General features: G+C 36.3%; 2 protein-coding genes and 1 long non-coding RNA gene across 4 annotated transcripts; 2 read left to right on the forward strand and 1 right to left on the reverse strand.

The window, feature by feature from the left end:
* Nucleotides 1-35,776: 35,776 nt before the first annotated feature.
* Nucleotides 35,777-44,768, forward strand: LOC150035722 (uncharacterized). Its single transcript, XR_016530074.1, has 2 exons — nt 35,777-37,750; nt 44,361-44,768. It is a non-coding gene; the product is annotated as an uncharacterized LOC150035722 (long non-coding RNA).
* Nucleotides 44,769-45,718: 950 nt separating this feature from the next.
* Nucleotides 45,719-50,352, forward strand: LOC150035723 (TMV resistance protein N-like). 2 transcript variants are annotated; one of them, XM_090314539.1, is made up of 5 exons: nt 45,719-46,336; nt 47,166-48,267; nt 48,389-48,667; nt 48,756-49,562; nt 50,014-50,352. In XM_090314539.1, the coding sequence occupies exons 1-5, from the start codon at nt 45,861-45,863 to the stop codon at nt 50,317-50,319; spliced, it is 2,970 nt and encodes a 989-aa protein (XP_090170665.1). In that variant the 5' UTR covers nt 45,719-45,860; the 3' UTR covers nt 50,320-50,352. The 2 variants fall into 2 exon arrangements, with proteins under 2 accessions (XP_090170665.1, XP_090170664.1); XM_090314538.1 differs by having other exon boundaries at nt 49,807-50,350.
* A 15,235-nt stretch (nt 50,353-65,587) lies between these two features.
* LOC150035724 (TMV resistance protein N-like) lies at nt 65,588-69,185 on the reverse strand. Its single transcript, XM_090314894.1, has 5 exons — nt 68,946-69,185; nt 67,602-68,700; nt 67,250-67,525; nt 66,345-67,160; nt 65,588-66,225 (listed from the first exon to the last, which is right to left on the reverse strand). Exons 1-5 carry the CDS (start codon nt 69,008-69,010, stop codon nt 65,638-65,640), a joined length of 2,844 nt encoding a protein of 947 aa, XP_090171020.1. The 5' UTR covers nt 69,011-69,185; the 3' UTR covers nt 65,588-65,637.
* Between the last annotated feature and the right edge of the window lie 2,904 nt (nt 69,186-72,089).

The following is a 72,089-nucleotide window of genomic DNA, read 5'->3' on the forward strand; positions in this document are numbered from 1 at the left end:
GAGGGTTCTGATGCGGTACGGGTGGAGTCTCTTCGAAAACCAGATGATGCCTGAGATGCGGAGGCATCATGGGACCATAAAGATATGCTGTTAGAAAATTAAAGTACTTATGGTTGCACTCCGCAAGCTGCCTTTGGTGGCAATCAATCGTATAAATGTTGCACTAAATATTGATCAACGCCTCCCTTGACGTTGCAGTACTGCGCTGTATATCGTCGACTTGCTCCATTACCACATCAATTCTCTGGTTGAAGAAGGCTTGTTGCTGAGCGAAGAGTTGTTGTTGTTGGGAGATGAGGGACCGCATTTCTGCTAACTCAGCAGCTAAAGAGGTGACAGTAGGTAGTGCCTGCGATGTATCGCCAGCAATGTTCTGGGGTTGGGTAGAGGTGCCTTCACCCAAATCGTGTGGGTCATCAATATGCGACGGTGGAAGGGAATGTTGCAGTGATGATGTTAAAGGTGAGGATGGGGCTGCTAGGTATGCGGTTGGAGAATTTAGGGGAAGGAAAAGGTTGGTCAAGTGCTCAGGAAGGGAAGAAGAAAAAGGTTGTGCGGGAGGGTTCTGGTTCTTGCGTTGTTTCTTCTTGGATTTTCTCCTTTCCCTTATTGTCTCTGCACTGTCTCTTCAGCTTGGGCTCTTGCGGCGTATTCAAATCAATGTTAGGCCTCTTCAAAGGGAGCTCAGGGCAGCATGGGAAATCTTTGAGGAGCAACCTCAAAATCTTGACGTTTATCAGGCCGTGAACTTCGGCCATTGGCTCTTCATCAATGCCCACACCTAGTGATAGGCATAAACTTGAAACCATCCATGGGAAGAAGTATTACCCTCTTATGTGCTCCACAAAACCTTGAATTTGTCTTGCGATCAACCAGCCTACATCGATTGGAATGTCGCGCACAATGCAATATGCGGCAATAACTCGATCCCTTGAAATTGTCTTGTCATGGGAAGTTGGGATCAACCATCGTTTGACCAAATAAACCCAAAGCCATGCCTCGGGAAGCAGAGTCTTGGACGCCAGGGTCTTGATGCCTTTTAAAGAAAACGTCCACTTAGTGCCCGATTGCGTTAATACTCGCAGCGCATCTTCCATTTACTCTTCAGTGGGATCATCAATGACTTTTTTGCCCGGTGCATCCAGGTTATCCTTCATTTGGTATAGTTCATTGATGTCCCTTGCGCTAAAAGACACCATTTTCCCTTTTGTGGTCACCACATCCTTGGTGCTATGTAGCCGTCCATGGTAGAAGTCGTGCACTACCTTTGCAATGACAATGGCTGGGCACTGGCAAAATGTGTCCCATCCATATTCTATGATCACGCTTCTGATCAGATCTGGTAGTGGCATTGGCACAGGGAAAAAGCCCATCTCCATCAACAAGTCATCATTCTCCTTCTTTCTTGATGGACGCACTTTTACCAACCCGAGCTTGCTGCTCTTTGCGACCGCTTTGCCCTTTCCCTTGGCAAATGCAAGGCAGGATTATTGCCTTTGTTTTCTTTCCCGTTCCTTGTGTTGTTCTTCCTTCTCTCATTCGACAAGTTCCTTGCCCTTCTTCTTACTTAAGCATTGCTTGTTGGCTTCGCGCTTCCTTTCCTTCTCTTCTCTCATTCTCCTTTCTTCTTCTGCCTTTTTTTCCTTTTCTTCTTCTTCCTCTTCTCTCTCTTCTTTTTCAAACTCTTCTATAAACTGCTCAGAGGCCAACAAAATGCGTTGTTCCTCTTCGAGCTGCCTTATTTCTTTGAGTCTCGAGATCTCATTATTGTGGCGCACCTCCTTATCATGCAGTCTTTTTCTTCAATTACCTTCTGTGATGATGAGTTTCGCCCGCTCCATTTTCTCCTGCCTCTCTTCCTCTTCCTTTCTCCTTCTTTCCTTTTCTTATAATGTGTTGATCAAAATTGAAGGGTCAACGGTAGACCCTTGCGGTGCATTTTCCTTGTGACGCCGCATCAGGGGGGTATCTTCTCCTTCTTCGCCTTCGTCAGTCACAACCAATTGCATTGTTTCAGGTTGCGCCAGCTCCCTAAGTTGCACTGGTTCCCCTCTGTCCTCCCTCATGGAGGTGGATTCACCATCCATCTCTGGGCTTGCAACCCTCTTCTTTTTTTCTTCTTCCTTTTTTAGGCGCCTTTCCTCACGCCTACGCTCTTTCCTTTCTTCCTTCTCTTTCCTCTTCCTTAGCTTGGCCTCCTCATCTTCTTCATCCTCCTTTTTTTCTTTATTCTTTTTCTCTTTTCGATGATGAGATGGCTTACCTTCTCCAACCTTCTTTCCCTTGCTTTTCTTTTTCTTCTTTTTTTCCTCTTCCACCTCCGGTTACTTCTCTGCCGTGACTTTCTTCAACGCGACTCTGATGGGTCCTTCATAAGATTCTACTTGCGTAGTTTCCTTAGGATCCCTTATGGCCAGAGTGCTTCTCCTTGTCTCCTCTTCCACCATTTCCTCTGCCACCGCCACTTCCTCCGTCATTACCACCGTCACCTCCTCCGTAAGTAGTGGTTGGTTTACAACCTCAGCCTCGGGCAGTCCTCCTCTTTTCTCCAGGTTACTCAGAGTGTTTCTGAATACCTCATTGTCATCTCGCCTCTTCTTTTCGCTTTTAGTGGAGACTGCTGGAGTTGGGGGTGGGGTGCTCTCAGTACTTTGCCCCATCTTGAACTGAAGTGGTCTGATGGCTAATGGGTTTCATCGGGGTCTTCCGATGATTCTAGGAATAGTGTAAGGCTGAATAGCAAGACGGTGACTAGCAGCAAGGAATACTGCCTCTCGCATGGAGAGTTGGTCTGTTGAAGGTGTTGAGGGTGAAACAAAAGGTTGGGAAGTTTGATTAGCCATGGATGTTGAGGTGAAAGAAAGCTGGAAAACGTTAGGGTTTTAGGGAAGAAGAAAGCTTGGTATGCAAGGGCGCTAGGGTTTCAGATTGCAAATGAGGCAAAGTGTGCTCACAGATGAGGGGGTGTCCTTTTTATATGTTGGGCCTTAGTGGGCCCAATGCTATTGTTGCAGTGGCAGGCCTCAAGACACTCAAAAGGCCCACCGTTTGACTCCCCTCATTTATGAGGTTTCAGAGTAAACGTCCTTTCGTCTGCAGACTCATCATTTCCTTGGAATACGGAACGATTGGACTTCTCAATTTTGCAAAAAGAATTATCTTTAATGTTTTATTGCAAAAAGAATTATCTTTAATGTTTTAATGCAATGAGTTCACCAACGCAAATGTATCTTTGCAGAGCACGGGCAACAACGCATGCATCATTGCAACACACCCCTTAACTAAACATATTTCTGGAGGATCGGGCGCATGGTATTGCTACCAGCGCAACACTACCTCAACATAGTGCATTTTCACTAAGGACGGGCAAAGGACACACACGCGTATAACACACCCCTCAGCACAATGCATTAGGGTTGGGTGAACGCAAAGTGTGTTTTGTTGGTTCAAGATGCGTCCATTATCGCCATGCATATTGAATGTGTTTTATTTTAATTTTTTTTGTTGTTTTTTTTTCATCAACGCAAGTTGCTATGACTTGCGATAATAAATTTCTTCTCATTACTCAATCATTCACCAGGTTAAAGAACAGCGCATTAAATACAGGAAAGTTAAAAGAATTAAAGAAAACATAGAAATGAATGCAAGAGAGTTAATTGAAGAATAAATGCATAAAGTCATCAAACAAATTAAATGAAGTAGTAAAAGACAAAGTTCAAAAATCCATAAAGACAGAAATTAAAGAAAGCATTTAAACATAGATGTGAGATATGGACCGGAAGATGTATTTCTTTGAATGAGCGCAATCCACACCTCTGTAGGCGATCCAGCTTGCCTGCCCAATGTTTTCAAGGATATTACTCCTTTCCATGAGATCTGAGGGCTTCAGAGTTGCTGGGCAACGTTCCAGGTGCTCTATTTCTAAGTTTAGAAGCCAGTTGCCCCACTTGAATCTCCAAATTTCGAATTGAAGACGCCTGTGCCTGCATCACTGCATCATTTTTACCCATGTACTGTTTGAGCAGGGCCTCCAATGAGCTTCCAGAGGTGTTTGAAAATGAGGGTTGCTGATTGTGCGATTTCCTTTGTTGCCCTTGATTAGAATTATGGTGAAAGGGAGGAGGGTTTCCTCGATTCCCTGAATTACCACCCTGATGGTTGCTTGGCCCTCCTTGGTTAGGATTCCCTCCCCAACCAAAGTTAGGATGGTTCCTCCAACAAGGATTATATGTGTTGCTGAAGGGGTTATTCTGGATGGCACATACTTGTTGGATATTCGATGGGCACATTTCTACTACATGAGCCCTCCACAATTAATGCAACTGATTGAAGCCACTTGAGCCGGCGCAGCAGGTTGCGCTGATTGTTGGGGAATAGCTCCTTGATTGATTGCCATCGATTGGAGTATAGAGGTCACTACCGCCATCTGTGCGGCCAAAGCCGTCATTGTCTCCGCAGGGACAATGGTAGGTTCATTCTTTCTTCTTTTAGAGCCTCTACCTCCATAACCATCATCAATCCAGTCATCCATGTTCCGCAAGATGCGGTCAAGGATGACCTTGGCCTCGGTATACGTCTTATCCATAAAACCTCATGTCGCAGAGGCGTCAGTAATAGCCAGCGTTGATTTGTTCAGGCCATTATAGAATGTCTCCATCAGGACGCAATCGGGGTATCTCGATATGCGGACAGTTCTTCATCAGTCTCCTAAATCACACTCAGGCGGTGCTCAGGGTCTCATTGTCCATCTGTTCAAAGTTCAACACATCCTTCCATCGCCTTGCGTTGACAGCCGGTGGGAAGAACTTCTTCATGAACCGCTCAACCAGCTGATCCTATGAAGTAATCTCGTTTGGCTCCAGTGAATGAGCCCACCTCTTGGCTTCATCGCTGAAGGTGTAAGGGAATAAATACAGTCTAATACCCTCAGGGGTAACGCCAGGTATTGAGAAGTTGCCGCACATCTCGACAAAGCTGGTCAGGTGGGCATGTGGGTCTTCACCTTGCAGACCCCCAAATTGCCCTACGTTCTAGATCATTTGGAGCATGATCGGCTTGATATTGAATCTCGCGTTCTCTTGACCATCGGCCTTGAAATCCCAGGCAAAAAATCGTACAGATTGGGCACTGTGTAGTTCCTTATGGGAATGTTGCGGTTAGCAGCAAGGAACACTGGATCCTGCGCTGGTCGTACCGCTCTTTGATTTCCTGTGGGAGCCACATTGTCATTATTATCTGCCATATTAGTTGCTTTCTTTCGCCTCGCGCGATTCTGGCATGCCCTAGCACGAAATGGACGCTCGATCTCTGGGTCAGCTTCGAATTCTGGTTCGAGACCAGTACCTTTAAATTGTCAGACTGCTCTCCGCGTTGAACAGCCAGTACAAAGAGATTTGTCTTGCAAAATACCACAAACATACTCAAACAATAACCGTTAACCAATCCCCGGCAATGGCGCCATAAACTTGTAACGCATAATTTGATGCTTCTATTTTAAGCACACGCACTACGATATATAATGCATGATACAAGTCCATATCCCTGTTACCAGTTCCCCGGTAACAAAGCCATAAACTTGTAACGCATAATTTGATGTTTCTTATGTCATACAACGCAAGGATGATTATAATGTAAGATACAACTTATAAGCGCGTAATGCTATGATATGCGATACTACTTCTAGATGTATACGTTATTAACGAAATGCTTTTAGTATGCTATGCGTTGTCACAAGTTTCCTTGCATTGAAACCAAGTATAATTCCACCGTAAGTTTCTCGGAGTGATCCGAGGTCGAACACATGGATTGTTTTAGGTTAATTGTGTTACATTTGTGATATATGCGACCGACGGTTTTTCAATTTAATAAAAGTGAGGTTGTACGTGCGATAAAGGAAAATCATGCAGTAAAGTAGAATTGCGATAAAACAAAGTTGTGCAGTAAAATAAAGTGCAATAAAAGTAAACCTAAGCTATGATGATACAAGATATAGGTTACATGATACATGATACCGAGTTTGAGACTGACTGTGAAGGTTATACAAAGAATCGTGTTATGCGGTGGCAAGGCTTTATGTACGAAGCAGAAAGGGAAAAGACAATTAGTATAAACATCGCAAGTTCATTAATTGCATTAAAGATATAACTACAGTTCCACTTTCCCTTGGCGTACACCTCTCGGTGATCGGTCAAACCGGGATGAACGTAATGAGTGCAAGGTTGCTTCCATCTCTGGAAGTACTTCTCGCTTTAGTTAACACATTCTTCTAACCTTCTCTCGATAGATCAGAATGGCATCTTCACTTCTGCTCTCACAGGTGAAGATGCCGTCTAGCATGCTTTAGCTAAACATATTTATTTCTTTAGCATAGATTAATTTACTTTTTTAATTCATTCTAATTACCAAGGGATTAAGAAAACATCGTGGAGAAAGCGATTAATGGAGGAATGGAAATAGACAAAAATATGGAGATGAAAATGATCATGACATTTAATTATAGAATCAAGCGTCTGATACATGGTGTGAATGATTTAGACTAAGAAGATGAGATACAATTGATGATAGAGATAGAAACAAATACAGAAGAGTGCCAACGTCTTGACATAGATCTGGATGGAGAAATCACTTGTTGATGTATGGAGTGAATGGAAGGATGAGCATCTCTTTTAGGCTTGCTCAACCGGTAGAGTTGATCTAGGTACAGAGCTTCACGGCGGGGATTTGGAATGATTCGACTTGAGACTCACCTCTTAGCCTTGCCTCTTTTCTTCCTGGATCTTCTCCGATCAGCACTCAGATTAGCCTCTCTCTCAATATACAAATATCAAAATAGCCTCGTATCAAGTATATTTTTCCAGTGAATTCTCTGAGGGTATTTATAGATGAATGCTCTAACTCTCTGCTGTGTGGTCCCCACTTTATTGTTATGGAAATTTCAAAAATGGTGGAATAAATATTCCTTCTGTTATGCAATCAATCCGTCAAAAATTAACAACGGTTAGTTGTACACGTGTCAAAATCCTCCACGATTGCGTTGCTCATTTGCATCTTCGATCGTTTGTCTGCATGCGGTGTTGTTTTTTATTACCGCATGCGGTTGAAGTTGCGTTGATCACAAAGCTCTTGATCGATTTTTTCATGCGCCGTCATTGCGTTGATCGTCTTTTCATTCCTGAATGATGGGTGTAATGTGATGTAGATGCGTTAATCTTTTTCTCTTGAGCCATGAATGCATACCGTGACTTGATTTCCTGCAAAACAAACTTGAAATATTCTTTTCTACCATCGCACTGGTGTTAGTGGGTGTATTGACGACAATTTATAATTCTTGCATTTCTTAGCCCATTTCCATACAATTGATGCAACTTTCCTCTCTTTTAACCACAATATTTAAATAAAGCAGTATAAATAACTTGTATTTCTACAAGTTCTCATTAGCTTAATTTAAGAGCCAAAACCAATCCATTTTAGGGTGTTTAATTAATTATGCATGTTGATGTATGTTTTAATTAAATTTTGAATCTTGTTGTGCATATAGTATGCCATATAGATTTAAAATCCCACCATAGGTAAACATGTATATGCATTTAATATATGTTATAATTGTTATAATGTATACAGTATGCATGTTAAGTTTTTTTAATATAAAGTGCTATATTAAAGCATGATCATTAAGTATGAATGTATGTTATAGATGTATGATTCTAGGGTTATAATGGATGTAATTTTATTTTGATAATTGTGATAAAATAACCTAGACTTTAAAATCTATAACAAAGGTAAAGTTGCATGCTTACCTAGGATTAAATTGGTGCAATTTCAATCAGCTTTTCTAAAGAGTTAGAATATGTCGATTACTTGTGAAACAAAGAGTTATTTACTTACCTGAGGAGATCTTGTCTAAGGTTGGGGGTTCTTAAGATGACAGTTTACGAAACACCTCCTACCTGGAGATCAAACTGGCATCTAAGTCAAATAATCCTAGTTTTAATGAGCATGCATGAGAGATGTGAGGTAATAAAATTTGTTTATCACCTAGACATCATAGGTTAAAATCCAGTATAAGAGTCATACATGGATCTATCACCTAGACTTAGGATATGTTTAATTTAGCTGAAATATATCTCTAAGTATTTTTTTTATATCCTAAATCGTTATAGAACACTTCAGCTAGAGAGAAGTAGCGTACTTTTAGCTCTAGCGTCCCTAAAAGTTCACATCGTGAGGTCCATGCAAGGCTTTGGGCCGTGCTTAGGAGCGGACTCCCTTCGGAGAGTGTTTGTATGGATCAATAACAAGGTGAATAAGGGAAGTAGTTCATAGTAAGTGGATGAGGGGTATGTAACAATATATCCCACGGTCTTTTCCAATAGGTCACACCGTGAGATTCCTATAATGCGCCTACATGTCTGCCCTGGAGCGACCTTTCCCTTCGGAGGGTTGTATTATAGGATTCGGAACACCGCGAACTCCAAATCTGGATAGGCTCTCTTAGATCGGTTTTCATATTGACTTTCCAATTTTCGGGAGCATATTGATTCTGGTTTCTGAAATCCAAAAATGGAAGGTTACACTTACAATAATTACTAAGATGTTAGTATATTCTCGACCAAAGTAGCAATAACTAAAGTGCTATAGGAATAAAGAGTTATTCTGAGGTTAGCATCTAGTCAAGATTGTCTTGGTTCAAAAGAGGAATAATCGACTGCCCTTCGGTGGAGGTTACTCTAAACTTTTGAAATATCGTTGCAAAATATAATAATGAAGGGTACATTATTAGTTTTTGCTAAATTAAATTGGTTTCTTTGTGATTATAGTTTTTTCTAAAAGAATATGTTTATCTTTTTCAGCATGAATAGCTCAATAATTCAACTCTTAGCTTTTGAGAAACTAAACAACAATAATTATTCGGCATGGAAATCAAATCTAAACACAGTACTGGTAGTTGACGATCTAAGATTTGTCTTAGTTGAGGAATGTCCTCAAGCCCCAGCCTCAAATTCTAACCAAACTGTTCGAGAAGTATACGATCGATGGGTCAAAGCCAATGAAAAGGCCCGTGTTTACATTCTTGCCAGTATGTTTGATGTTTTGGCAAAGAAACATGAATCCTTAGCTACGGCTAAAGAAATAATAGATCCATTAAGAGAAATTTTTGGGCAACCATCATGGTCCCTAGACACGAGGCAATTAAGCACATTTACACGAAGCGGATGAAGGAGGAGACCTCTATTAGAGAACATGTCCTGGACATGATGACGTACTTCAATATCGCTGAAGTAAATGGCGGACCCATTAATGGGGCTAACCAGGTTAGCTTTATCTTACAATCTCTTCCGAAGAGTTTTATACCTTTCGAGACAAATGCATCTTTAAATAAGACAGAATTTAACCTCACTACCCTTCTTAACGAGCTCCAGTGATTCCAAAACCTTACTTTAATTAAGGGGAAGGAAGTAGAAGAAAATGTTGCTATCATTAAGAAAAAATTTATAAGAGGATCATCCTCTAAAAATAAAGCTGGACCCTCTAAAGCTCTAATGAAAAAGAAGGGAAAAGGGCAGGCTTCTAAGATAAAAAAGGGAAAGAAGGATACAGATAAAGGAAAATGTTTCCACTGTAACCAAAACGGGCATTGGAAGAGAAATTGTCCAAAGTACCTTCCAGAGAAGAAAGCTGAGAAAACGGCAGAAGGTAAATATGATTTACTGGTCGTTGAAACATGTTTAGTGGAATATGATACTTTAACCTAGATACTAGATTCAGGAGCCACTAATTATATTTGTTTCTCGTTTCAGGAAACTAGTTCTTAAAAAAAGCTTGAAGAAGGTGAGATAACCCTCAAAGTTGGAACATAAGAGGTTGTCTCAGCTGAAGCAGTGGGAGATCTGAAGTTGTTTTTTGAAGATAGATATGTAGTACTTAAAAATGTTTTGTATGCACCTCTTATAAAGAGGAATTTGATATCTATCGCTTGTATTATAGAACAATTATATACAATATCTTTTAATATAAATGAGCGTTCATTTTTTGTAAAGGTATTCATATTTGTTCTGCTACACTTGAAGACAACTTATATAAGTTAAGACCAACTAGAGCAAATTTTGTTTTAAATACTGAAATGTTTAGAACATTAGAAACTCAGAGTAAAAAGAAACAAAAGGTTGCTTCCAACGCCTATCTGTGGCACCTTAGACATGGTCACATAAATCTCAATAGGATTGGGAGATGGGTCAAGAGTGGACTTTTAAGTCAGTTAGAAGATAACTCTTTACCTTCATGTGAATCCTGTCTTGAAGGAAAGATGACCAAGAGATCTTTTACTGGAAAAGGTCTCAGAGTCGAAGTACCCTTAGAGCTCGTACATTCGGACCTTTGTGGACCAATGAATGTCAAGGCTCGAGGTGGGTATGAATATTTCATCAGTTTTATTGATGATTATTCAAGGTATGGTCATGTTTACCTGCTTCATCACAAGTCTGATTCTTTTGAAAAGTTCAAAGAATATAAGGTTGAAGTTGAGAATGAATTAGGTAAAACAATAATCGATCAGATCGAGGTGGAGAGTATATGAACATACGATTCCAAGACTATTTGATAGAAAATGGGATCCAGTCACAACTCTCTACACCTAATACGCCTCAGCAGAATAGTGTATCAGAAAGAAGAAACTGAACCTTATTAGATATGGGTTATTCTATGATGAGTTATGCTCAATTGCCTGATTTCTTTTGGGGATATGCACTTGAATCTATTGTCCATATTTTGAACAATGTTCCCTCTAAAAGTGTTTCAGAAACACCTTATCAGCTATGGAAAAGGCGTAAAAGTAGTTTACGTCACTTTAGAATTTGGGGTTGCCCAGCACATGTGTTGGTACAAAATCCCAAAAAATTGGAACATCGTTCAAAATTATGCCTATTTATAGGTTATCCAAAGGAAATAAGGGGTGGTCTGTTTTATCATCCTCAAGAGAATAAGGTATTTGTATCAAAAAATGCCACATTCTTAAAGGAAGACCACATAAGAAGTCATCAACCTCGCAGTAAACTAGTATTGAATGAAATTTCCAAAGACGCTACAGATAAAGCTAGTTCATTTACTAAAGTAATAGATAAAACCAGTACATCAGGTCAGTCACATCCTTCTAAAGAGTTGAGAATGCCTCGACGTAGTAGGAGGGTTGTTCATCAATCTGGTCGTTACTTAGGTTTAACAGAAACACAAGTCATCATACCTGATGACGACACAAAGGATCCATCGACCTATAAACGGGCGATGAAAGATGTGGACCGTGATCAGTGGATCAAAGCCATGGACCTCGAAATGGAGTCTATGTACTTCAATTCTGTCTGAAAACTTGTAGATCAACCAAATGATGTAAAACCAATTGGTTGTAAGTGGATCTACAAGAGTAAACGAGACCAAGCCGATAAAGTACAGACTTTTAAGGCTCGACTTGTGGCAAAGGGTTATACCCAGAGAGAGAAAGTGGACTATGAAGAAACTTTCTCTGTCGTTGTCATGCTTAAGTCGATTAGAATACTCTTATCCATTGCCACCTTTTATGATTATGAAATTTGACAGATGGATGTCAAGACAACTTTTCTAAATGGTGATTTTGAAGAGAGTATCTATATGGTTCAACCAGAGGGGTTTATTGCATAGTGTCAAGAACAAAGGTTTGTAAGCTTCAAAAATCCATTTATGGGTTGAAACAAGCTTCTAGATCTTGGAATATAAGATTTGATACTGCGATCAAATCTTATGGCTTTGAACAGAATGTTGACAAGCCTTGTGTTTACAAGAAGATCGTCAATTCTACTATAGCGTTCTTAGTTTTATATGTCGATGATATTCTACTCATTGGGAATGATGTAGGATATCTTACTAACATCAAGCAATGGCTAGATACTCAATTCCAAATAAAAGATTTAGGAAATGCGCAGTATATTCTTGGGATCCAGATTGTTCGGAATCGCAAGAATAGGACACTAGCCATGTCTCAAGCATCTTATATAGACAAAATATTGTTTAGATATAAAATGCAAAATTCCAAAAAGGGTTTGTTGCCTTTCAGACATGGAATTCATCTGTCAAAAGGAAAATGTCCTAAGACACCTCAAGAAGTTGAAGATATGAGAAATGTTCCCTATGCCTCTACAGTTGGAAGCCTGATGTATGCAATGTTATGTACTAGACTTGACATATGCTACTCAGTAGGGATCGCTAGTAGATACCAGTCTAATCCTGGGTGTGATCATTAGACTACCGTTAAGCACATCTTAAAGTATCTCAGGAGAACTAGAGACTATATGCTCGTGTATAGTGTTAAGGATCTGATCCTTACTGGATACACTAACTCTGATTTCCAAACTAATAAAGATGCTAGAAAGTCTACATCTGGATCAATGTTCACTCTTAACGGAAGAGCAGTAGTATGGAGAAGCATAAAACAGACCTGTATAGCTGACTCCACAATGGAAGCTGAGTACGTAGATGCTTGCGAAGCAGTATGACTGAGGAAATTCTTGACAGATTTGTAATTTGTTCCAAATATGCATCTACCCATCACCTTGTATTGTGACAACAGCGGTGTAGTTGCAAATTCAAAAGAACCTCGAAGCCATAAACGGGGAAAGCACATCGAACGCAGGTACCATCTTATCTAGGAAATCGTACAACGTGGTGACGTTGTAGTGATCCAGATACCTTTTAAGAAAAACATTGTTGATCTTTTTACATAAACCATCACGGCTAAAGTTTTTTAGGATCATCTATAGAGTTTAGGTCTATGGTGTTTCTAAACTAGAACAAGTGGGAGATTATGTTGGTCATGAATGCCCTAGTTTATTGTATACATATGTATTGTACTCATATGTAATATTAATTTCTCACAGTTAAATTCAACATCGTTTGATCCTACTAGGAGTTTTAGTCCAAGTGGGAGTTTGTTGGATTTTGTGTCCCAAAACTTGTAGTTTGTAATATCATATTCTTGTTCAATAAAATAGTTATTGAAAATCTTTAGTAAATTTAAATTCTATATTCATGAATCCAATAAACTAAGGTTCCGAGGCTATTAAGTTTAAGTTTGAACTTTATGTAGTGACATAAATGTGGATCAAGATCAAATATATATAGCCAAAATGGTCTATAGTATATGAATAAGGTTGGACGCCTTATTCTGGAGACACTATGGATGCAGCCTATTTTGTAGTTAGTACAAACGATGTGATCCTAAACCGTTCATGTGGAGATATGAAAATGGGGGCATCCTATGTAAAGAGTTTACATGAGACTGAACCATGAAATAGTCACTTTTACGTTCTAAATGTCGTTTAATGTATAAAACGGATTATTTCATTAATTGATGACCTAGGTAACTTAATCTTAATCCTGAGCTAACTATGAACTCATGTTCACTCGAAATTATCCTTAGATCTATAAAGGTGAGGGTAGCTCATTATCGCTGACCCAATAAGCCTCCCATTTTACGGGTAAGATCAGGTGGATAGCTGGAAACATAGGGTGCAAGATGGAATTCACTCCTACCCATTATAGGGATAGTAGATAGGTTGTTCCCTTTAGTACTGAATCCAGGTCCTGAACAAAAAGCCCCACCCTCTCATTGGCCCGAGAGGGGTTCAGTTTATAGGTTGGACCTTAAACCAATTGTTCATTAGAGGATCAGTGGAACTTAAGGAATAAGATGTAGTCTCGGGGGTAAAACGGTTTTTATGACCCAACCGAGATTACGAACAACTTGTGAAGGATTAGCTTACTAATCATGGTTATATCAAATGGACATAAATATATCTATAGTGAGGGGAGTGCAACTACGAGATTATAGTGGAATGACCCGTTAGTTAACGAATGTTGATTAGCTTCGTCTAACGAGTTTAGCCAGCTAATCTCGGATCGTTGGAGCCCATGATCTATAGGTTCATTAGGTTCCCCTACTAGCTCATATGGAATAAACTTAGAACAGAATGATAGAATAATTCGAATTGTTCGAATTAGGTGAAGAGAGAGAAACCAACAAGTATATGTGATATAGTGGTCGGTTTTTCAATTTAGAGATACAACATTAATATTTAAATGTGATTTATATATCAAGAATATGAATACATTCATATTTGGAAGCTCGGAAATAATAGAAATGGTCAAAGATGTAAAAAGTCAAAGAGTTGACTTTTGACATTGAAAAGTCCAACTTTGACCGACCTTATATTCAAATGTGATTTGAATTTTGAGAAAATGAATGCAGATTCATGCTCGGGAGGTCAAAATTAGTCAACACAAAAAAATAATAAAAAGTCAAAATGTTGACTTTTTAGGCAAAGTTTGACTTTGACCAAATGACTATTTTGCCCTTTGACTAAAGTTAGTGGAAAAATCCAAACTTTTGTTGAATAATTTCACTAACAAAATAGTGGGCTAGGTGTTAGCTTATAGTGGAGATATTAAGCCCACTAAGATAGTTGATTCTAGGTGTTGGGATTTTATGAAGTTATTTCATGCAATTTGGTATGACCCTTTTCTATAAATATGGGCTTGTGTTTTTGGATAAAACTTTTGGATTTTTTCCAAAATAGTTTTCTAAAATTGGGTTAAAAAGAAAAACCCAAACCCAACCAATAATCCCTTCTTATATTTCCATATTTTCTCTCTCTTAGGTTCTTCTTCCATCGGGTCCCACAACCCGGTTCTGAGTCTATAGAATAGTAGGTCAGCTCTAGTGGTGGTCTGTTTGTGTTCGGGTGGAGATAGATGAGTTTCGGGAGCTTCAAAGGTATTATTTCAAAATAACCCTAATTAATTCTTTTAGGGTTGCATGTTTATTTTGGGCAATTAGAGCAAAATTGATTCTCATTTTCGCTACGCGTGCCAACTTTTCCATTACAAGTATCCCACCTTAATCCTTATACTACAGACCTATTTAGGTTGTCACTTAAGGCATGATCCACTTGTATATCTCATATACATGCTTAAGTTTACATAAGATAACCATGGAGCTTAGTTTATTGGATATGAGTAAATGCCAGAATGAAATAACAATTATTTTATCCGTAAAAACAATGTGTATAATTACAAACAACGAGACTCCGGGAGAATTAAGACACCAATCCCAACAGTTTTATAAATACCAATCCCACATAATAAGGTATTTATAATGCTTATAAAGTAACCTATGTGTCATGCTTCATACAATGTCCGATCATTACTATACATAACTTTTATATACTAGTAACAACTAAGAAAGCATGCTTTCCATACAACCTTATACTATAATAATTATAATATAAAGATGATGCATGCATAAATATAACTCTTATATTATATGATGCATGAGCATGCTCTTATGTAATCAAAATCATAGCATTTATAATAAAGAGATGATGCATGACCAATGCATAACCTAAGGTGGGATTTTTTTTTTTATATGTGCATACCATATGACATATAATTAAGCATATATCTCATGTATTAAACTAAAGGGTAATGGACTGGGATGAATCAACAAAAATCCAGAAAGAAAAACTCTATCTTACATTTTTTCATCGAGCGAACCGGATCACATGCAAACCGGGTTTTAAACCGCCAGGCGAAGTCCATTGTTTAGTAAACGCCTCCAGGTAAATAATAGCTTGTAGAAATACAAGATATTGTAGTCTTTTACTTAGAATTATGAGGGCTAACAAGCAGAATATTCATTGATAATACTAAGAATTCATGTGGAAAGTGAGCTTGCATCGATTAGTACTGAAAATCTCTACTAACCCTATATTATGCGTTATTCTGCATCAAAATGTCTATTTTTGTAGCTATCGCAGGAATCGATCGCATGTGTTGATCCCAGACCATCGCAAAGTTGATCGCATGCGTTGATATTCATAAAGACCAGTTTGTCGCATGGAATGTCGCAGCTACAAGATGATAACCATGATAGAAGGTCGATCACAAAGTAAGTGGAATGTGTTGATACTTCAGAAGAAACAAGCATGAACACATAACTTGGGAGTATCAAAGAGATAAGATGATGTTGACATTTCACCTACCGCGTCAAAAGTGGTAGTGATTTAGAGAAGGACCACCAATGCTGTCAATGTTTGAGCTCTATAAATAGAGCCTTAGAGCCCAAATTCAAGGTATCCGAGTTTCTGCCCTAAGGCAAATACTTATGATCACAGATGAGATCATGAGTAAGATTTTCTTTGAGGATTCTTCACCTCCACAACCCATGCCGAGTGACGATCGGAGTTTCGTCAGAGATAGAGCTCAAGAGAGACTTCTCCACCATCCATCCGTGGCGCCACCAGCAGCCTTGACGCATTTCCAATGAAAAGCAAGAGATTTCTTGCATCTAGCCTTCCACCTCTCCTCTTATCTCTATATTGTATTACATTTTGGCTTAAGACATTAGTACATTTTGTAATCAATGTATCTATAAGTTCCTTCAGCTCCATCTTTTTCATCTTCTTCTCCTTTATCATCATTTACATTCATCGTTTAGTTATCAAAGGTAGTCGCATATTAAATCGTGTATCCTAGAGATAGGACTCATGTAGCAACCCTCCGAGAGGTGTACGTTGCGAGAGTATAGTAAGTTAATCGTCTTCGCTTGGTATGAGGCGGTAGCAACACTTGTCTATCAGCCATCACAATGCTTGTCTATGAGCTAATTAGCCGCAACTAACTGCCTGAAAAGGTGAGTAGTGGAATACACTAAAGCAAAGTAAGCTTTGTTCCTAGAGATAGGCACAATCTTATGCTTGATGCAACCATGCATTATATAGATATAGGCATACAGCTGGCCACCGAGAATGTGCGATGCGTTAGTGTGGCAAGCTGAGATTACTCAGGCGACCTAACATAATGAATATTATTATGCATTAACAGCTACTGCATCTCTACCAATCCTCATACTTAAACTTCCATTGCTCAATATGTTTAGTTAGCAGTAGGAGTAGCGCATATTCCATTTTCTTTTTACTTTTATTCATCGCCTCAAACGCATCACTCCACAAACATTAATTAGTTACAAGTCCTTGTGTTCGACCTCAGATCATCCCAAGAAACTTGCATTCTCGTTATACTTGCCGAGAGAGCAAGAAAACTTGTGACAGGAACGCATGGTCATCGCATACGTACTTAAATGAATATTGTATATTTTTTAGTCCAACACATGACCATCGACGCATGGAGATCAACGCATAGCATAAGATGCATATATATTTTTCCTCTCTCTCTTTTCCAACCAGTAGTAAACGATTGTGTAACGCACACTAGATGATAGCGCGAAAAGCTAAATGATCGCTTAGACGACAAGGAGGCTGCGAAGCCTGATCGTCTAGACGATCACTTAACACGTGAAAAGGTAAATGATTTACCGTGCGATTACTCTACGTTCGTATAGTTAGTAACTAAGCGATGAGGCTTGTTGAGCTATACGATCAACTAGTGTGCGAGCGCATTAGACGACACCCGAGCATTCGATACTCAATGATCGTCTATCTTATTGTCTACAAGACCCGATCAATGCTTGGTCGTCTTCTTCCTCGAAGAACAGCAACCCTTGCTTCGAACTTCTTCACGAACGACTCAAAACTCAAACTAACTTTGAATACAGACTCGATATCAATTAATTATGCCCAAAAACCCAGGAGCCTTTACAATTAACTAGAAATGTAAAAGAATTTAACAAACCATGGTTTCATCCCGGAAAACGCCATTAATTCACACATCCATAAACGAATTAACAATTAAAACAGAGAGTAGACATGCTGCACCCATCGAGAATGTATATGAAATTCTTTGCAGCAATGAAATTGGAATATCAGAAACTTGGCTCTGATACAAATTTTAGGAACTCTTATACAAGAGTACCTATGAGCTGAAGCGGATCTTTCCAATTCATTATGACAGATTTTCCACATATACATTCGAACATACATATATGCATTGCTAACGCTAAATTACTAGCATGCATAAAGGAATAAATAAAGAAAAGACCGAGAGAACATACCAGTTGAAGATTTTTTTCACAAAACTCGGTCTCACTGTGAACGAACTCCTCTTGCTCTTTCTCGTCCAGCAAGCAATCACCCAGCAACACCACGATCGTCTACACGAACAACAGCGCACGAACAACAGGAAATGGGGATGACATCACCACTCGAAGCCCTGAGTATTCTCAGAGTGAGAATTCAAAGGGTGGGATTTGATGGAATTGGTAGAGGGGAAACGGAAAGGCATCGTGTACTATGATCTAGCAAGTAAAAGAATGGAAGACTATCGTATAGTCGGGTGCATGATCGTTTAGTGCGAGGTACACGATCGTGTAGTAAAAGCTAAGCGATAGTATATGAAAAGGTATGCGATCATTTAGTTATGCTCAGGTGCTAAGCGATCATTTCGAAAATTGTAGGCGATCGTTTAGGAAAGCACGAGTGGGCGATCTTTTAGTAAGTGGGCGCTATCTTATAGGCTCTCAAACACTAAGCGATAGAAGGCTAACACACCGTGAGCGATTATGCGTCTCTCTTGCAAAATGAAACCATTTTCATTTTATTCTTCAGTTACTAAAACTGAATTGAACTTCCCACTAATGCACTAATTCGGAGAAAACGCCGACCAATTATCTTAGAATCGCCCAATTAATAAATTCATAAATATAATCATATTATATTCATAACCTATAGTTTGATATCATAAATCAACTATAACGTTTTCTTCTCTACTTGATATAAATCAAATTTATATCCAATTTCCTCTAAAATAATGTATCTCATACATTTAGTCAATCATATCATATATAATTAACCAGTTCAATTATATCATATATAATCGAACTCCCTTTTGTCAATTTGAACATTTCAAATTGACCAAAAAACTAATTCTCAACTTTTATCCAAGCTACTAAGGGGACCTTATGGACCTATGGCTCGAAGCTCCAACGGTACGTGAATAGTTGACTAAATTCTTTAGCCATGAGATTCACCATCCGTTAACTGCCAGCATTCCACTAAAGACCTACAGCTAAACTCTTCTAACCAAAAATATATTTTTGTGTCCATCAGATATAACCAATCATGAATACAATAACCCTCCACAAATGCTTGTAAGTACAGTTGGACCAATTTATCGTTTTGCCCCTGTAGTTACACCTCACTCCTTAAGTACCAATGATCCCTCTAATGAACAATACAACATAGTCCAATTATGTGTGAACACCTCTTAAACCATGAGAAGGTGTGTGGCACCACATCGTTCAAGTCCTGGAATCAGCCTTTAAGGGAACTATCTATCTACTTGCCCCTACTTCGGGGAAGAAGTGAATTCCATCTTGTGTAGCTGAGTTCCCATCTCCCAAATTAGACAAATCCCTAAAGTTATAGGTTTGAGTCAGCGGCCTAGCCACTCACACCCATGCAAATCAAAGGACCACCTTCAAAGGCAGAAGTTTCCAACTCACTCAGGATTGAGGTCATGTTACCTATGGTCATCCTAGTGAAGTGAAGTCTTTGTCGTGAACGATGTTATATAATGAGACGTTAACACTTCGTGGTCAAGTCTTATACAAACTCTTTGTATAGGATGCCTCCACTCGCATGCCCCCTACACGAATGATCAGGATCAGACCATCTGTGACAAGTTACAACACTTGTAACTATTCCACAAAGCGGGTCGCATCCGTAGCGTTACCAAGATAAGGTTTCCCTCCTATATACATATACTACAGACCATTTTGGTTATCATTTAAGACATGATCCACTTGTACGTCACCATATACACTACAAGAAAATTGAGTTCTCTCGACATATAAAACGAATGTTGGAAGTTTGGTCGTCGGGAGAGACCGTCTCTCCCGATGACAAAAATCGACATCGGGAGTTTCAGGGGAACTCCCGACATCATTAGTTAGCCATTGAGAGTTCCCTTGGAACTCCCAACGGCTCTCCGGATGCCCGTCAGGTGGTGTCGGGAGAGGGGTCTGGTTTAAACCAAACCCTTTCTTTCCCATCTTCCCCATTTTCTTTTCCCCATTTCTTCCCTAAAACCCTAACCCGCGCTGTCCCCACCTCTCTCCGCGCCGTTCCTCCTCTCCTTCTCCCATTTTCCCCTCATCATCGCTTCTTCTCCCATTTTCCCCATTCTTCCCCACTATTCTCCCTCCCTCTCCCATTTTCCCATCTTTTAACCGCCATAGCCACCGCCCTTCGCTGCTGCCTCTCTCTTCTCCCTCCCTCTCCCATTTTGCCCCCTTTTTCTGTCGTTGCCCTTCGCCGCCGCTTCTCCCTTCGGTCAGAAGCTGCAATCAAGTGCTCGCCGCCGCCGTCGTCTCCTCGTCTCATTCAGCCACCGCCGCTTCCGATAATCTTCTCATTTTATTTTATCTTGTATATTTATTTAAATCATTATTTCACATCCTTTTGTACAAATCATGCCCATTCAAATGTGTGTATCCATTTCTATTCATGACTTTCAATTTAATTTATATTAGACCTCAACTTTGATAAATATTACAATTAATTAACCCACTAATAAAAAAAAGATAATGTTAAAGATTGTGTCAATTTCACCAGATTTCAATAATATCAACTTTTATACAAATTTTAAATTTTAACTAATGCACATATTTATCATCCAATATTGATGCATGTCGCTTTTGTTAAGATCTCGTCAATTTTGCATCATATATTTGTTTTACAATTCTCTGAAATTCTATTAGAGTAATTTTATAACGAATATGTCATAATTCGTTAGAGATAAACATTATTACATTCTTTTAAGTTTCAAGTTGATTATAACACTATCTTTATGTCTAAAAAATGATGTGATGTTGGTTATTTGGAGCCTAAGCATGCATGATTTAACATTTCGAACTTTCCTTGAAAGGAGAAAGAAAATTAGTACATAGATGTTATGTGCTATTTTTAGTATATGAACTTTTTTATGCTTATATATTTGTGTCTAATAAATCTATAAATCTAAAAAATATAAAATAAATCTTTAAACCTCCAATTTGGTACTTAATAGGTCCCTAACACATTTAATATTTTAAAAAAGTTTAAAGAATCTACTAGACATAAAACTAAATTTTGGTCTAATAGAAAATTTAAATTTAAATTTTGTGTCTAATAGAAAATTTAAATTTAAATTTTGTGTCCAATAGGCTTGTAAATTTTAGAAGATGTTGAATAGATGAAAGGCCTATATTAGACACAAAATTGAAAGCTTGGAGAAGTAATAAATAAAACATTTGAAAGTTGTTAGACAATTTAAACGGTTTAGGGACCTATGTGTTTATTTTGCCTTAAAAAATGAAAATTATGGAACTCAATGCTTAATAAATACTTTGTATTTTGTCCTCTAATCCAGGTTATTGTTTTTGATTACAAGTTGGTCAGAAAATATTTATTTTTAAGGATGAATAAAGAATGGATTAAACTAAGAAATAAGTTATCATTGGAGTATAGAGAAGGAGTATCCCAGTTCTTAGATATGGTAAAGTTTCATGTTAATGATTCCAGACGAATAAGATGTCCAAGAATTGTATGAATTCAATTTGGGAAAAGATAGATATTGTGGAACGACATCTATTAACATATAGAATTATCTCTCTCATATTGTGAATGGGTATATCATGGAGAGCTAGTAAACTTATCTAGAAGTCATACAAGTCATTCAATACAGGATGTTGAAGTAGATAGTATAGAGAGTAATGCTGTCGAAGAAAATTAGATGTTGAATCTTATAAATGATTTACAAGTTCCAATTGAAAACGAAAATGCAAATGAAGGAAGGATTGAGAATGAAATGTCCTTTAATGGTAAAGAAAGAGATACCATGAACTTATTCGAGGATTTAATGACCGAAGCACATAATGAATTATACCTTGCTTGTTCGCAATTTTCGTCCTTGAACTTTTTAGTGAAGTCGATGCATATCAAAATTCTCAACGGCTGGAGTAACAAATCGTTTGACATATTGCTGGAATTGTTAAAAGTAGAGTTTCCAGCTGGCACCTCTATACCTACTTCCTTTTATGAAGCGAAGCGAAATTTTTTTTATTTAGGCCTAGATTATAAGTTTATTCATGCGTGCAAAGATGATTGTGTATTGTATTGGAAAGAGTTTGCAGATTTGCAACAATGCCCCGTTTGTGGTGAGTCTCGGTACAAAGTTAATGATGGAAAGGGTAAAAAAATACCACATAAGGTATTACGTCATTTTCCATTGATACCGAGATTAAAACGATTGTTTGCATCAAAAGAAGGTGCTTCTGACATGAGATGGCATAAAGATAAGTGAGTCAAAACGGAGGATGTATTGCAATATCCAGCTGATGCAGAGGGGTGGAAACATTTTGATCGTGAATTTCCTCATTTCTCTTTAGATCCTCGAAATGTTCGTTTGGGATTAGCTTCAGATGGCTTCAATCCGTTTGGAAATATGAGCACTTCTTATAGTATGTGGCCTGTGGTGATAATTCCTTATAATTTGCCCCCTTGAAAATACATGAAGGAAACAAACTTCTTCATGTCTTTGCTCATACCTGGTAAAAAATCTCCTGGAAAGGAAATTGATCTTTACTTGCAACCGTTGATTGAAGAGTTGAAAGAGTTATGGACAATTGGTGTGCGAACTTATGATTTTGTTGCTGGTGAGTTTTTTCAACTATATGCTACCTTATTATGGACGATTAATGACTTCCCTACGTACGGTTACTTATCTGGGTGGAGTACAAAAGGTTATCAAGCATGTCCAATATGCAAAGAAGATAACTCGTCCTTTGGGATAAGAGGGAAAATATCATTTATGGGACATCGACATTATCTTCCAGATAATCATAGTTGGCGTCGAAGTAGACAACATGATGGAAAAGTTGAACGTAGACCTCCACTAGTCGTAATGAATGGAGAAAAGATATTACAATAAATAAATACGCTAAAATTTTTTGTGCTTAGCAAACATCCATCGAAGCAAGATAAAAAAAGAAAGCGAATTCTAAACTGGACTAAAAAAAGTAATTTTTTCCAACTTCCATATTGGTCCAAACTATTGTTATGACATAAATGGGATGTAATGCATATTGAAAAAAACATATGCGGCAATTTGGTGGGCACATTGTTAAATATTGAAGAAAAGACAAAGGATACAATGAACGTTCGATTAGACTTACAAGATTTGAAGATAAGAAAGGATCTACACTTGATACGGGTCGATAACAAATTTGTAAAACCACACGCAGCATACACATTAACAAATGGTGAACGGATTTCGTTTTGTAAGTATTTGAAATCAGTGAAATTCCCTGATGGATTCGTATCTAACATATCACGATGTGTCAATGACAAAGATGGAAAAATATCGGGGCTGAAAACATACGACTGTCATGTGTTGCTTCATAGACTACTCCCTATTGGTATTCGAGCATACCTACCGAAGAACGTATCCACTGCTATTGTTGAGTTGTGTACATTCTTTCGCGACTTATGTGCAAAGACAATATGTGTAAGTGATTTGAACAGACTACAAGCAGACATTATAGTCATACTTTGTGAACGAGGCAGCTGAAAATGCACATGTAACATTTTTTGCTTTACTATCGTTTTTTTTTTTTCATTTTTAACTTTAGTCACTCGTTCTTACCCATTTAATTAATATGTCTAGCATCAAATGTTGGAATTACAATCTAGCCCCACTCTAGAAGGTTCTCAACCACTAATAGGGGATGAAATCTGTGAGACAGTTTTGGTTTGACGACTTGGATATTCAAAAGGCCTAGGTTGGGGCCCTAAGCCTAAGTCAAGAAGGAGTAGCATCTCATCAAGCTTGTCATCTAATCAAGGAACGGAGACGAGAATGGAGGAATTGAGAGGCAATTTCCAACAGTCTCAGTCGAGGATTAAGGAACTTGAAGACGTTCAGAAAAAATGCAAGAGGATCGTGCAAGACAAATGGAAGAAATAAAAAAAATGATTGAAGACATGATAAGATCACATAGAGAAGACCCATCAAATTAAGTATGATTACTACGTTATTTAGTTGTCTAATATGTTGCTATCCTGCAGTTATGGTAGCAAAGTAGTTATGTCTTAAGTACCTTTATGATAAAGAATTATTGGCTATCCTACAATTATGGTAGCCAAACAACTAGATTTTGATGTGTTTTTTGTTGGTTATCTTGTGTATTTATGAATTTTTACGAAGTTTAATGTGTTTTGGTGGGTGGGGGGGAGTTGAGATTGGGTTAAACCATTTTAGGGACGAAGTTTGAGTTTTATGTATGTTGGTCATTGTTTACTCGTTTTGTGTATTTTTGATGTTCGGGAGGTTCCATGTTTGTCGTGGGGGGTGGATAGAGTTTCATTACACCCGTCTTGTCCTTGAACTCAGAGTTCTTGTGTGTTTATGAATGTTTACGAAGTTTAATGTGTTGTTGGGTGTGCATTGAGATTGGGTTAAATAATTTTGGGGACAAAGTTTGAGTTTTATGTGTGTTGATCATTGTTTACTCGTTTTGTGTGTTTTTGATGTTCGGGAGGTTCCATGTTTGTCGTGGGGGGTGGGTAGAGATTCATTACACCCGTCTTATCCTTGAACTCGGAGTTCTTGTGTGTTTATGAATGTTTACGAAGTTTAATGTATTGTTGGGGGGTGTGCGTTGAGATTGGGTTAAACAATTTTGGGGACAAAGTTTGAGTTTTATGTGTGTTGGTCATTGTTTACTCGTTTTGTGTATTTTTTATGTTTGGGAGGTTACATGTTTGTCGTAGGGGGTGGGTAGAGTTTCATTACCACCCGTATTGAAGTTTGAACATGTTGTGGATGTTTACCGATATAACATTTAAATTGATGGAACACGAGACATATGTAGTGGAATAAGGATCTAGTTACACTCTAATTGCTTTTAATTTAAAGGGAAAAAACATGCAATTGAAGGAAAAAAACAATAAATTAAAATACCTTTGAAGCTCCCAAAAATCGCTTTTCCTTGCTGAATCTCGAACCGAACTCTTCCGGACCACCACTAGATTGACCTACTATCCTCTAGACTTAGAACCGAATTTTGGGACCTGTTGGATGAAGAAACCGAGAGAGATAAAGAGATGGAAAAAGAAATGGATTTTCTTTTGGTTTGGGTTTTTTTTTTTTTTTGAACTTCACTCAAAGAAAAGAGTTTTTTTTTCTAGCCCAAATTTTGAAAACTATTTTGACAAAAAAATGGCCAAAAAGTCTTTCATCCATAATTGAAAGCCCATTTTATAGAAAAAAAACCATGCAACATTTGTATAAAACAAATCCATAAAAATCCAACACATAGCCCACTATTTTGTTAGTGGAATTATTCAACAATAATTTGGATTTTCCCACTAACTTTAGTCATAGGGTAAAATAGTCATTTGGTCAAAGTCAAACTTTGACCAAAAAGTCAACATTTTGACTTTTTATGATTTTTTTCTGTGTTGATTAATTTTGACCTCCCGAGCATGAATCCGCATTCATTTTCTCGAAATTCAAATCACATTTGAATATAAGGTCGGTCAAAGTTTGACTTTTCAAAGTCAAAAGTCAACTTTTTGACTTTTTACATCTTTGACCATTTCCATTATTTCCGAGCTTCTGAACATGAACGTATTCTTATTCTTGATATTTAAATCACATTTAAATATTAAAATTATATCTCTAAACTGAAAAACCCAACCACTATATCACAAATACTTGTCGGTTTCTCTCTCTTCACCAAATTCGAACAATTCGAATCATTCTATCATACTGTTCTAAGTTTATTCCATATGAGCTAGTAGAGGAACCTAATGGACCTACAGATCATGGGCTCCAATAATCCGAGATTAATCAATAAAACTCTTTAACCTAATTAATCAACATTTGTTAACTAACGGGTCATTCCACTGAAGTCCCGTAGTTGCACTCCCCTCACTATAGATATATTTGTATCCATTTGATATAACCATGATTAGTAAACTAATCCTTCACAGGTTGTTCGTAATCTCGGCTGGGTCATAAAAATCTTTTACCTCCAAGACTACATCTTGTTCCCTAAGTTCCACTAATCCTCTAATAAACAATTGGTTTAAGGTCCAACCTATAAACCGAACCCCTCTCGAGCCAAGGAGAGGGTGGGGCCCCTTGTTCAAGACCTCAATTCAGTATTAAAGGGATCAACCTATCTACTATCTTTATAACGGGTAGGAGTGAGTTCCGTCTTGCACCCTATGTTCCCAGCTATCCACCTAATCTTACCCCTGAAATGAGAGACTTATTGGGTCAGCGATAAATGAGCTGCCTTTACCTATGCAAATCTAAGGATAATTCCGAGTGAACAGGAGTTCATAGTTAGCTCAGGATTAAGATTAAGTTACCTAGGTCATCAATTAACAAAATAGCCAGTTTTATACATAAAACAATATTTAGAACGTAAAAAGTGACTATTTTATGGGTCAGTCTTATGCAAACTCTTTACATAGGATGTCCCCACTTTCATGTCTCCACATGAACGATTTAGAATCACATCGTTTGTACTAACTACAAAGTGAGCCGCATCCATATTGTCCCCAGAATAAGGCGGCCAACGTTATTCATATACTATAGACCATTTTGGTTATATGTTTGAACTTGATCCACATTTATATCACTACATGAAGTTCAAACTACATTAAATAGCCTCAGGACCTTAGTTTATTGGATTCAAGATTACAATTTCAATAATAATTTTATCGAAAAACAAAACAGAATATGTTTATTAATTTACAAACTGCGAATTTTAGGACACAAAATCCAACATGAATGTTTTTGTTTTATTGTAGAATGCTGTTCGGAGATGAGGTGGGACAATTGTTGAAGATGTTGTGTTCGAGATGTGTTCTACACATTGTTTTGATTTTATTTCTTTTATGTATTTGTGATATGAATGTTTATGAACTTATAGTATCGACTTTGTTTGGATATTGTAATTTTTTATTTACTTGTTATAATATGGACTTCATTTCTTTTTTAATTATGTGGATCTTTATTTGGTTTACTATGTTTTACAGGTTTTTAGATCAAATTTTAAAAAATTACAAACGATAGATTAAAAATAATTTTCAACTAATGAATAAACTCCCCACGCATATATTACTGCATCGGGAGTTCTTGTATCTTCCGACACATTAAATAAAATCGTCAGGAGTTCTGGAACTCCAGACGCATAGAACAACTGTCAGCAGTTCGAGATCTCCCGACGCACTTTAAAACGACATCGGGAGTTAGTCGAGGATCTCCCGACGCACATATAGGGCATCGGGAGTTATTCGGAGAACTCTTGACGCACACATAGGACGTCGGGAGTTCCCCGAATAACTCCCGACGCCGTTTTAAAATGCGTCAGAAGATCTCTCCCGACGGGTTTCTCCCGACCAAACTCCCGATGACCTTTCATTCATCGAGAGAGGCTCTCCCGATGCTTTTTCCACACTTTGCCGAGGAAATGTGACGTCGGGAGAAGTCAGATTTCTTGTAGTGATACATGCTTAAGTTACATAAAGACAACCAGGGATTTTAGTTTATTGGTTTGTGGTAAAGCAAATAAAACATCCAGATGAGCAAAATCAAGAAGTGAAGTAAATATCATATATTATTCATAAAAAACATTTGTACAAACTGTTTACTATTGGGATTGGTGTCTTAATTCTCCCAGAGTCTCGTTGTTTTGTAAAGATACACATTATTTAATGTAACTGTTAATTCTGGCATTTACTCATATCTTATGTGTTATTTTATGCAGTGAATTAATGAAAGGAATTGCAGTGATGGAAAGTTTATTGTGCAACAAGTTTTCTCAGCAGAACCCAAGTATAAATCCTACTGAGTTTCCTGGTAAGTCCAGGGTCGAACTCAGGGACTAAGGAAAATGATATGCGGTGGTAATTCTTAAGATAACTTTGCGGTAATAAATAAATTAATGGTTTGGTTGGTTATTGTTTGAAGTATAAAAGTATGCGGCGGATTTGAGAAAAGATTGATTATGCGACAGATACACTGAGTATGCAGAGGAACGGGTTGAGAAGGTCTTTAGCTAGCGTTTCTCGAGAATGCGATCATGCTACACCCATGCGACAGCAAATCATTTTCCAATGCAAATGCGTTAGCTTCTAATTCTAGGTAGCACGCGATGAATGCGATAATGTCTATAGAGCTTATTCCTAAGTCTCTACTTCTTGCCTATGCGATGATGCAAGATGCACATAAGGACAAGGTGACTGCATACAATCATAACCTATCTCTAGGATTCATGCGATGCGTTAATAGCAAACAGTGCTTATTTTTAAGCTCCTATCTCTTGATTATGCATTTCTAATCTGACTCTCCCGAGCCTAGATTCTAACCTGACTTTTCTAAGTCTAGACTCTCCTTATACTACCCTCCCTAGTATCTCTAATGGACGAATGACGCATACATAATACAAAATAATCACATAGAATGAAGATCCCCAGTTATGCTAGCTAAGTGCTTCTCAACCCATTCGACAAATTTAGCTACTCATGCATAATGTACTGAGAGTGAACAGATATAAAGATGTAAATTCTATTTCTATAAATAAGTTCAGAGTACAAAATGCCAATTGAAGATATGGGTAGAGAGCCTGGTAGCAATTCCTTGCTTCCCAAGGCTTTTACACTGTTAACTCTATTCTGTTCAAAAGATGTTCCTGCTTCCGTAGGAGTTGGCCCTCTCTCTGATCTCGACGCTTCCGGCACTCTTCCAAGCTCACCGAAACGATCTCTCTATACAATCTCCCTTCACTCGCTTCCGCCTTCTAAGTAAAAGAAAACTAAGAGTAAAGCTACTTCTATATAGAGGGAAAAATTATCTAACTGTCCGAACTCCTTCACTGAAGGTGGCCTCCGGTATTTATAGAGCTTCGGGGTGAAAGGCTTCTTCTCTCTTATGATTGCACTGATGGGATGACATTAATTCTCTATCTGATGCGCCGAATATTTGTCACCGAAAAGTTGAGTCTACTTGCTACAGTAGTTCGTTAACGACTTGTCAACTTAATTCGGAATCGACCGTCATCAACTTTCTGTCCCATCGTGATTTATTACGCTTTTCACTCAGATGCACCGACTTTATGCAGCAACCTTCTTGAGCAGTTAAACGCGAGCGCAAATGATCGCATAGCCTTGCGTTAATGCAATCTCTTAATGCGCTTGGACGATAATTTCTGTGGATCGCATTTCCGCCTTGCGTCAATGCATTTTCTGCACAAAAATACATAAGTTAGTTGTTTTAATGCGATGGACGCATGTGACTGCAATATTGTGAACTTAATGCATTTGGACGCAATATTGTATATTTTTATCATCGCAATCCTGCATTGTTTTATAACTTAGCACTGTAAAAATGTACATTTCTACTCGTTATCAATATCTAATAAACAAAGCTCCATGGTTATCTTATGTGAACTTAAGCATATATATGTGATATACAAGTGGATCATGCCTTAAGTGATAATCTAAATAGGTCTATAGTATAAGGATTAAGATGGGATACCTAATCTTGGTGATACTACGGATACGACCCGCTTTGTAGAGGTTTACAAGTGTTGTAAACTACTACAGATGGTAGATCCTGACCATTCATGTGGAGACATACGAGCGGGGGTGTCCTATACAAAGAGTTTGTATAAGACCTGAACCACGAGATGACTAAACTCTATATATAATGCTGTTGATACTAGAGACTTACATCTCACCTAAACGACCATAGGTGATATGACCTCAATCCTAAGTGTTTTGGGAACTCCTCCCTTTGAGGGCGGTCCTTTGATTAGTATGGGTGAGAGTGGCCAGATTGCCAACTTAACATGCCTACCCTTTTGGGGACTTGTCTAATCTGGGAGTTGGGAACTCAATCCACAAGTTGGAATTCACTCCTTTCCCGAAGCAAGAATAAATAAAGAGATTGCTCCCTTAAAGGCTGATTCCGGAGCTTGAATATAGTGGCCACAACTTCTCTTTGGAAGAAAGGACTCAGTCGTAGTAGAACTATGACTTATGTTCATTAGAAGGATCAGTGGTATTTAAGGAGTTAGATGTAACTATAGGGGCATAACGGTTATTGGCCCAGCTGTACTTACGAGTGATCTGTGACGGGTTGTCGCACTTCTGATTGGTTAAGATGGACAAATAATATATCTGTGGTAAGGAGAGTTCAATTGTCGGTCTTTAGTGGAGTGCCTGACAGTTAACGGATGTGGATCCCGTAACTAAAGAGTTTAGTTAGTTATTCACATACCGTTGGAGTTTTGAGCTACAGGTTCATAAGGTCCCCTTGGTAGCTCAATGGATTTAGTTGAGGATCAGCTCTTAGTGTTGATTTGAAATGTTCAAATTGACAAGAGGTAATTCGATTATATATGATATGATCGGTATGGTGTATGAGATACATCTAATGGAGGATTGATGTAAATGAGATTTACATTAAGTACCATGGAATAGAAAAAGAACTATGGTTTATATGTTTCATGAGATGAAATATTAAAACTATAGGTTATAAATATATTATGGTAAATTGGTTATCATCTATATTTATAATAATATTAATTATTGGATAATTAAATTTTTTTCTCTAGTAACCAATTGAGTGGGAGGTTATTGGTGGTTTCATGGTAACCGTGAGATAAAGGGAAAATTGTTTTCCTAATTAGTAAGTTTTTGAAAATGTTGAAAAAAATTGTTTTTGAGATTTCTCTCTCGGAAAAAAAATCTCACGAAAGTTGTCAAGTAAATCGGATTTACTAAGCGCTAGCTTGAAAAAAGGTAAATGATCATGTAATGTTTGTAGGTGACAGACATGCAGCTAAGCGATGAGCTAAATGATCGCTTAGCATTTGCTAGGCGATTGGGCATCGACCTATACGATAGGTTTCAACCATCTCCTACTTGTTCAATCGTTTACACGATGTTGATTCCTCTGTCTTCTGCCTCATTCCAAGTCCACACAGAGCTCACTCTCTGGATTCTCACATCGAGAATACCAAGGTACCCTTCTTGGTGGTGTCATACTCAACTCGACACCGTTGAGGTTCTATGGAGGCCATTCGTGCTGTTGAGGTGTTCGTGACCGAGGCAATCGTTGAGTTCGAGTGCGCGGTGTTCGTGCAGTGTAGCGGCCGTGTTGTTTGAGCATTCGTGAGTAAGGAGCGTGGAGACGAGTCTACAAATTTTCGTAGCATTTCTCCTTGTTCATTTGTAGTTTTCATGTTGTAATTTCTGTAATGAATGCATAACCGTTTGTTTTGTTTACGATTGTAATTGTAATATTCATACATGATTGTAATTTGGAATGATCTACTCATGGAAATCCTCGTGTTCGATTTCCTTCATTTACAAATTACAGGACACGAAACTTTAGGGCATCAACCCCAACATATCCGTAAGATGACACAAGCAAAGGTGTTTTCAGGTCGAGCATGAAAGTTTATTGCAAACCAATGAAGGAGATCGAGGGATGTGTTGACACAGTTCCCTCTCCCACTTACTATAAACACTCTCTCCATTCACCTTGGTATTGACCTATGCAAACACCATCTGTAGGAGGATGCAAGTAAAGGTGTCTTAAGATCGAGCATAGATCTCACAGTGTGAACTATTTAGGGAGAAATGTGAAAAGAAAATTGAAGTATCATATACATCATTTTCCTCCCATTGAGTGTTTTACAAATGAGGGTTCATAACTTTGGTAAATTAGGCTAATAAATTTAAGAGAATTGTTAACTTGGACCAATATAATAATTAATTTGATAGTTTAAAGATGTTGATTCTTGTTTACTAAACACTTTAATAAACTTAAATCATTCATTCCATGCTTATACATTATTGTCTAATTCACCTTCCAGGTCGATTCTCAAGTAGGGGTGTTCTATTTCTGTCAACTTAAATACCCCAGCCTTAGACATAACCTATTAGACAAAGGTCTCTTATAGACAATTATGTTATAAATTTAATCTTTTATTTACTCCAATTTAATCCTATTAAAGGGAAATTGAAAGATTAATCATATTTCTAATCATATTAGAAATAAATATTAATATAAGTCTAGATGAAATTAATTTTAACCAATATTTGCATGCAACTCTTGATTATAGATTTTAATTATAATTTCGTTTAACTTATAAATATTATAAAGTTTAATGAAACAATTAAAAAATAAATCATACATCTCATGACATACATAAAAATATAATAATTATATTTCTAAGGTAATGTTATGTTTCATGCATTTTCATTTTCATTATATAACATAACATTTATATTATCAAATAATGAAAATAAATAACACGCCCATCACATAATATAACACTTATATTGAAAGCCATACAAATATAACATTTATAATAAAGTATGATGCATAGACATGTTACTATATATGCAATCATATAATACAACTCTTAATTAAATATGATGCACGAGCATGCTTAACTTGATCATGCAACTATATAATATAACTTTTATATTAAAATGAAGCATGGTTTTATGTTTATCCTATGGTGAGATTTATACTATATGACATATAGCATGGCATATTAATAATTAAAATCATACATGCTCGAACCCACAATCTAGAGGAATCTTGACACATGTGTTAACCATTCTGAGCATTGCAACACTTTGATTCTAGCATTACAATGCTGGTTTTTATGTTGCCACAACATTGGGCCACGCTGCATGCAACGCTGCGGCAAGAGCGTTGCGACACTGCGCGACAGAATGTCTGCTTTGTTTCACTCGTTCATCCAATTTGCTCCGTTCTTGCTCCAAAAAATCATCGATTTAAAGCCAAAACTCCATCACAAACGACACGAACAATTAAAGACTCAATTACATGAAATTAAACGTCCAAAACACTAGACAATTACAACTTTAAACAATTTTAAAACAATCAAACCTAGGTCAATTTTGAAACTAGCCAATATGCAAAAACCTGTACATTCATAATGCATCATGCACCCACCAAAACTATGAATTAAATTTCCAAAAACAAAATTTAGAGATTCGAAATGATTCTGATACCAATTGAAGGGATTAGAATTCCCCGCAACAGAAGAAATCGAACGCATCAATATCTAAATTTCATTTTACAGAACGTACAACATAATTCAGAGTGATAGAAAACATGAAAAAAATATAAACTTTGTAACGCCCCAAAGTTAAAAAAAAGGAAGAAAAAAAAAGGGAAATCATTGGTTATTTTGGGAAGGAATTAGGGTTTTAAAGGCCCCCCCCCCCCCCCCCCCCCCCCCACAAAATTTTTCTATAGCCGCGGGTCTCCGCGTGCTTCCTCGCCGTTCTCTGTCCTCAACCGCCCCGCCTAGCCGAAGCCTGGGTTTGTGCCGCTGCGAAGCTCGACCTCCGACGACGGCAGCTGCGCCTCTTCCGCCGCTCGATCGTGGGTCTCCCAGTGCGATCATCCTCACCGTCAGCCGCGTCAGGTTTTTCCCTTCCAAGCGTCGTTCTCTGTTCGCTTATTGTCATCGGTGCTGAAAGCAGTCGGTTTGCGACAGTTCGACCGAGCGGTCTGTTTGGGTAAGTTCGTTTTTTTGTTTTATTGGCAGCCCATTGTCATTTGGGGATTCTTGGGCCTAAGCTAACGTTAACTTATATGTTCACTTATATTTTGCATTTGGTTTCAAGAACGTATGTTGGTGAAGGAAGTTCTCGAGCAGAGTAAGGTCTTGTTTTGGGACAGTGCATTATCCTGAGGTAAATGGTAATGGTTTATTGCTGGTTGCCCTAGGATGTTATTAGGCCTGCTGAGAAATTTTTATGTCGTATGTGAAGATCTGTTATGGCTTAATTTGAAGTATTCATACTGTGGTGAAGTTTAAGGATTAAGGGGATACTGTGATAAGGTGCATAGGGGATAGTGGGCTAATGTTGAAGCATGAATATAATGTGTTAAGGCCTGATGTCTGTGATGTATGAATGAGTTATGAGTAGACTGTGAAATAGTTGACTGAAGTATGGGTAACGGTGAGTAGACTGTGAAATAGTTGACTGAAGTATGGGTAACGGTGAGTAGACTGTGAAATAATAGTTGACTGAAGTATGGGTAACGATGAGTAGACTGTGAAATAGTTGATTGAAGTATGGGTAACAGTTTTAAAGTTTGATACTGAGTCATGGCCTTGATTGCATGCTCATGTTTGATTATGTACTGGATGTTTGTAAGCTTATGTCCATATGAGATGGTTAGTGTACCATTGGGCCATGCACATCGCATGTGTGAGCCTTCGGGCCCACATCCTATGCTTATGTACGACCTTTATGTCACTACTTATGAAAGCGTGCCTTCGAGTTCGCCCCTTATGCCTATGCCTATGTTTATGATGCCTTGTGCATTTTGGATCCAATGGATAGACTAATAGATCACAGAGTGGGCCCAGTAGTGGGCCGCTTACTGATTATATTTTTATACTTACCCTTTTCTTTCCCTATTTTTTAGTGACAGCCTGGTGCATGACAAGAGAGATCCGTGACCTGGCCATTAGGACGATTCCACATATAGTATGAAATCTGGTTAGGAGTTAAGGTGTTTTTCACTTTTATGAAAAATATATCAATTTTATTATTTGATTATTTAATTTCATTTCTTTGTTTTTAGTAGGGTTTGAGGGTACCTGAATAGTAAATTATTTTATTTTATTTTGCTTTAGTTTATTTATTATTATTTAATTATGTTCTCACATCTTTGCTCGTTTGAGCATTATTAAATAAAATATTGGCTCTTTAATTTGATGATTTAAAAGAAATTGTACGATTGAGTCTATGCATGCATGAAGAAGCGTCCTAGAATGTTGTAGGAAACTAGGGTCGTTACAAACCTAAGCATGCTTTCTACCGTTCAAATAGAGAGAAAGGGATTAAGAATCACATACCATTAAAGACCAAATCTTCATATTCCTCTTCAATTCAAGTTGTCTTTTTCCGATCACACGAACTCGACATCCACTAACTCAACAAACAGGAATAGACACCACCAAGAGGTCTTTCCCGTTATTCTCAAGGACGAGAACCGTGCAAAGGTGTGGCTTTGCACTCAATCTTAGTGTGAGGGAAGGAGAAGTGAATTGTAAGAAAAATTCTTCTCTGTAAAATTCGAGAACTAGAGAGAGACACAGAGAGAGAACTTTTTCTCTCTTCCAATTTGTTACTGTGAGAGGGAGAGATTTAAAGGTGACGGAGTTATAACTCTCTCCTCTTTATTTTTAATAAATTCAAATTTTAAACTTAATTATATATATATTTTTGTTTTTGTTCTTGAATTTTGCGTAAGAGAAATCATTTTAGTTGTTGAGACATTAGTCTTTTGTTCATATAGAAGTCACTTGATATAAATACTTCTTCTCTTAATAGTTTAATTGAAGAAAAAGAGTATCTGTGTGTTTTAAACTAGGGTATGGATGCGAAAGTTTCAAAGCATAGTTCTTGTTTTTGAAATAAACGATGAACAATAAATTATGCTATCTAACTTGATAGGATTGACTCTCTAGAATCTTTGGCTTGAGCGCAACAATCGACTCTTCAAAGATATTTCGAAGCGCCCATGATCTCTTTTGGAAGATATCATTATTTCTACTTCTAATTGGTGCTTAAAATCTAATTTTCTTTTTGTAATTTTTATATTTCCACAAGTGCCTTGTATTGGTGAGCTCTTTTCTAGCTCTCCCTTTTTCCACTTCTGTTTTTAGGCCATCAATGAATTCTCATTTGGGTTGGGGCTATGATGAGGATGTTATGGGTGTGTCAACTTAGTTGAGATATTTTTGTGCACCTACTGATCCCTTTCTCCTCTTGTTTCTTGTAAAAAAAATAAAATAAAAAAAAAATAAAAAAAAGAAAGAAATGATGAACAATATGATAGAAAAAAATGGAGAAAAATAGTAAAAGAGAGGAAGTGATATGAAACTTCAGTTCATGAATTTCATTCCAATTAGGTCTTATATAGGCTCAAAATACACCATAAATAACAAACTAACCACCCAAAACAAATAGCACAAGACTAGCACAAAGAATAGCAACCCTAAAGACTAGCAACAAGAAACGAAATATAATCAATTCTATTTTAACACCCTCCCTTAAACTAAAACTATGCAATTTAGTATTTAGTTTAAAGTAGTAGAGGAAACCACCCTAAGTAAGCTTCGAAGCTTCACAAATGTTGTTAATTTGAGAGGCTTGGTTAAAATATCTGCCACTTGATCTTCACTTTTACAGTAGTTTAGATTGATAATTCCATCATTTGTAAGATCCCTCAAGTAATGGTATCTTACATCAATGTGTTTCCTTCGTCCATGCAAGACAGGATTCCTTGAGAGCTTGATTGTTGATGTGTCATCACAATGAATGATAGATGCTTCTTCTTACCTATAATGTAAATTCTCAAGAATGTTCCTCAACCAAATGGCTTGACATGCACATGATGTTGCTGCTACAAGTTCAGCTTCAGTGGTAGATAATGTGACAATTGGCTGTTTCTTAGAAGACCATGAGATAGCTCCTGAACACAACATGAAAACATACCCTGAAGTACTCTTTCTAACATTTAAATCTCCTACATAATCACTATCGCTAAACCAACAAGGTTTAGTTTTTCTCCTTTTTGATAAAGTATGCCAAGACTAAGAGTCCCTTTTAAGTAACTAAGATTCTTTTGGCAGCAAGGAGATGAAGCTCAGTTGGAGATTCCATAAACCTACTAATTAAATTCACAACATACATAATATTAGGCCTTGTAGCTATTAAGTACATCAAGCTTCCAACGATTTGCTTATAGAGAGTGTTGTTGACCTTCTTTCCTTCATGGTCCTTTGTGAGCTTCAAATAAGGTTCAACTAGAGTTATCACTGAGTTGCAATTCTTCATTGAAACTTGTCAAAGATCTCCAGTGCATATTTCTTCTGATTGATGAAAATTCCCACTACTGATTGTATTACCTCTGTAACGACCCGACTCTCTAGGACTTAAGTTAGGCCGTTACTAAAAGAAACATGCATGCATAGAGCTTAAAATGATACTCTTTTATGGTGAAATAAATACTAATTTGATAAGAGGAGTTCAAAAGTCCTTTATTAAATGCAAATGTTAAAACAACAATAGGGTACACATAAATTATAAAGGTTAATAAATAAGTATGAAAAACAATTATTAAAAGTAAGTTTTAAACATTAAAACTAAAAGCTTAGCAAAATATGAAAGGAAATCTAAGTCTTATGAGCGGAAGCATAAAAACTGGTCTCAGTGACTCGATCACGGATTCCGCTTGTCATTCATCGGCGCGTCCCTACTCTTACTTGAAACAACAACACGAGAAAGTATGAGTATAAAATACTCAGTAAGTAACCTCACCACTGGGGTCAGGCTAGGCATCTATGTCCTCTAGATACCTACCTCTGGTGAAATATATAAACTGCTCTAGTCCTCATGGGACACATATGCACATGAAACAAGAAGGAGACTGAGTCCTATCCTACTGTAGTTAAGTATGCCCACTATCTCTGATGAATCCTGCAGGAGACACAAACTGGTGAATCCCGAAGAAAACACAAACTGGTGAATCCCAAAGGAGACACAAACTGGGGAATCCCGAAGGAAACACAAACTGATGAATCCCGAAGGAAACACAAACTGGTGAATCCCGAAGGAAACACAAAATCTAATGGGCATCTAACTAATCAGTAAGGACATTTGCACAGTCTCAACATCATAATCATCACTGTACAAATCTATGACATACATATAAACCTCAACATCATGGCTCTACAATATACACATATACCTCAACATCATGGTTCTACAACATACATGTATACCTCAACATCATCAGATCAAATACAACCATGGAAACACATACCATCTCATACTAGAATTCAAGTGTCTATGTGCATAAATAAATAATTCGGATCTTCTAACATAACATACTTTAATCATGTTATACTATCAATCTTTCATGCTGTCATTCTGCCATAACCTTCATTTAACATGCTAGCATACATCTAATGCCTGGCCCGTGGGCAGTTTCAGTAGTAAGACTACTTACCTTGATATTAGGTTTAACAAAAAAGCAATTGAATCTTTGTGAACTTCTTGAATCCTTATTCAAGCCTAAACATAAACCAAGCTTTAAAATTAATAGTTAATGCCAAATTCCAAATACTCAAATATTACAAAATATTTCTAGATAACCTTACCTAAGGTGTGGTCTAATTCGAATTCACCTTCCAAACCTCCAATTTTAAGCCCAAATAATTAGCAAATCAAACTCTTCTTCATCTTGAATGAAATTCTTGAATCAACCCCCTAATCATAATTTGAAATTAGGCTTACATGATTAAAGCTTAAATCAAATACATAGTTCACTACCAATGTCTCAAATAAATTATCCATATGTAGCTTCGTCAAAAAATTCACTTCCAAATGACTTTACAAAAATTTCTCAACAACCAAAATTAATCTACAAGAGGGTCATCAAAGCATAAAACTTACCAAAACTCGCTAAAACAAACTCCAACTTCACTGAACAACACCTCAATACCTTCAAAACTTGAATTTAAAGTTGAAACACAATGGGTATCAACCAATTGATGCCAAGAGTAAATGAGTATTCAAGAATCAATCAAAAACAAACCCAAACGACAGAAATCTTACCCAAATTGATAGATCCAGTGACGGCAAAAGTGAATGACGCTTGAGCAGTGGTGGACGGAGGTCATGAAGAAGAAACTGACGCGGCGGCTTTGGGCGGCGTCGGATGGGCTCAGAACGTGAGGAAGAAAAAGGGGGTGGGGTTTGACTTTTTATAAAAATAATAATAATAATAATAATAATAAAAAAACTAAAAAAGGAAATAAATATAATTACATTTAATTCGTTTCCGTTTTATACTATTAAATTCCTTTCCGTTTCAAAAGAAAATTAATTTCTGCCATTAATTTCCAATTTGAATAATTTCACACCAACAATTAAATTCCCGCACTTACACTTGAAGTCCAAAATTCCAAAAATGCCCTCCAACTAATAACAATTACTAAAATTCTAAATAATAAAGTTATTGAAATTACATTATTACTAAAAAATGTGCGGGGTGTTACATTCTTCCCTCCTTAAAGAACTTTCATCCTCGAAAGTTCATTCTTGAAAAAACACTCTGGGGGTGTTACATTCTTCCCTCCTCAAAGAAATTTCGTCCTTGAAAGTTCATTCTTGAAAAAGCGCTGGGTACTGGACCTTCATCTCATCCTTCTCGCTCCCAGGTAGCCTCCTGGAACTGGTGATTCTGCCACAAGACTTTCACAAAAGCAATTTCCCGGCGGTGCAATGTTTTTACCTCTCTGGCGAGGATCTCTATAGGCTTCTCCTCGTAGCTCAAGTTGTCTGTTACATACTTCCTTAGCATCGAAACATGGAAGACATTATGAACTGAAGACAGTGCTGGGGGCACCGCCAAATGGTAAGCTACAGGGCCAACTCGTTCCAGGACCTGGAAAGGTCCAATGAATCTCGGACTCAACTTTCCCTTCCTGCCAAACCTCAGAATACCTTTCATGGGTGCCACTTTTAAGAACACTTTCACACCAGTCTCAAATTCCAGGTTCTTACGTCTTACATCAACATAGCTCTTCTATCTGTTCTGAGCTGTTTGCATACGAACCCTAATCTTCTGTATTGCCTCATTTGTGGTCTGCACCAATTCAGGTCCTAACAATTTCTTCTCTCCTACCTCATCCCAACACAGGGGACCTGCAACTCTTCCCATATAGGGCCTCAAATGGCAATGTGCCAGTGGCAGTCTAATAGCTATTATTATATGCGAATTCCATTAAATGCAAGTGAGAGTCCCAACTCCCTGAAAACTCTAGTGCACAAGTGCACAACATATCTTCCAATATCTGGTTCAGACGTTCTATTTAACCATCAGTCTATGGGTGAAAAATTGTACGAAAATCCAATCGAGTACCCAATGCTAACTGGAGACTCTTAAAAAAAACTAGATGCAAAACGAGGGTCATCGTTTGACATAGCTAAAACTAGTACCAAAAGAGGTGTAACAACCCCTTCCATATATAACTATGAAATTTAAGATGTTGAAAATCAGAAATACTTCTACATGTCTGAGCTGAGAACTGTGAAAACGACCATGAAGTTAAGAAATTCTTATATACTAAAAACATATATCTGAGCCTACCATGTCACAGGGAAAACTTCATATGTGTAGTGAAGAAACTGGCCATACTATATAATGCGTCATCTGAAGATACGTACCAGAAAAAATCTAGTCAACTGAAAATTGCTTCTACTCTAAAAGCGCCAACTGTGATGTCTACATGTCTGAGAATAACTCTGTCTAATTAAGTCTCACATTCATGAGAAACTCATCATGAGGCTCTATGCTGTCATGAGCTATAAAACTTGCTTGAGCCATCTTCATATTATTCTTTAGGCTTGAAACAATCACATATCATTACTTAGACCCCGCTGCGAACGAGCCCTAGGAGCTTGCTTCAATCCATACAAAGCCTTCTTCAAGCGATATACCTTTCTTGCATTACTCTATTGAACATATCCAAGAGGTTGATCTATGTAAACTTCTTCATTCAAGTTGCCATGCAGTAAGGCTGATTTCACGTCCATTTGAAGAATTTTACAATTGCTTTGTGCTGCCAATGCTAACACCATTTGAATCGTATCATATCTTGCAACTAGAGCGAAAACTTCATTGTAGTCAATGCTAATTTGTTGGTTGTACGCCTTTGCAACAAGATGAGCTTGTATTTGTCTACTTGGCCATCTTTATTCAGCTTTGTCTTGTAAACCCATTTAACACCAATGGAATTTTGCCCTCTAGGAAGTTCTGATAGATCTCAAGTGTTGTTTTTCTCAATTGACTTAATCTCTTCATCCATGGCCCGCTTCCATTTTATATCTTTGACAGCTTCTTCAAAATTAGTGGATCACATTTTGATAATAAAACATAATGGATAAATGCCTCATCAGAAAGATCATCACTAACCTCACAATCTTCCATCCATGTTGGTCTCCTTCTAACTCGTTGTGATCTTGAAGAACTTGCACATCCTGTTTGAGACTCAGTAGCCTTGAGCTCAACTGATTGTTGTACTGGATTTTCAAATTGAGGTGTCAAAGATTCATCACTGTCTTCAAAATTCATAGGTATTGTTTGTTGCTCTAGAGTATCTTCTATCTAATTTCAAGTGTTTAGTTCATTAAACATAACATCTTGGCTAATTACAATTTTACCTGTGATTGGATTGAACAATTTGTAAGCCTTTGATTGCTCACTAATGCCAAGAAAGACACATTTTTTACCTTTGTCTTCTAGCTTTCTTCTCTTCTCGTTAGGAATGTGTGCATATGCAATGCACCCGAACATTTTAAAGTGATCAATTGACACTTTAAAGTGATCAACTGATGGTTTACACCCATCCCAAGCTTCTTGAGGAGTCATGTTTTTCACCAAAAAAGTCAGACTTCGATTCAAAACATGAACACCCCAATTTACTACTTCTGGCCAGAATTTCTTTTGAACTCTCCCATTTGCAATCATACTTCGAACCATATTGAGGATAGTACGCTTTTTTCTTTCGGCAACACCATTTTGTTGAGGTGTGTAGGCTGCTGTCAACTGGTGCCGAATTCCATGCTGAGCACAAAAATTTACAAATTCTTGTGACATGTATTCTCCTCCATGATCCATTCGAAAGGTTTTGATTTTTCTCCCAATTTTATTTTCAACTACCGCTTTAAAGCTCTTGAAAATTGAGAATGCTTTAGACTTTTTCTACAAGAAATAAACCCAAGTTTTTCTGGAAAAATCGTCAATGAAAGAAATAAAATATTTTTTCTTCCCATTTGATACTGGGTTTAATGGGCCACATATGTCAGAATAAATCAACTCCAAGGATTCATGTGCTCTTCATGCTTTGCCTTTTGGAAAGCTCTCACGATGTTGTTTGCCAACAACACAATCTTCACATACTTTTTGGGAGGAAAAATTTGGGGAAGGCCAACCACCATTTGCTTTTGAGAAAAGACTTGCAAACCTTTAAAATTCAAGTGGACATATCACAAATGCCAAAGCTATGTGGGGTCTTGATCTATATTAGTCTTGAAACATAACTCCAAACCTTCTAGTTTGAGTGGGAACAACTTGTTCGAGGCCATTTCAACATGAGCTATCAATCCTCTTCTTGGATCATATATCTCACAGGTGCCTTCTTTGATAGTTGTGACATAACCCTTCTCTTGTAGCTGTCCAACACTCAGTAAATTGCTTCTCAAATCAGGAATATAAAACACATTTGATATGGTTTCAATATTGCCTTTTTTTTTTTATCTTAATTTGAATATTTCCTTTACCCACAACATTTACTTTAGAATTATCACCAAATGTCATAGTAGAATGATAACTTTTATTCAAATGAGAAAAGAGAGACTTGTTACCACACATATGATTGCTGCAACCAGTGTCTATATACCATATGTTAGTTCCAAGCTCCTCGTTGTGGTGGCACGTCATCAATAGAGTTTCTTGCTCCTTTTCCTCTATAAAATTGGATTGCTCTCCTTTTTCATGGTTGAAGTTGGTTGTGCATTCAGACTTGTAATGACCAAAATTATGGTAACGATAACATTGAATGTTGGACTTATCAAGTCTCGAGTTGTTGTTGGATGTTTGCTTGTGTGGATCATGTCCACCACCTCGTCCTCTTCCTTGCCACCTTCCATGACCTCGACCACGTCTTCTATTTGATCCTCTCCCTGCAGAGTTTTCACCATGAGTTGAAGTTTTCAGAGCTTGTTATTTGGTTGGACCTGTATTTGACGTCATTCTCTGCTCATGCACAAGTAAAGAACTTTGTAATTCATCAATTGATAATGTATCAATATCTTTTGATTCCTCAATTGAATAAACCACATATGCAAATTTAGAACCCATCGACCGAAGAATCTTCTCAACCACAGCTACATCTTCAATCTTCTCTCCATGGATACGCATCTTGTTTGCTCTAGCCAAGGTCCGTGAGAAATACCCATCCACGGACTCACCTTGCTTCATTTTAAGAATCTCAAACTCTTCACAAAGAGCTTGGAGTTGCTGTCTTTTCACCCTCATTGTGCCTTGATACTTTTTCTTCATGGAGTCCCAAATTTGCTTGCATGTATCCTTTTGCAAAATAATCTCCAAGATGGCACGATCAATGGCTTGGAATAAATAATTCTTTGCCTTGAGATCCTTCAATTTTTGTTCCTCTAGCTTCTTTTGGTCAGCTTCTGACAAGACAATTCCAGCAGCTAGTTCATTCACTCTTGCTTCAACAATGGTCCAGTACTATTTGGATCGTAAGAAATTCTCAATCAACATGCTCCAATGATCATAATGACCATCAAAGCGGGGAATTGCTGGTTGCACATAGTTGTCTGAGGCCATTGTCTATGCTTATTAACTATTGTAGAAGATAAAGGAATGAGAGTTGGTTTAATGGCTAAGAAAAAAGATGCCACAACCGGGCTCTGATACTACTGATAGAAAAAAGAATAGAGAGAACTAGTAAAAGAGAGGAAGTGATATGAAACTCCAGTTCATGAATTTCATTCCAATTAGGCCTTATATAGGCTCAAAGTACACCATAAATAACAAACTAACCACCCAAAACAAATAGCACAAGACTAGCACAAAGAATAGCAACCCTAAAGACTAACAACAAGAAAAATATAATCAATTCTATTTTTAACACAATAAATGACAAGAACTGGGTTTAATTAATATATAGTTAAGGAACTGAAACAAAATATTTGAAATTTGATAGAAACAATGGAAAACTTTGAAAAGTTATCATTTAATTGAAAATAGGTGTAAAAGTTTAGGCTCCGTTTGGTAACAATATGATTTTTGGTTTTTGTTTATGAAAATTAAGTCTATAAAATGCTATTTCTACCATCAACTTTCTTTCGTTGTTATCTACATTTTTACCAATGGTTTTAAACAATAAAATTTAAAAGCTACTTTTTTCTAATTTTTTAAATTTTGGCTTGATTTTTTAAACTATTGGTAAAAAATAGATAACAAACGAAGAAAATTAAGACTATAATCATCACTTTCCAACTATTGTTCTCTGTGTTTTGTTGTCTAAATTTTAGAAGTATTTTTAAAATCAAAACCAAAATTTGAAAACTAAAATAGTAGTTTTCAAAAACTTGGTTTCGTTTTTAGAAATTACCTAAAACTCTTTTTTTTTTTCTCCCATGTTGATGTTATGTGCATGCAAGCTGGACATTGTGTAATTGTTGGTCATGAAGAAGAATATGATTCAACCAACACAAAATCATAAACTTCAGAAAATTGTCAAAGTGAAGAGAAACCCCTGGAGAAAGGAAAAAGATTGGAGATAATTATCAAGAAGGTGCTTCGATTACACTCCACCAGAATAAATAGAAACCATTAGAAAAGGAACTGAATGCGAGCAAAGAAGAAGAAGCATCTTGCCAATGTTTAACTTGGGTCCATAAAATCTTACTCAACATCAACTTATCCAGTCATCTTTTTGTTTCATTTACACAATTCTGTTAGTATGGAAAAACCTTTTAAATCCATTCTTAGAGACTACAATTTTTCATTTTAAAAACTTAATGACCTAACATATCTATTATGTTGAATTATGAGTTTTTTCTTTTTTACCTCTAAAGTTTAATGCTTGAAGTTATTTACTTTATTATTTGATTTATTTTTCGATTTTTGGTTTTTATGTTTTTAATTTTAAGTTATTAAGTTTATGCTTTTAATATGCCTTTAATTTAATTTATCTTTTGTTCCTATAAAAGGGTGATGTCTCATATAAAATAAGTATCCTAATTCTATGTACCACATTTTGAGTATCATATTTTATGTATCACCAATTTTTTCTTATTTCAATAAGAATTTGAATTTCATTCTCATTTTCATTTCTCTTCTCTTTGTTTAACAAATATTGAAATATTGATTTGCTTTTGTAAATATTTAATTTTTCCATTAATTCCATTTTCTCACTAGTAGCATCGGAGCTACTTTGATTTTTCAATAGTGTTGGAGATACTTTGATTTTTTCAACATATTACATAAAGTTCGAGACTTAAAAAAGGATAATTTTTTATAAGTCTATAGTTAAGCAAGGCAACCATTCTACCAAAGGTTATAAGGTACGTATTCAATATGCATATATTCGATTAGAAGAAAGTAACCATTATAGATCAACAACTCCAAACGTTTGGAAAATTCAATCAATCCCATAATGCCAGAGCAAGAAATTGAATAAGAAAAGCAAGCCGGCTGAAAAAAGAAAACACCACGAAGAAGAGGAAGATGAATTTGTTCTCTTCTTTTTTTCCTTTTGGCATGTTTCTCGATGGGCATTTAATATATATATATATATCTAAACCTTTTCCTTTTATTTTTCCCTCTAATAAATTATATATATATCTAATCCTTTTATTCCATCACATCAATCTCAAATCTTTTCATCTCAATTCATCTTTATTTGCCAACATGAACGAAGTTCAATTGATATAGTACTTTTATTATCGATCTCGAAGTCAAACGGATATTCTGTCGATGTTTTTAAAAAGGATTGAAATTTTAAAACTAAAACTTCAAATAAGTCATTTTTGTCGATTACCAAAGAACAAGGAAGAAAAAGAAAAAAGAAATAGAGATGGAGGAGAAGAGGAGAGAAAGAATAGAGAAGACCGAGGAGCGGGTGACTCATCTTTGATTTCTCTTTCAGGTTCGTCAATATGGATCGAGCAGCTGGATCATCTTCCTCACATTTTAAATGGAGTTTTGATGTATTCTTAAGTTTTCGCGGAGAAGATACACGATCAAACTTCACGAGTCATCTTAATATGGCTTTGCGTCAAAGAGGAATCAATGTTTTTATAGATAACAAGCTTTCGAGAGGTGAAGAAATTTCTACATCACTTTTGGAAGCTATTGAAGAATCCAAGATCTCGATCGTTATAATCTCTGAAAATTATGCATCTTCGAGTTGGTGTTTGAATGAACTGGTGAAAATTATTATGTGCAACAAATTTGGTGGACATGTTGTTTTACCCGTTTTTTACAAAGTAGATCCATCTCAAGTAAGAAAACAAAGTGGAAGATTTGGAGAAGAATTTGCCAAACTTGAAGTTAGATTCTTCAACAAAATGCAAACATGGAGGGAGGCTCTAACTACTATTTCCCATATGTCTGGATGGGTTCTGGAAAAAGAGTATTTTTCCATATCCTTCTACTCTTTTGCTCTTCAATTTCTATTTTTAGTATTTTTTTTTTTATTTGATGAAGAGTATGCTGGTAAAGAGGAAAAATAAAAGAGATTTATATATATATATATATATATTCCCTTTGATAAGAATTTCATTTGTGCTTTTTTATTTTTGAAATTTATGTTGGTTTTTTTTTCTAATTTTTCATTTTATTAAGATCCCCTTGAGTTTCTAATTGAATTCTAAAAACAAAAACAAGTGTTTGAAAATTACTTTTTTTTTTTTTTGAGTTTTCAAAATTTGGTTTAGTTTTTTTACTAAAAAAAGAAAAAAAAGGATAACAAATCATAGAAACTTATGGATAAAAGTAATATTTATATGCTTAATTTTTAAAAACTAAAAACAAATAAAAAAAAAGTTATTAAAAGAAAAATTATTTCAAATGATAAAATTGTTGAAAATATTTACAAGATATAGAAAAATTTTAGAACTATCAATGATAGATGCTGATAAACATTGATAGACTTCTATCGGTGTTTATCAATGTCACTGATAGCGTCTATCACTAATAATTCTAAAATTTTGCTATATTTTATAAATATTTTGATTTATTTTTTTATACTTGAAAACAGACCTTAAATAAACCTTAGTTTTTTTGGGTTCAGAATGGAATTTTGCACTATTCGTTATGTCCTGTCTCCAGTCCCTTCTGATAGATATTGCTTGGTTTTAGGAATTATTGTGAGGAAACAAATGCGTGTTTCATGACAGTAACTCTTTTTAGTTTATGTTTTTTTTTTAAAAAAAAAAAAAAAAAAAAAAAAAAATTGGCAGTGATGAGGCTAGTTTGATTCAAAAAATTGTTCAAGAAGTCTGGAAGAAATTAAATCGTACAACGATGCAATTGCATGTAGCTAAATATCCAGTTGGAGTTGACATACAAATTATGAGTTTACTCTCACGTGTTATGTTTGATGGAATTACTATGGTCGGATTATATGGAATTGGAGGTATGGGTAAGACAACTTTGGCCAAAGCATTATACAATAGAATTGCTGATAACTTTGAAGGTTGGTGCTTTCTAGCAAATATTAGAGAAGCTTCAAATCAATATGGAGGCCTTGTTCAACTCCAGGAGAAGCTACTGTGTGAGGTGTTAATGGACGATTTAATCAAAGTTAGCAATATTCATAGAGGAATTAACATCATAAGAGATCGACTATGCTCAAAAAAGATTCTCGTGGTTCTTGATGATATAGATACGATTGAACAGTTACGAGTATTAGCAGGAGGACATGATTGGTTTGGAGCTGGAAGTAAAGTCATTGTGACAACAAGAAATAAACATTTACTTGCTATTCATGGATTTGATATAGTGAAAAGTGTCAATGGATTGAATAATGATGAAGCTCTTGAGCTTTTTAGTTGGCATGCTTTTAAGAATAGTCAACCCACAAGTGATTATTTAGAGCTTTCAAAACGTGCTGTGCATTATTGTAAAGGTCTTCCCTTGGCTCTTGAAGTGTTAGGTTCTTTCCTCTATTCAATTGATCAATCCAAGTTTGATCGTATATTGGACGAATATGAGAACTCCTACCTTGACAAAGACATCCGAGATCTTCTTCAAATAAGTTATGATGGACTCGAAGATGATGTAAAGGAAATTTTCCTTTATATTTCTTGTTGCTTTGTGGGAGAAGATATAGACATTGTTAAAATGAAGTTAGAAGCATGTGGTAATTTGTGTTTGGAAAAGGGAATTACAAAACTCATGAATCTATCACTTCTTAGCATTAACGAATTCAACAAGGTTGAAATGCATGACTTAATACAACAAATGGGTTCCACAATTGCTCTTACAGAGACTTCTAAATCTCGAAAAAGAAAACGATTATTGATCGATAGCGATGCTATGGACGTCTTAAACAGTAATGAGGTAAGAAATTTTGCAAAGACTTTATTTATGCTTATTTAATTACGAGAACAACTTAATGATATTGAAAAAAGCTTGTATTGAATTTATTATTTTTGAAATGTTTTGTTTTGTATCTTTATAGGAAGCAAGAGCAGTTAAAGCCATAAAGTTGGACTTTCGTAAACCCACTGAGCTGAACATTGATTCAAGAGCTTTTGAAAAAGTTAAAAATCTTGTACTACTCAAAGTTAACAATGCCACATCATCGGAAAGTACTCTCGACTTTCTGCCTAGTAGCTTAAGGTGGATTAGTTGGCCTAGGTTTCCTTTTCCATCTTTGCCTTCAAGCTACAAAATGGACAACCTCATTGAACTCAACTTGCCATATAGCTCCATCAAATATTTTGGGAAAGGATTTATGGTATTTATGTCAAATACTTTTATATATGTTGTTTTAATCTTAATGTTAGCTAAATTTGAGCTTGAACTGTATTTTTTATGTTTGGCAGAGTTGTGAATTACTGAAGCGTATTGATCTTAAAGATTCCAAGTTTTTGGAGGAAGTTCCTGATTTATCTTCTGCTAAAAACCTTATGGTGTTGAATCTTCTTGGGTGTACAAATTTAGTAAGGGTTCATGAGTCAGTTGGATCTCTTAGCAAACTTGTTGAATTAGAACTTTGTAGTCATGAGAGTGGCTTTAAGCAGTTTCCCAGCGTCCTAAGGTTGAAGTCCCTAACAAGTTTGGCGTTTGTAGGGTGCAACTTAGTTGAATGTTATCCTCATTTCAGTGAAGAAATGAAGTCTTTAAAGGACATAATTTTTGACGGCAGTACTGTAGCAGAGCTATCTCCAACAATTGGATATCTTACTGGGCTCAAAGATATTGTCATCTATTGCACACAAATCACAACTCTTCCAACTACAATTTATGGTTTAACCAATCTTACTTCTTTCATGATCAATACAACTAGTATCTCAACATTTCCTTCCTTATTTCCTTGTGCACATTCCTTATTTCCCAATCTAACCATGTTAAACCTCTCTGACAATAATTTAACCAATTTAGATTTCTTAGAAACAATTGCTCATGTTGCCCCTTCATTGAAAGAGTTGGACTTGTCTAGAAACGACTTTTTGAATCTACCCTCGTGTATTGTTAATTTTAAATCCTTGAGAATTCTTGATGTCACGGATTGTGAGTTACTCGAAGAAATTCCAAAGATACCAGAAGACATAACTTTTCTTAATGCTACTGGGTGCATATCATTGGTCGCATTTCCAGACAACTTAGTTGATTTCATATCTTCTGATTCGGTACCATCTCTCTTTCCCCTAACTTTTGTTTTTTTAACTTTTATATTTGTTAATATATAATTAAGTCATGGATTGTTAATTACTATTGCAATGGATAGCACTTTTAAGGTTAATAATTAATTGTATGATGACATCTTTTAAAATTGCAAATATAACAAAATCTTTCGTTGATAAACTCCAAGAGTTGTATCCAAAAATTTTTATATCTGCAAATTATTTTTACACACTCACTCTCATTGTACAGGAACATTGGAAACAAATCTTATTAATGAATTGCGATATTCCAAAATGGTTCAGTCACATCAACAAGAACAATCCCATTATATTTTCTTTGCGACTTTATCCAAGTCAAAAATTGAAAGTTGTTGCTCCTTGTGTTAAGTTCCAAGTTAATTATAGTGACCATAGATGGACGAAAGTTAAATGTAAACTATCCATCAACGACATTCAGGTCTGGAGTTCTGAAGAAGCAAAATCCGTTCTTGAACCAGGGGAAAGCTCGATATTACTCCAAATATTGCCGTACGAGTATATGTGGTTGATAGTACTTCATCCTGATATAGATTTTCACCCAACCTGGGATGATTTTATGGAGGGATCACCGGACTGTAATAGGAATAACGATGATGATTGCAACAATTCTACGACAAGTATTTGGAAGGAATTTAGGATGTCGTTTGAGGTTACTGACAAAAGGTTCTTTGAAGGTGAAATAAATTTAAGCATGTGTGGTGTTCATGTCGTTATTGAAGAATAATGATTATGTTAGATTATAACTGATGGTTTTGGAAATAAATGATTGATTCTGAGAGATGTTTGAAGTAGGAAAATCATGTGGAATAAATTTTGTGATTTTCCTTTTAGTTTATGTTGCTATTTGTTTTCTTGGTTGGTTCTGTAATTTACTCCTTTAGTAACCAAAATCAAGCATTATGAACTTAATTAAGGATTCTGTTCTATGTATTGTGTTTGAGTGTATTTATAGTGGAAAAATAGGCGCTGCATCAATTTTGTATTGGAGCTAACTCTCTTGTCTTCTCAAAATACGTATGAGAATTTTAATCAAATGTCGTTTAATTTGAATAAACTAACTTTTTTTTTTAGGGGAGTCGTCTAACCAAGAGTATATACTAACTTTGATTTTGAGATTGATAGTACACCACTATGCCAGTTAAAGTATGCTCATATTTGGTTACAAGATTGATGATATAATTCTTAGTTCAATATTTTAATTAATTGATATAACGTCAAAGTTTCGGGTTTGAATTTTTTTATTCTTTTTCTTTTTTGTCGTCGTCTAGCACGTATTATTTAGTACACAAGTAATGTTAGACACACAAAACATATTTCTTGCTTTCTTGTTTTCCTAGTTATTGATTTGATTCCCATGTCACTTTTAGGTGATGTGCCCCGTATGTATTGTGAATTGATATTGTCAGCTCCACAAGGGAGAGGATTTAGGCTATGTTGAATATCAAGGTGTTGTTTGCCCATGGAGTTGAAATTAGAAGGCTCTTTCCTTTGAAGCCATTTTTACGCTTGGATTGTCGACATAAAGATCATCTGATTATGATACCAAACTATTGGACAAAAGTAAATAAAATCTTGCTTATCTTATTTATTAATCAGAAGGCCTTTATATAGGCATTTACACAGTGGCAAGCAAGATAACAAATTAACAACATTTATAACAACTCTTTAACTAATCTTTAAGCCTAATACTCCCCCTCAACTCTTTAACTAATCTTTAAGCCTAATACTCCCCCTCAAGATGGCTGAGTTATATCAATGACTCCCATCTTGGATACCAATGGAAAAAATGAGGAAGTTGGTAAGGCTTTGGTAAACACATCAGCTAGCTGCAAATGAGACTTGATTTGGAGTAGTTTGACAGCACCACAGATAATATGATCACGAATGAAATGACAATCAATTTCTATGAGTTTCGTCCGCTCATGAAAGACTGAATTTTCAGCAATATGGAAAGCAACTTCATTATCACGGTATATTAAGGAAGGATGATCAATAGGCACTGAAAGATTCGTGGGAAGTTGAGTAATCCACAAGCTATCAATGCTCGATATTCAGCCTCTACAGAAGATTTAAAAACGGTGGATTGCTTTTTAACCTTCCAACTGATAATAGACTCACATAAGAATAAACAAAAACCAGATATAGACTTCCTTGAATCAGGATATGACCCCTAGTTAACATCAAAATATGCTTTTAATTGAAATAAGGTAACAGGCTTTAACATGATGCCTTGCCCTGGAGAAGCCTTCAAATATCTAAGTAATGACATAACAACATCAAGATGAGGCTTTCTTAGTTGAGCAACAAATTGGCTAAGCTTATGGACAACAAAGGATATGTCAGGACAAGATATAGTTAAGTATAACAAACGTCCAATGATCCTTCAATACATTGTTGCATCAGGTAAAATAGTGCCATCATCAATACAGAGTTTCAAGTTTGGATCAAGGGGTAGGGGAGCTAGCTTACAAGCCAAAAGACCATGATCTTCCAAAGGTTGTAGAACATAGTTTCGTTGTGACAAAACAATACCCTTTGAGGACCTTGCAATTTCTAACCCCAAGAAGTATTGAAGAGACCCCTAATCTTTCAACTTGAAAGTGCTGTGAAGGTGTTCTTTCAATTCATTCAGCATAGGTAAGGAACCATCGGTGATGATTGTGTCATCTACATGGACTATAAAGCTATAAATGAATCTCCAGAGCCTCAAATGAATAATGAATAATCTGATTTAGATTAAGAGAAACCTAGGCAGATGAGAGCTTTTGAGAACTTGTCAAACCACTGTCTGGAGCTTGTTTTAGCCCATAAATAGACTTGTGTTGATGACAAACTAAATGCTCCCCCTATTTGTGAACAACATTGTGTTTGTATCCCAAAGGTAAGTCCATGTATACCTCTTCAACGAGATCTCCATGTAAAAATGCATTGTTGACGTCTAGCCGAACTAATGGCCAACTTTTGGAAACTACAAGAGTAAGGAGAACTTTGACAATTACAAGTTTGGCAATAGGGAAAAATGTCTCAATGTAATCAAGCCCCTCTTGTTGTATATACCCCTTTGCTACTAAATGCACCTTATATTGGTCAATGCTGCCATCTGCTCTATATTTTATTTTGTATATCCATTTGCATCTAATTGAGTGCTGCCCATTAGGTAAAGGGACAATAAACCAAGTCTTATTAGTCTCCATTGCAAAGAGTTCATCTTTCATAGCCTTGCGTCAGTGTTCATAAGGAACTGCTTGATGATAAAACATTGGTTTATATGTGGTTGAGACACTGAATACAAAATGCTTGTAAGCAGGGTGTAATTTATCATAGGACAAGACAGTTTGTAAGGGGAATTTAGCAGATGTCTGTGTAGGCTGCCTCTGTAATAGTAAATTACAGTGATAGTTAGGAAGATAAGAAGGTTGTTTGATGACTCTTGTAGAACGTCTAGGTTGGGAAGGCTCATTGACGTTGTTAAGATTGAGAGGATCAGATAGATGGGTGACAGCTACATCATTTAGCTCATGAGAAGGTTCAACTATATCAGTCACTTCATGAGGAGTAGCAATAGCTGTATTTGGCTCAGTGTGATCAGTTGTTCGACTGTTCACTTCAGGCATAGGGCTATCAGATGATAAATTAGTGGCACGACTAGAAAACTCCCCTGAAAAAGAAAGTGGCACCGGTAATACTAAGTCGGGAAAAGAATCAAGTACTTCTTCTTGAGAATTGATTTGATGAAAAGGAAATATGTCTTCATGAAAAACAACATCTCTAGAAATAAAGATCTTCATTTTTTTCAATGTCATATAAACGGTAGCCTTTGACGCCTGTAGGATAGCCTAGAAAGATAGGGGCAATGGCTCTTGGTTGAAACTTTGTCTTGTGTGAAGGCAAAGTAGATGCAAAACAAAGACAACCAAAGGTACAAAGTGAATGATAATCAACATTTTCACCATTCAACCGATAAAAGGGAGTTTTCCAAGAGAGAAGATGGGATGGAATTTTGTTAATCAAATATGATGTAGTCAGTATGCATTCTCCCCAAAAAGCTATTAGCAACCTAGATTGAAACAAGAGAGACCGTGCAACATTTAACAAGTGTTGGTTTTCTTTCCACTACTGGGTTTTATTGGGGTCTTTCAACACAAGAAAATTGATGTAGAACTTCTTTAGATGCAAAAAAATCAATGAAAGCTAACTCTAGTGCATTATCAGATCGAAAAACTTTAATAGATTGACCATATTGGGTCTGAATCAGTTGAAAAACCGAGGGACAATAGTAAGAGATTCAGACTTGTTTCTCATCAGAAAAACCCAGGTATACCAAGAATAATCATCAACTATTGTTAAGAAATATCGATATCCAACATGAGTAGGCTCATGATAGGTTCCTCAAACATCACAATGTATAATGTCAAACGCATGAGCAGCAAGTTTATTATTGCTTTGAAAAGAAAGTAGTTTCTGTTTTGCTAATGGACATATCAAGCATTTGTTACAAGTATTATCCAACTCAACATGTAAAATGTCTCTTAATGAGCTAAGATGATTGTAGGATGGATGTTCAAGACGATTATGCCAAGTAAAAGTAGAATATGTAGTAATGGAAGAACAAACAAGTTTTGTGAGCATAATGGAATTCAAAATAGGAGGATGCAATGACTTATCAATCGTAGCTTGTAATACGTAGAGCCCTTTCCATTTGTTAGCCTTACCAATCATCTTCAAAGAGTACTTGTCCTAATTTTGACAAGAATCACTACAAAATGTGACCATTACTGACAGATGAGAAGTTAAAGGGCTTATGGAAATCAAGTTGAAACAGAATGTTGGTATGTATAAAACATTCTACAATATAATGTCTGTATTTACTTGTATATCCCTAACAAATTCAACAGAAAACTGAGATTGATTTGGTAAAGAAACAGTTGTTTCTTTAATTGGACGTAAAGAAGTGAATAAAGCTTTATTATAGCAAATGTGAGTGGAAGCACAAGAATCAATAATCCATTGATCAGAGGAGATATCAGCGATAGAACAAGTACCTGCTACATGAGCATTAGTATTGGATGGTTCTACTGCAATGTTGGATGATTTGGATTTGTTTAAATGGGATCGAAGTATGGCTAATAAGCCTTGCATTGCTCAGCTGTAAGAGACGGCAAGGAATCAATATGCTCTGTTTTTCATTGATGACTTGAGAGGTTTATAAAGTTTGTGGCCGGGAGGATATCCATGGAGCTTGTAGCAACGACCCACTGTGTGTCTTTGAAGATTGCAATGAGTGCAAAGTGGCCTCTCCTTCTTTTTGTGTTGATTATTGTTGTGAAAGTTATTTGAGGTAGTATGTGAAGAGGAAGCAAAGGAATTATTTTTCTGAAAGCAGCAGCTGAAATTGGTGAAGACACATTGAGGTTAGAAGATAAGGAAAGAGCTTTCTGATCCACTTATTGTACAACCGAGGAAAAGGCACATTTGATAGAGGGTTCGAGTTCCATCAGAAACAACTGAGATCGAATTGGAGGAGACGTTTCATTCAAGCCCATGAGAAATGCCATGACATACTCTGTTTTAAAATAGGTTTGTAGATTCTTAACTCCTCCACAAGTACATTTGCCACAAGAACAGGAAGGGCGATATGAAATCAGTTCATTCCACAACGTTTTCAAATCTGCGTAGTATGTAGTAACAGAGTCTTGGTTCTGAGTTAGATTAGAAAGTTCCCGTCAAATCTGAAAGACTCTTGGCTGATTCTTACGCTGATACCTTTCTTGAAGATCAGACTAAATTTCTTGCGTGAAATCAGAAAAATTAATGCTCGCAGAGATTTATTTAGAGAGGGAATTAAAAATCCAGGCAGCCACTACTTCATTATAGATGATCCAAGAATTGAGTAACTCACCAGAAGGACGAGGAATTTCTTCATTGATGAAGCCAAGCTTGTTCTTGACAGTGAGCCCTATTTTCATCGCCCGACTCCACAAATTGTAGTTTGATTCCGTGAGAAGATTGGAAACGAGCACAAGACTGGTACTTTTTGAGGGATGAAGAAAGTAAGGGTTATTGTACTATTCAAGAACGGATGAATTTGAAGCTCGAGCATTCTCCATGGAGTTGGAGTTTTCTAAAGAAGTAGGGTTCTCATTTCTTGGCATGGAGAAGATGGGGGAAAAATTTTTTTTGGAGGGAAGAGGTTTTTGAGTTATTGCTCTGATACCATATTGGACAAGAGTAAATAAAATCTTGCTTATCTTATTTATTAATCACAAGGTCTTTATATAGGCATTTACACCGTGGAAAGGAAGATAACAAATTAATGACATTTATAACAACTCTTTTAACTAATCTTTAAGCCTAATACAAACTAATGGATTTAGAAAAAAGATTTTTTAATGAATCGTTATCTCCCTTTCTCTTTCTCTTCATCTCTCCAACCTCTCTAATCAGTGTGTGTCGGCAACCGTCGTCGCTAAACCGTCCGTGACCGTTGACAACCCTGGCTGACTTGTCGTCAATGGCTTTTTTTTCCCCTTTCCTCCTTTCTCTGTCTCCCCTTCTTCCTCCCAATATCCTTGGATTTTTGTCCATCATTTCCCTTCTTCATTTTCCTCTTTCCTCGTTCTAGGATCATTGGATATACTTTGCTGCGGGTCGCCTATTGCCCACCATCCACCGTGGTTGGTCACCCACAGTCGGTAGCTAGCGGTTGGTGTTTATTTTTTTCCTCCTTATTTTTCCTGCTTATGATCCCCTTCTTTCACTCTAAACTTCCACTCGATTTCTCTTTCGGTTCACCTTCTTCATTTCCAATAATAAAAAAAAGAATTCATTGTCTAGGAGCTCTAACCCTAAAGTAGGATGTCGATTATGCTGGTTGTTGGTCATTACATTCTCTTTGCCACCTACTACCCGCCTATAAAAATTAGAAGAAAAAGTAGGGTTTTCTTATGAATTAAATATACTAAATGATATACACACTAGGTAGGGTAAATAATAAGAGAATAAGTAAAAGGCTAATCTACCCTTAAGATAAATAATAATAAAAAAATACGTTAACATCCCCGACAAATTCATGATGCCACAACAATAAGCATTGAGTTTGTCATACAAAAAATGGAAGTGCGAAGTGGAGTGTGCCTTAGTAAACATATCATCAATCTGCAAGGAAGAGGAAATAAATGACAATGAAAATGATGACGAGTGACAACACAATCAATCTTAATATGCTTGATTCTCTCATGAAAAACTGAATTACATGGTATCTAAATAGCACTCTACTGTCACAATATAATGGAGCAGGATGACAAAAATAAACACCCATATATGTAAGCAACCAACGTAGCCAAAACATTTCACAATTAGTCAAGGCCATGACACATACTCGGCTTCTGTAAAAGACCGAGAAATAACACTTTGTTTCTTACTCTTCCACGAAATAAGAAAATCACAAAAAAAAAAAAATTACAAAATCTAGTGGTTGACTTGCAATCCATAAGATCACTAGCTCAACGTAATTCTAAAGATGATATGGAAGGAAACAAGAGACTCTGAAACTGAGTGCCTTGAAGGTACCTGAGAATATGAAGGACAACAACCCAATGAACTGTGGTAGGAGCAGTGATAAATTGGCTAACCACATGAACAACATGCACAATATCTAGATGAGTCACAGTGAGGTAAACCAAACTCCCAACAATAGTGTCATACAAGTTGGGATTTGACAAATGAAGTCCATCTGATGGAGAGTGTCGAGCATTGGTCTCAAGAGGAGTATCCACAATTCTATTGTTAGTGAAATGAGTACTCTCAAATAGCTCACCTATAAACTTTGACTGATATAAGAGATAACCTTTTGAGGAACATGCAACCTCAATACCTAAAAAGTAACGTAGTGCCTCCAAGTTTTTCATTGCAAAACAACGAGATAACTCTAATTTCAAATATTCGATTCTAACACAATCATCACTAGTAATAATCATGTCATCAACGTACAACGACAATAAAAATATGGCTTGAACCTGTACACTTGACAAATAATGCAGAATCAAGATAACAAGAAATAAAACCTAGTGAAGTGATTACCGTGGATAACTTTTCGAACCGAATACGAGGTGCTTGTTTAAGACCATAAAGTGCTTTATGAAGCCTACACACTTCACCGAGTTGGTGGACAACACCAGGAGGAAGAATCATATAAACTTCTTCGTGAAGATCATCATTCAAGAAGCGTTCTTTACATCCATCTGAGATATTTTTCATCGAAAAATTGAAGCCATTACAATAATAGTGCGAATAGTAGTCATTTTTGTAGGTGTTCATGCAAGAAAACTTAAATAAAACACAAAGTAAATTGCAAAGAAATTAAATGGAGGTTGGAATTCGTGATAAAAAAATGACCTAAAATTCGAGTTGTATTTATAAAATTCCCATAGCGTAGCTATGCTCTTGTCATAGTGTAAGCCCCTAGCGTAGCGACACCCAACGTTACACTCTCCAGATGATCAGGCGTGCGCACGAGGTTGAAGTTTCGTCTGCAACGACCCGACTCCCTAGGACTCAAGCTATGTCATTATTACAAACATGCATGCATGGAATTTAAAACGACACCTTTTCATAACTAAATAAATATCAAATAAATGATGTCAACTAAAAAGTTTCATTAAAAACTAAATAATTAAAAATCCAAGCAATAGGGTACCCATAAATCATAAAAACAAATCTAGAAAACTTCAAAGTCTGAACGGTGAATACCAAAATGATGAGTTCTAGACATTAAGGCTAAAAATTTAAATGCAAGAAAAGAAATCATGAAACATGAGCGAAAGCATAAGACTGGTCCCAGTGGCTCGATCACGAATTCTGCTTGTCATTTGCTAGCGCATTCTTACCCTTACCTGAAACATAAACAAGGAAAGAATGAGTATAAAAATACCCAGTAAGTAACCCCACTACCGGGATCAGGCTAGGCATATATGTCCTTTAGATGCCGACCTCTGGTGAACGTACACCGTCCTCTAGTACTCATGGAACGTAAATAAACATTTGAACTCATCCTACCATAGTTCAATGTACCCATAATCTCTAGTCAATCCCGAAGGAAACACGACCTCTGGTGAACTTGAAGGAAGCACCACCTCTAGTGAATCCCGAAGGAAACACAACTTCTAGTGAATCCCGAAGGAAATACAACCTTTGATGAATCCCAAATGAAACACCACCCAAAGGAAACATCACCTCTAGTGAATCTTGTAGGACTCACAATCTCTGGTGAATCTTGAAAGAAATACCACCTCTAGTGAATCCCACAGGACACACAACCTCTAGTGACCCCGCAGGAGGTCACCAACTCTAGTGGGTATCTAACTATCGGTAAGAACGCTATCACTATTGTACACATCACATGCATTGTAACATAGTTCCATAACATACACATACATCTCATCATACTCAGATCAATCAGAATCTCACATAACAAAATATACTAAAGTCATGCTAGCATTCAAACATCTTTTCATGCGTACTCAGAATCTAAAATCAATGAGGTCATACGTAACATCATTCTAACAAATAACCTCAAACCTCAATGAAACTTAAATATTGTTGCTTGGCACGTAGGTAGTTCCAGTAGTAAGATTACTTACCTCGAAATTAGACCCAAAATCAACCCAAGAAAAAAGTCTCCAACGAAAGTAAGCTCCGAGTTAAATCCCCTAACACAAAACACACACCAGAATTCAATCTTTGAAGCCAAAACCAACACATACCATATTTAATCCAACGATCATCAATTAACTTATCCAAACAAAACTTGATCCACAAATACTCTCAAGATTTCAACTCCAAAATCTCCTCTTAAACAAATCTAATCCCAATGGACAACGACTTGGAACCTTCAAAATACCATAAATGAAGCCAACATTTAATTCAATAATTAGTGGGTTCCCAGAAACCAACAAAAGGACCGCAACACTTACCAATTCCTTGACTGCTCTTGACTTGAACCAAACGGACAGCAGTGCCCTTCCTTTAGAATCTCGTCCTACATTTAACCGTGAAGAATATGGACAAAACAAAGTCAAAACTTAGTGGGCATGTCCAAAATCCCTCAAGAAACTCAACCAAACCAACTGGATCTTACCCCAAAACAAGAGTTTCGCCCAAAATGACATCCGAACTATGTCAGTGGGCTGAACGAACGTGAAACGAATGACCCAAATGCATGGACTATAGGAATGATATATCGTGCAACGGAAGAATACAGAATGAAGGAACTCTTATCCAAGAGTACCTTTAAGTAGAAGAAAGATCATTCCAAACTCATTGTGACAAAATTACTGCATTCACAATCAAACATACTAGTTATGCAATGGAAGAATTACCGTATGCGCTCTCGGCAATGGACTGCACCTCTCGCTCTCACTATGAAAGCCAAACCAATTGTCCACCAAATCACTGTCATCTACCCGCGAATGAACTCCTCACAAACAAGGCAGTAGGGAAGACACCACCACTCAGAACCCTCGGTATTCTCAAAGTGGGAATCTAGGAGGTGTGGGCTCTGTTGGATTTGGTAGAGAGAATAAGGAAGGAACGATCGTTTACCACGACCAAGCAAGTAGAAGATATCGAGTGTCTATCGTATAAACGGATGTTTGATCGTTTAGGTAAAGGTGCACGATCGTGTAGTAAAAGGGGCTTGATCGTATAGATGATCGTTTAGTAAAACGCTCTGGTGTGCGATCGCGTAGAAAAAAGCTAGACGATCGTTTAGTAAATTCTATGCGATCGTTTAGGAAAGGCACGCGAGTACACAATCGTTTAGTAAACATTGAGCTGTCGTGTATGCTCTTGGTTTGCTATGCGATGATAGTGTACCAACTCATGAGCAAAAATCTGATTACTTGCAAAATGAGAACAATTTTCATTTTATCCTTCAGTTACAAAAACTGAATGCAACCTCCCATTATCTCATTCGATTACAGAGAAAAAATTGCCATAATTATCCCATAATTGTTAAATTAAAAAATAAATATAATCCTATTATATTTATGACCTATGGTTTAATATCACATCAAATGCAACATATGAACCATAGTCTTTTCTCCTCCACTAGATACAAATCATATTTATATCATTTTCCTCCAATTAATGTATCTCATACATAATGTCAATCATATCATATATAATTGACTAGTTCAATCATATCATATATAATCGAACTCCTCTTGTCAATTTGAATACTTCAAATTGACCCAAAAACTTATTCTCAACTTAAATCCATTGAGTTACCAAGGGGACCTTATAAACCTATTGCTCGAAGCTCCAACGGTACATGAATAGCTGACTAAACTCTTTAGCCATGAGATCCACCATCCGTTAACTGCCAGACATTCTACTAAAGACTGATAGCTGCACTCTTCTTACCACAGATATATTTCGGTGTCCATCGGATATAACCAATCAATAGTACGATAACCCTTCACAGATGCTCGTAAGTGTAGTTGGACCAATTTATCTTTTTGCCCTTGTAGTTACATCTAACACCTTAAGTACCATTGATCCCTCTAATGAACAATACAATATAGTCCTACTATGTGTGGACATCTCTCGGGCCATGAGAAAGTATGTGGTGCCACATCGTTCAAGTCCTAGAATCAGCCCTTAAGGGTGCAATCTATCTACTTACCCCTGCTTCAGGGAAGAAGTGAATTCCATCTTGTGTAGTTGAGGTCCCAGCTCCCAAATTAGATGAATCCCCAAAGTGGTAGGTTAGAGTTGGCGATCTGGCCACCCACACACGTGCAAATAAAAGGACCTCCCTTAAAGGCAGGAGTTTCCAACTCACTCAAGATTGAGGTCATGTTACCTATAGTCATCCTAGTGAAGTGAAGTCTCTATCATGAACGATGTTATATAATGAGCCTATAAAACTTTGTGGTCCGGTCTTATACAAACTCCTTTGTATAGGACGCCACCGCTCGCATGTCTCCACGTGAATGATCAGGATCAGACCATTTGTAGCAAGTCACAGCACTTATAACTATTCAACAAAGTGGGTTGCATCCGTAGCATTACCAGGATAAGGTTTCCCTCCTATATCCATATACTACAGACCATTTTGGTTATCACTTAAGACATGGTCCACCTGCATGTCTCCACATACATGCTTTACAAACAACAACCAGAGATCTTAGTTTATTGGTTTATGGTAAAGCAATTAAAATATCCAATGTTCCATAGATAAAAGTGAAGAAAATATCATATATTATTACATCATAAGCATTTATTCAATACTGTGTTTAGAAACTACAGGACCCAATGAGGTATCAACCCCAACATAATAAGCACTTAAACTACATTTAATTTGAGTTTTAAGCATGTTGTTCATATGATATTCATAAGAGGGTTTGAAATGCATATTACCTTTGAAGATTTTACCATGAATTCAGCTGAAAAACATCAAGATAAAGCTAGAATCATCGAGAGGACTACCACCGAGATCTTTTCTACTATACTCAAGCTGGAACTTATGGTGGAAACACTTGAACAAGTTGAGTTGATGATGAACAAGAGTAGGGTTTTTAGGTTATCAATTTCAGAAAAATATATTTCACTAATCTCCCTGATCTTCATGCATGGAGCTTCAATATATAAGTAAAAAACATGCAAATGTATATGGTTGCATATTAGGCAGCTCCAACTTGAAGATCATCAAAACTTGAAATGGAATTCGGTGATTCTCCAATAAATATGTTAGTAGGTTTTTCCCAAAAATGGAAAAGCCCATTAATCTAAAATGATTTCAAAAAATCATTTTATTTAAATTTATTTTATAAAATTAATTCAATATAATTAATTTAAATAAAACTAATTTTAATTTATTTTTAATAATATTAATTTAATATCTAAATATTAAATTAATAAAATATTAATATCACCAATGAATCAATTTTATATTTAAATCATAATTTAAGTATTAATTGTTTTTCCAATTTCGTTTAATTTCAATTAAGTTAAACATTTATAATTGTATCATATACAATCAATCGAAAACCCTAAAAATTGAATTTGAACATTTCAAATACATAACTCTAATTTTATACATCAATACTCAATTTATTAGCTCCCAATAAGCCTAAGTTCAATGCTAGCTCAACGTTAGAAGGCAGAATGCTCGAATGCAAGCCAGCGTTGCAACGCTCCGGAGATGCCCCAACGCCACCGTCGCGCCGCTTGTCAACGCTGCCCTCCAACGCTCTAAGACGGAGTAGGCAGCGTTGCAACACTCCTGCTGAGCGTTGCAATGCTGCGTGGTTTGATGGACGCATGGCCCTAGCATGCGCACAACACACATCAGGCTAGCGCTGCAACACCTGCCTGACACTTGGCCATTATGCACCACAGCGTTGCAACGCTTTTCCTAGCATTGCATCGCTGCGGCAGTTTTATAAAAGAATAATTTGGGTCAGTCGATCACATCATCTCCGAGTACATCAATTCTTGAATGTCGTTGCTCTGTCCAGTTTAGTTATAGCTCCCTTTTTACACCAAAATTCTGTAAAAATTATTCCCCCTTTGAAAATTGTATTGAATTCGAGCATGTTTCGAGGCTAAAGGATAAGAACTTAGCTTGGTTTGTTAGTTTAGTTTAGTTTAGTTCCAATTCAATTCTTGAGACTCGTATTGTAATTTTGTGAGTTTTTATTATGAATTTATGAGAATTTATCTTGAGCGTATTGTTCAATTTTCGTGTATGGGATAATCTGACAAATTAGTCGTGCATGTTTAATTGATTGCTTTGATTGGCCCTAAGTTGTAATCATTAGGTAGTCGTCACCTAGAAGCATGAGTTAAGTTAGTTTGTTGTGTTAATTTAGGATTCCTATTAGCAAGCATTTACTTTCTAACTTAGATAAATCTCGCTCAATTAATTGGTTAGATGATGGAAATCAATTAATTGGTTTAGCTTTGTCTTGAATCTTAATGTCTTTTGAACTAAACTATAATTACCCAAGCTAAGTATTTGTTCGATTGATAAACTTTTACATACGTTTACGCTGCGCACTTTTTGTTCTCTAGAAGTTCCAATCTTTGAGGAATCCATATTTGGCTCTCTATGGTTTGACCTTGTATTTTACTACTTGTACTAATAATTAGTATAAGAGATTAGTTCAGTGCATACAAATTTTTATTTGCGTAGGCGCGGGTTTACGAACGATGGTAAACACCACACTACCAAATTGGCGTCGTTGCCGGGGAGCCAACGAAATCCTTGATTTTTGAAACTTGTAGTGTTTATCCTTGCTAATCAATTTTCCCTTTTGGTACATGACCCACACTCCCAAAGGTGCTAGATAAATTTATTTTGCAAAGATTTATAGGGAAGTGTGGAGAATCAGAAGAGAAAGGAGACAGCAAGCTGCACTTGACAGAGAGATTCTTGTTGAAGACACATCAGGAGAAGAAGGCATTCTTGAAGATTTTCCAATGGTGGTTGAACGAGAAAAGACCCTCAAGGAGCTTGCAATACCCGACTTCACTCAGCAGCCCTTGTACGTTGCCTATCCTGAGATGACAGGTATCTTTGAGCTTAAATCTGGCTAAATTCACTTACTTCCTGTATTTTCTAGTCTATAGGGCGAGGATCCGCACAAACACTTGAAGGAATCCTATGTGGTGTGCAATAGGATGAAACCTAATGGGGTGACCCAGAAGCAGATAAACATGAGAGCATTCCCCTTTTCATTGAAAGGAGATGCCAATGAGTGACTCTACTTCTTCCACCAGGAAGCATCATGTCCTGGGAAGAATTGTAGAGGCAGTTCTTAGAGAGGTTCTGTCTAGCATCCTGATCTGCTAGTGTCAAAAAAGAAATTTATAGCATCATGCAGTTCGATGGGGGAGACCCTTGTACAGGCTGAAAAAAGCAGTATAGATGCAGCTGCAGGAGGAGCCTTAGTCAATAAAACCCCGACTAAGGCCATGAATCTAATAGCTACCATGGTTGCAAATTCTCAACAATTTGGAACTAGAGCTGCAGTTAGTGTTAAATCTGCCAATGAGGTAAGTGAACTTAAGAAAGAAATATCTGAATTAGTTTTTGTTATTAAGCAGTTGGCGAAAATGGAGATTGGACAACCCCCTACTGTTTGCTAAGTATTTCATGGGACTGGCCATTCAATTGATGTTTGTCCAAGTGCTCCGCAAGGAGCAATTCTTGAGGTAAATGCCATTGGAGGCTACAATTACAATGGGCAAAACAGAAGGCAGGACCCATTCAGTCAGACTTACAATCCTGGGTGGAGAGACCACCCAAACTTCAAATGGGGAGGTCAGAATGAGTAGACTCAGCCTCATCATGGAGCTTCGTCTGGTTCAAGTATGTCCTTAAAAGGCATTGATAAAAGTCTTGTTGACAACTCTTTTAAATTTCAATATGATACACAGAATTTTCAGTAGGATACAAAGAAAGCCATTGAAGCTTTGGGGACCCAAGTCTCACAGCTAGCCACCTCTACGAGCAAATTGGAAAGACAGTCTGACAAACTCCCGTCCTAGCCTGAGTCAATTCTTAGAGAAAATGTTAGTGCGATCACATTGAGGAGTGGCAAGGAGTTGGAGCCACCTATTGAGTTAGTGAAAGAGCCAGAATTGGAAAGTCTGGGAATTTATTCTTCAAATTCAACCGTCTGTCACAAAAACAACAGGGAGTATCTTCTCACCCTTATCCTCCTTTGGATGCGTATGTGCCTAACAAAATTTGCTTTCACATTTTGAGTGGCAACTTTCTATTTTTAATGTAGAGCTTTGATCCAAAATGATTGATGCAGAGCCTATTATTCTCTCTCTCGATCACAATATACATAGGAATAAACAAGATCAGTATAATGCTTTTGTTTAGCCAACTAAAAAGAAATAGCAACAATATAAACCTGCAGTAGTAAATTAAAATAAAATAACAAAATTTATTCATCCATATTTAATTTTCTACTTCACAGCTCATTATACATCATTTATTTCCAAATCCATGAATTGTTCCAACATATCATCCCTCCATGATGACATGAACACCACATCTTTTTATCCATACTATCGAATCTTTATACATGTCCTTAACCTTAAATGACACCGTAAATTTCTTCGAAACATCATCTACGTTATTGCAGTTCATTTCCGTGGAATTAATCTCATAACATGGCTGATTTAGATCAATCTCTGATCTCTCCCTAAAATCATTCCATTTTCCCTCTTCATTGATCCAGTTTGGGTGAAAATCTCTATTAGGATCAAGTGCTATCAACCACATATACAAATTTGGTGATGGTTTTAGTTTGAAGTGCCCATAGTTCTTTGATGTTTCAAGATCCAACACTTTTTCAGAACTCCAAACCTGAATGTCATTGATAGATACTTTGCATTCAAGCTCTGTCCCACGACAACGATACCGCTGGTCAACATTAGTTACATCAATTACTTGAAATATGATGCAAGGAGCCAACGCTTTCAATTTCCGACTGGGATTAATTGGCATAAAAAAGGTTATTGAATTATTCATACTCTTGTAACTATACCATTCTGGAATATCGCAATTCATTAGGAGGATTCGTCTGAATTCTCCATCAACCTGATGTTCCTGCACCCATGAGAGTGAATGCGTTTAATATATATTTATATATTATTCAATTAAACATAACTTAAATTATATATCTGAACACCATAAAAGAGAAGTTAAGGAGATAGTTAGAGGTGCACCGAATCAGAAGATATTATATCTGCTAAGTTGTTAGGAAATCTCGTCAATGATATGCACCCTCTAGCATTCATAAGAATTATGCCTTTTGGAACCATTGAAATTTCTTCCAACCACTTGCATTTCTTTATCTTAAAATATCTCAAGGACTTAAAATTAACAATACATGAGGGAACGCTAGAAAAGTTGTTTCCGGTCAAGTTCAACTCTCTCAATGAAGGTGCGGCCTGAGTGAGGGTTTCTAAGAAACTCAAATTTGTTATATTGCATTTCTTAAGTTGTAACTCGATTAGATTGGGAAACGAGGGAGGTGAACAAGAAGGAATTAAGGAAGGGAATGTAGAAAGATTAGAATATTCAACAACTAAAGAAGTAAGTTTGCTTAAACGATAAATTGTGCTCGGAAGCGATGTGAGCGCAAACTCTGTGCAAGTGATGGATATAGACTTAAGCCCAACGAGATATCCAATTGTTGGAGATAGTTCTTTTACATCACAACCCCGGAAACGCAAGTACTCGAAAGACTTCATTTCTTCACTAAAATAGAAATCACATTCGGTCATGTTGCATTGTTCCATATCCAAATATTTGAGGGACTTCAGATTGAGGTAGTGAGGAAACTGCTTAAAGCCCTTAGAATGACTGCAAAGCTCCAAAGTAACAAGTTTACCGAGAGATCCAACTGACTCATGAACCTTTTTCAAATTCATACATAACCAAAGAATCAACTCTTCAAGGTTTATTGCAGCGGATAAATCGGGAATTTCCTCCAAAAACTTGGAGTCAGTTAGATCAATATGCTTCAATGATTCACATCTCTGCAATGCATAAAAAGATTGTAGAATCAAATTTAAAATAAACTACATTGATATAAAAACAATATATAAGTATTGACATATATAAATACCATAAATCCTTTGCCAAAATGTTTGATGGAGCTATATGGTAATTTCAATTCAATAAGCTTCTCCATTGAGTAGCTTGAAGGCAAAGATGAAAAAGGAAATTTAGACCAACTCATCCACCTTAAGCTACTAGGTAGATAGTCGAGCGTTTTTGAAGATGTGACATTGTCAACTTCGAGTACTACCAAATTTTTCACTTTTTCAAAAGCTCTTGAATCAATGTTCAACTCTATAGACTGATGAAAGCCCATCTTTATGGCTTTAACCGCTCTTGCTTCCTACAAAGATACAAACGAAACATTTCAAGTCATCTAAAAATAATAAATTCAATACTTCTCTACAGTATCTTCTTACCTTATTGCCATTTAAGACGTCATCATCTTCAATCAGTAATCTTTTTCTTTTATGAGATTTACAAGTCCCTGAAAGAGCAATTGTGCAGCCCATTTGTTGTATTAAGTCGTGCATTTCAATGTCGTTGAATTTGTTGATGGTGAGAAGTGATAGATTCATGAGTTTTGTTATTGCCTTTTCAAAACATAAACTGCCACATTCCTTTAACATCATTTTAACCTTGTTTACATTTTCTCGTACGAAGAAGCAAGAAATGTAAAGAAATATTTCTTTTACATCCTCTTCAAGTGCATCATAACTTACTTGAAGAATATCTTTAATATCTTTGTCCAGGTGGGAGTTTTGAAATTCATCCAAAATACGTTTGAACTTAAGTTGATCGTCAATCGAACAAAGGAATGAACCTAACATTTCAAGAGCCAAGGGAAGACCCTTACAATAAAGTACACCACGTAAGGAAAGGTCTAAATAATCACTCGAAGGATGACTCTTTTTAAAAGCATGCCAACTAAAAAGCTCAAGAGCTTCATTATGATTCAATCCATCAACACTTTCCAATATATCGAATCCATGGATAGCAAGTAGATGATTGTTTCTTGTTGTTGCAATGACTTTACTTCCAGGTCCAAACCAATCATGTCCTCCCGCCAATGCCTGCAATTGTTCACTCGTATCTATATCATCAAGAATCAAGAGAATCTTTTTTGCGCATAGTCGATCCCTTATGATGTTAATTCCTCTGTGAATATTGCTAACTTTAATGAAGCCATCCATTAAAATCTCATAAATTAGTTTCTCTTGTAGTCGAACAAGGCCCTCATATTGCTTTGAAGTTTCTCTAATATTTGCAAGAAAGCAACAACCTTCAAACTTATTAGCAATTTTATTGTATAATGCTTTTGCCAAAGTTGTTTTGCCCATACCTCCAATTCCATATAATCCAACCATAGTAATTCCATCAGACATGACCTGGGAGAGTAAATTCATGATTTGTTTGGCAATTCCAACTGGATATTTCGCTACGTGCAATTGCATAGTTGCATGATCTAATTTCTTTAGAACTTCTTGAACAATCTCTTGAATCAAATTTGCCTCATTTCTGCCATTTAAAGAAAAAGGCATAAAATTAAAAGATGTATGAAACATAGCTTTTCCTTGATCACCAATAAATCCGTAGATTAGAAGCAAGAAAATCAAAACAACCAAATAAACACACACTAAATCTAATCAAGTTTCGTTCCATCACAAAGTAGTGAAGATAAGACATGAGAAATAGATGTTGATTCCCATAAAAAAATCAAATTAGAATATGAAGAGCTAAAAACTGTATTATAAGGAAAATACTCTTCTCTCAAAACCCATCCAGACATATGGGAAACAGTAGTCAGAGCCTCCCTCCATGCTTCCATCTTGTTGAAGAATCTTTCTTCAAGTTTGGCAAATGCTTCTCCAAACGTTCCAATTTGTTTTCTTACTTGAGATGGATCCACTTTGTAAAAAACTGGTAAAACAACTTGTCCTTTGAATTTGTTACACTTAATTATTTTCACCAATTCATTCAAACACCTACTCGAAGATCCAAAATTTTCAGAGATCATAACGATCGAGATCTTCGATTCTTCAATAACTTCCAAAAGTGATGCAGAAATTTCTTCACCCCTCGAAAGCTTGTCATCTATAAAGATATTGAAGCACTTACACCTTTCTTTAAATGGCCAAAGCAAACATAATGGTGACATGCACTCATTTACTTAAGGATATTTGTAATACACAGTAGAATAAGACATAAAATCTAAAAATATATTACATCTTTAAAATATTTTCAAATATGGATGGGTTGACTAGTAATTTTTTTTTTTTTAATTTTCAATTTCGCATTCTTTTATCTTATCTTGTTGTACACATTTTTTTAGTCTTTTTATTTTCTCTCTTCTTTGACTTTTGTTTCTTCCCTCCCTTTTTTCATTTTTTCATTTTATTTTTTTCTCAGTTTTTATCTTTTATCTTTTTTTTTATTTTATTCTTTTTTTATCCGATTTTTGCTTCTTTCCTTTATTTTTTATTTTCTTTCATTTCCTTCTTTTATCTTTTTTTTTTTAAAAAAAAAAACTTCTTTTCTTTCTTTGGTTTTTGCTTATTCTTTTTATTATTATTATTATTTTTAATTTCTTTCTTCGGTTCTTGCTTATTCCTTTTTTAATTTTTATTTTCTTCCCTTTCTCCAACTTTTGCTTCTTCCCTTATCCTTTTTTATTATTTTATTTTGTTTTTTTGCTACTTTCCTTTCTTTTTCTTTTTTTAGTTTTTCTTTCATTTGTCCGATTTTTGCTTCCTTTTTCTATTTAATTTTCTTTCATTTTTTCAGTTTTTGTTTCTTCTCTTTCTCTTATTTTAAAAATTTTTCTTTCTTTTATTTGAATTTTTTCTTCTTCCTTTTTTTTTCACAAGAATTATGAAGCTGAGTTCTATACACAGGACTTGAAAGTACTCAATTCATAAGTGACTTAACACCAACAAGTCAATCATCAAGATTGATTATTATAACAAATAATAAATATAAATAGAAAATGAAAATCTATAAGTGATAGCCACTAATGTTTTCTATCATTGATCACTTAATCTTTGATTATATTTTCATAGTTAATAGCCACTTATAGAAATCTATCATTAATAGCCAACTTAGTGAATTTAATTAATAAAGTTGAATCTCGAACTGAAATGTAAGTGGAATGCCTAGAAGTTATCACTAATAGCATGTTTATCAGTGATAGAAGTTATCATCGAAAAGAAAATGGACTTATAAATGTTCGGGAAGGACAAGAAAGGGGCAAAAAGGTGTTCAGTTGCTATGATTGATAGAAGCTACTATTGATAGCATATTACCAGTGATAGAAGCTAATACTAGTAGCATGTTATCGATGATAGAAGCTACCCGATAGCACGTTATCGGTGATAGAAGGTACCACTGATAGCACGTTATCAGTGATAGAGAACTATTACTGATAGCATGATAACGGTGAGATCATTGATAGCATCTTATTAGTGATGTTATTAGTGAAAGAAACTATCATTGATAACCACAATATGAGTGATTTAGTGATATTGATGATAAAACTTAGGTGATATCTATATATCGAGTTTCTTTCAAAGGTGATAATCAATTATAGAAGTCTATCATTGATAGCCTTAAGTGTTAATATTTCAAGGTTGATTATAATTGATGAAAGTCTATCAGTGATAACGACTGATAGTTGTTATCAGTGATAGCCATGATAAAAGATTATTAGTGATGACTACTATGGTAATCAAAGTTGTTGGTTTTCTTTCAAAATTAATCACTATTTATAAATCTATCATTGATAGCCACTTATAGCCTTAAATAGTAATATTTCAACTTTGATTCCAATTGATGAAAGTGAATCAATGATAGCTACTAATAATTGATAGCAAATTAAAAGCTAATATTTCAAGATTGTATTAATTTTTGGGCTAGTTCCATAAATAGAATTCAAGCCCAAAATAATATAATATGTAGTACAAGGATAAAATAATTACATATATAGATCAAAAAATGGTAAAAGACTAAAAAAACCCATGCCTAGCCACCATTTTGTTAGCTTCTTCCCGGTTTTCTCAAATTAAAAGCTATCACTGATAGCTTCTATCAATTGCTATTGATGATAGTTGCTATCAACGATAGCTTTCAATTTGAGAAAAATTAATATAATCTTGAAATATTAGCTTTTAATTTACTATCGATTATTAGTAGCTATCATTGATTCACTTTCATCCATTGGAATCAACATTGAAATATTACTATAGGACTATCAGTGGCTATCAATGATAGATTTATAAATAGTGATCAACTTTGAAAGAAGACCAACAACTTTGATTACCATAGTAGTTATCACTAATAATCTTTTATCATGGCTGATAACAGCTATCAGTCGTTATCACTGATAGACTTTCATAAATTATAACCAACCTTGAAATATTAACACTTAAGGGTATCAATGATAGACTTCTATAACTGGTTATCATCTTTGAAAGAAACTTGATATATAGATATCACCTAAGTTTTATCACCGATATCACTAACATCACTCATATTGTGGTTATCAGTGATAGTTTCTTTCACTGATAATATCACTAATAAGATGCTATCAATAATCTCATTGATATCATGCTATAAGTGATAGTTCTCTATCACCGATAACGTGCTATCAGTGTAGCTTCTATCACCGATAACGTGCTATCGGGTAGCTTCTATCATCGATAACATGCTACTAGTATTAGCTTCTATCACTGGTAATATGTTATCAGTAGTAGCTTCTATCAATCATAGCCACTGAACACTTTTTTGCCCCTTTCTTATCCTTCCCAAACATTTATAAGTCCATTTTCTTTTCGATTATAGCTTCTATCACTGATAAACATGTTATTAGTGATAACTTTTAGGTATTCCACTTACATTTTAGTTCGAGATTC

Source organism: Benincasa hispida, chromosome 6, assembly GCF_027475165.1.
Source record: "Benincasa hispida cultivar pf3 chromosome 6, pf3_genome.v1.1, whole genome shotgun sequence".
Classification (NCBI taxonomy): domain Eukaryota; kingdom Viridiplantae; phylum Streptophyta; class Magnoliopsida; order Cucurbitales; family Cucurbitaceae; genus Benincasa; species Benincasa hispida.

What these genes read in the sequence shown, in the direction of transcription:
- LOC150035724 (XM_090314894.1), bottom strand. Translation starts at nt 69,010, where the DNA reads ATGGAAGCATGGAGGGAGGCTCTGACTACTGTTTCCCATATGTCTGGA. An exon ending in GGATGGGTTTTGAGAGAAGA is followed by an intron (nt 68,701 to 68,945) that starts GTATTTTCCTTA and finishes TTTAAATGGCAG; the next exon opens with AAATGAGGCAAATTTGATTC. An exon ending in ATTTTGGCAAAGGATTTATG is followed by an intron (nt 67,161 to 67,249) that starts GTATTTATATAT and finishes TATGCATTGCAG; the next exon opens with AGATGTGAATCATTGAAGCA.
- LOC150035723 (XM_090314538.1), top strand. Translation starts at nt 45,861, where the DNA reads ATGGATCGAGCAGCTGGATCATCTTCCTCACATTTTAAATGGAGTTTT. An exon ending in ATTTTGGGAAAGGATTTATG is followed by an intron (nt 48,668 to 48,755) that starts GTATTTATGTCA and finishes TATGTTTGGCAG; the next exon opens with AGTTGTGAATTACTGAAGCG. An exon ending in ATTTCATATCTTCTGATTCG is followed by an intron (nt 49,563 to 49,806) that starts GTACCATCTCTC and finishes CTCATTGTACAG; the next exon opens with GAACATTGGAAACAAATCTT.